Source organism: Coffea arabica, chromosome 8e (genome assembly GCF_036785885.1).
Source record: "Coffea arabica cultivar ET-39 chromosome 8e, Coffea Arabica ET-39 HiFi, whole genome shotgun sequence".
Taxonomy (NCBI): domain Eukaryota; kingdom Viridiplantae; phylum Streptophyta; class Magnoliopsida; order Gentianales; family Rubiaceae; genus Coffea; species Coffea arabica.
In genome coordinates this window covers 38,685,104-38,757,192 of record NC_092324.1, presented here as the reverse complement: position 1 = coordinate 38,757,192, position 72,089 = coordinate 38,685,104, and the positions used below count along the sequence as shown (strand labels likewise).

The 72,089-nt window shown below is 34.0% G+C and overlaps 4 protein-coding genes and 1 long non-coding RNA gene across 5 annotated transcripts; all 5 read left to right on the top strand.

The window, feature by feature from the left end:
- Window positions 1-19,769: 19,769 nt before the first annotated feature.
- LOC140013090 (uncharacterized) lies at window positions 19,770-20,909 on the top strand. Its single transcript, XR_011820167.1, has 3 exons — window positions 19,770-19,874; window positions 20,545-20,603; window positions 20,696-20,909. It is a non-coding gene; the product is annotated as an uncharacterized lncRNA (long non-coding RNA).
- A 1,868-nt stretch (window positions 20,910-22,777) lies between these two features.
- On the top strand, window positions 22,778-26,450 carry LOC113702941 (copal-8-ol diphosphate hydratase, chloroplastic-like). Its single transcript, XM_072061057.1, has 7 exons — window positions 22,778-22,823; window positions 23,263-23,489; window positions 23,583-23,698; window positions 24,440-24,538; window positions 24,642-24,893; window positions 25,615-25,818; window positions 26,095-26,450. The coding sequence occupies exons 1-6, from the start codon at window positions 22,778-22,780 to the stop codon at window positions 25,628-25,630; spliced, it is 756 nt and encodes a 251-aa protein (XP_071917158.1). The 3' UTR covers window positions 25,631-25,818; window positions 26,095-26,450.
- Window positions 26,451-32,318: 5,868 nt separating this feature from the next.
- On the top strand, window positions 32,319-38,764 carry LOC113703438 (class I diterpene synthase 2, chloroplastic). The gene is made up of 10 exons (XM_072062189.1): window positions 32,319-32,422; window positions 32,554-32,603; window positions 32,714-32,933; window positions 34,723-34,843; window positions 34,933-35,030; window positions 35,105-35,319; window positions 36,414-36,711; window positions 37,545-37,760; window positions 38,301-38,442; window positions 38,522-38,764. The coding sequence occupies exons 1-7, from the start codon at window positions 32,347-32,349 to the stop codon at window positions 36,525-36,527; spliced, it is 894 nt and encodes a 297-aa protein (XP_071918290.1). The 5' UTR covers window positions 32,319-32,346; the 3' UTR covers window positions 36,528-36,711; window positions 37,545-37,760; window positions 38,301-38,442; window positions 38,522-38,764.
- LOC140004403 (9,13-epoxylabda-14-ene synthase, chloroplastic-like) lies at window positions 37,612-40,197 on the top strand. Its single transcript, XM_027224799.2, has 4 exons — window positions 37,612-37,760; window positions 38,301-38,442; window positions 38,522-38,767; window positions 39,883-40,197. The coding sequence occupies exons 1-4, from the start codon at window positions 37,612-37,614 to the stop codon at window positions 40,195-40,197; spliced, it is 852 nt and encodes a 283-aa protein (XP_027080600.2).
- Window positions 40,198-48,634: 8,437 nt separating this feature from the next.
- LOC140012760 (uncharacterized) lies at window positions 48,635-52,324 on the top strand. The gene is made up of 3 exons (XM_072061056.1): window positions 48,635-50,893; window positions 50,999-51,190; window positions 51,275-52,324. Exons 1-3 carry the CDS (start codon window positions 48,635-48,637, stop codon window positions 52,322-52,324), a joined length of 3,501 nt encoding a protein of 1,166 aa, XP_071917157.1.
- The last annotated feature ends 19,765 nt before the right edge of the window (window positions 52,325-72,089 follow it).

The window sequence follows — 72,089 nt, the reverse complement described above, 5'->3', positions numbered from 1 at the left end:
TATCTCCTATTGAAATTGTTGTATGTTAGTAGCTACTAATTTAACAATTTCTTCAAGAAATATACCTGACATAAAACTGGTTGTTGCAGTGGAATTGGTGGTCTTACTGCATAGCTAAAGTAGGGGTTATCCCTCCATCCTTGAGTGTACATGCTTGATAAGTGCATATTTTACGTGTTTTAAGTGTGTTTTATTAATTAGTTTTGGTATGTTTTATTTAGTTTTATAGCTAATTAACTAGGATTTTAGTGAAAATATACATTTTGTGGTTTAAGTGGTAAAAATTGCATTTCTATGGATTTTAATAGTGAAAATTTCATGTTTTTGTAGGTTTAATGATTCAATCATCAAATGACATGAAATGAGAAGAGAATTGGATGATTATTGATGATTTTAAGTGGTTTAGAGAAGACATGAAGTGCAAAACGTTCAAAGGAAGAAATGCAAGTGAAGACAGTTTTGACACCTTGTGGTGTTTCAGCTATATCTGGAACTACAAGCATCAGATTGAGGTTATTCTTATACCATGTTGAAGCTAAGAGATAGATCTTATTTGGTATGAAGACATCAAAATCCAGTTCAGTCTTTTTCCCAGTCAAAAAGTCGAAATACAGAAGTGCATGTTTATGGTCGAAAGCGGAAACAAGGTTCTGACCAATCAAAGGTATTTTGGTCATTTCTTGGTCCACAGAGCTCCAAATTAGATGATTTTTGATGCATTGAAAAGCTAACTCAAATGGTTACAACTTTCATATTTACAGAAGAGCTAGTTCAGCCTACAAAATTGGGAGAATATCAGTTGATGTTGGCTAAAAAACAGAGCAAGGATGAATTCTGCCCAGAAAAGTGCAAACCTGGAAAGAGTAAAACTGGGGAGGGTCAAAACGCGGGCGTTTTAGTGGATTTCAGCTGCAAATTGGTCTGCAACTTGTGCTCTTTTCACACAACCTTTTTGACCACTTTTTTTGCAAAGATTCCGGCTGAAAATATCAGATGAGTATGGAAACTTTGAGAAGAAATCTTTGAGAGTTTCAAGAGTCAAAATGACAACTAGAAACAACTCCTTTGGCTCTTAAATTCTTTTATAAATATAGCCTTTGGAGACCATTTTCACAACTTTAGAAGGCTAGAGAAACTCATCAAAAATGTAGTCTTCACTGGAATTTCTTTAGTTCATTAGTTAGAGTGGTATAGTATAGGTAGTATAGTTTATCTTTCCTGTATTTGTAACTAGATTTGGATGAAAATTGAGGAGTAAAGATGGAGAGGTTAATCTCATGTGACAAGGGTGATATCTCTTCTACTACTTTCTCTCTTAAATTGGATTTCATGTTTGGCTATAATACAAGTTTGGTTTTGTGTTTTAACAGGTGTTGTTAAAGTTTATGCCTATAGTTATGGATGAACTTTCTATATCTTGTTAGTGATGTTTACTTGGTTATTTGATGATATTATTTTGAGCAAGTTATTTATCACTTTTGATTTTCTAATCATGATTAACTGGCCATTAATTGTGATAATTTTAAGGTGTTAAGTTTGCAATGAGAATTGGAATTTAACGCTAGTTCAAGGAAGTAATAAACCTAGGGAACACACTCACGAGATTAGAGGTGCACCTATGTAGTTTAAGTGATTTGTTTCATGTAATTTCATAGAAGAAATGAATTTGTAGTTAATTTCATAACCATGAGAATAGGTCTAACTTAATTACAAGTATAGTTGATTCACTACGAGAGTAGGTTTCACATACATTAGGAAATTACGCCATAACTAGCCAAGATAATAGTATTCACTTAATCGGTAACTTCATTTGCAAGAGTAGAAAGGAATTGCATACCTCTAGAAGCTTTCCAGTGTATTTTTGTTACTTTTATAGTATAGATTTAATTGCTTGTGCCTGTGATAGTCTAAATAATAAAGGACTTTAAAAATCATCGGTAATTGACAATCTTTCCTGTGGGATCGACTCTTAATACCCTATATTCAATTGCCACTTGTATACATGTGAAAAATCGAGTATGGGGTATTTAGGATGTTATAAATGTAAAACTTGACTGTGGATGAACTAATTATTGTATGTATGCCCCGCGCATGTGAATGCTCGAATAAGGATTATACCCTTTTTGGAGAGGGATTGGGAATGCTCCAATAGCATAAATTTGGGCCTTCAAGCCATCTTGTAGTGTAGGATGCATGTTACTTGGATGATCCATGGTATAACATATTTCACAAGTTTAAATTTGCTGCACTTGCCTTATCACCAATTTTCCCACGAGATGTTAAAAAATGTAAACATTGATCAATAGAAGAGACACCTACCTTATTAACCCTCCTGGGAATGAAATCCTATATATCACCAGAGTGTTGAGAATAGAAATCCAAAGAAAATAAATCAATAAGGCACCAGTTCCTAGTAATGGCGCCAAAATTTGTTGAGTGTCAAACTAGCAAAAAAAAGTTCTTACTCTAAAAATATGAATTTGAGTGTAGTGGTGAGTAGGGTCATATTCACAGGGATTGGATGGTGTTTTTGTGAAAACAATGAATAAATGGGGGATTGTGAGAAATTAACCTAAGTAATTCAACTTAAACAACATAATAGTGCAAAATTAAATAAAAATAAATCAACAATAAATAACTCTCTAGTCAAACGTCTAATTTCTACTTTGATTCATTTAACTGGTCATCGATGCAAAGGTAAAATTCATTTATTTATAAATAAATTAGTTATGATTGTGAACAAGTTTTGACGGCCTACCTCCCCTTATTGCTTCAATAATCATAACAATCTATGTGACTATTTCGCTTGCCAATTAAGTAAGTCCAAATAAGCTCTTAGGATTTAACCTATTGATAGCATTAATAATTAGAGAAGCTATTAATTCTATCTAATAAACACATAAGTTCCGCTCATTTAGGCTAGATTATATATTCCTGTGATATATATTTAAAAATTTCTACTACAATCAAATTATATCACTCACCAAAAATACTAAAACCATCAAACAATTACGAATTTGATATTTTAAATGGTTGTGGATTATTTCGACAATTAATTAGTGGCCAATTATTTAATCATGCAAAATAATCATCTTGAGAAGGAAAAGATAATACATAAATATTTATAAATAAATAAAATAATAAAAACAAATTAGATCTCACAGTATTGTCGAACCAAAATTTCGATTATCCTCTGACTAAAAAGAGAGTTCAGCCACTCCTCACGGTGGAATCGCAGCCACAAGAAAATACTAGGGATTTTTGTTAAGAGAAAGAGAAGAAAAAGGAAAGAGTTGTCGAACGAAGAAACAAAACAAAGGAGAAAGTTTGTTCCTAATTGTCCATCTAAAGAGTCATGACTACTACCCATTATACTAATTCCTACGTTATTCCTATCACCATAAGGATAAGAGTTCGGATTGTGATTCTAATAAGTATAGTACTACTAAAAATGAAACCATGTTATGAAACAACTAAAAGTGTGGATGTCTCTTTGTATTTTCAAGAGTATTAATTCATGATTTTTGGTTACATTATGTATAGAAGTTACAATCCATAATTCTATTCATGTAGTAAAGAAACCATTTCATAAGTTTATTTATATTCTTGTAATAGTGGGTGTTTAATAGGATTGATGTACCTTTAATCTTGTAGTACCTATATATAGAGGTACATTGACATCCTTTAGGATGACTTTTGGTATTGGTTGGAATATAAGAATATCATTCTCCCTTTTCTCTACTTCTTTCTCTAATATCTCTATTCATACTATAGTAGTTTATTAGTTTTACAACACGTTATCAGCACAAGTCTCTATTTTTGAGCAAAAGGTGAAAACGGAGGCTCTACCTTGAACAAAAGTGAAAGACGAGATTTTGCCAAAATTCTGCCCGTATTTCTTTAAGTAACTTTTGAGGTAAATTTCTAACTCAAAAAATTTATTTTAATTTCTTATGGCTAATCTTACAAAACAAAAGTTCGTACCTCTTGATATTTCTGAAAAAAATTATTTATCATGGGTATTAGATGTTGAAATTCATCTTGAGGCAATGGGTCTTGGTAATACTATTGTGGAAAAAAATGAATCCCCAAACCAAGACCGTGCCAAAGCTATGATTTTCCTTCGTCATCATTTAGATGAAAGATTAAAATTAGAGTATCTTACTGTTAAAGATTCTCTTATCCTTTGGCAAGATTTGAAAGAAAGATTCGACCACCTGAAGTTGGTCGTTCTTCCAAAAATCCGATATAATTGGCTTCACTTACGGCTGCAAGATTTTAAATCTGTCAACGAATATAATTCAGCCATGTTCAAAATCACTTCTCAGTTATCATTATGTGGCGAAAAAATCACTGATGAAGATATGTTAGAGAAAATATTTTCTACTTTTCATGTCTCTAACATGCTCCTGCAGCAGCAATATCGAGAGAAGGGATTTAAAAAATATTCTGAACTTATTGTATGTCTTCTCTTGGCTGAACAAAATAATGAATTATTGTTGAAAAATCATGAGTCCCGACCAACTGGTGCAAGTCCATTCCCTGAAGCGAATGCGACCCAATTTCAAAATTCTAGTCGAGGTCGTGGACGTGGCCATAGAGGTGGCCGTGGAGGAGGTCGTGGACGTGGACGTGATCGTAGTAGATTTGTGCCCCATGAAAATTTTAACCGTGGCAAACAATAAAATATTTTCCAAAAGAGGGAAAATAACTACGATCAGAAAAATGGAGAAAAGAAAGTTTATGAAGAAAAATACCACCGGTGTGGTATGAAAGGTCATTAGTCCCGTAACTGTCGTACGGCTGAGCATCTTGTTGATCTCTATCAAGCATCATTGAAAAAGAAAGACAAAGGCGTTGAGAAAATTTTCATTGATCAAATGAATGATTATGATGATGATGATGATGCTGATATGACACACCTCGATGTTGCTGATTTTTTTGAGCATCCTGAAGATGTCAACAAATACCCCATGATTATTTAGATATTTTTATGATGTTTTATATCTTTTATGTAATTTCTTTTCCATTGAATATTTATTTTCGCATCTTTATTAATATTTATTTTTGTTTGAAATTTTCTTCCTGAATAAGAAATGGATGTCAAATATTTGGGATTAAATAATGGTGATGATGATATTTGTCTCATTGATAGTGCTACTACGCACACCATATTGAAAAATAAAAAATATTTTTCTTGTTTGAAAATGGGAGAGATAAACATTAATACTATTGTGGTAGTGCAAAATTGATTGAAGGCTCCGGAAGAGCCACTATATTTCTTCTTGAAGGGACTAAAATTATCGTAAATAATGCACTATTCTCTCTCAAGTCTCGAAGAAACTTATTGAGTTTTAAAGATATCTGTGAAAATAGATATCATATCGAGACAATGACTGAGACAAATGATGAATTTTTATTAATCACAAGTATCATTTCTGGGCAAAAATGCATAGTAGAAAAATTACCTTTGTTTTCTTCTAGGTTATATTATGCACAAATTAGTGCAATTGAAATTCATCACCTAGTAGACCAGAAGTCTACTTTTCTTAATGATTTTATGGTTTGGCATGATCGTCTCGGATATCCCAGATTTAAAATGATGAGACAAATAATTGAGAATTCACATGGCCACTCATTGAAAAATCAAAAAATATTAAAAGCCAATGAATTCTCTTGTGTTGCTTGTTCTCAAGGGAAATTAATTATTAGACCATCACAAGTTAAAATTGGAACTGAATCCCCTGCATTTCTAGAACGAATTCATGGTGATATATGTGGGCCTGTAGATCCACCATGTGGACCATTTCGATATTTTATGGTGCTAATTGATGCATCAACTAGATGATCACATGTATGTTTATTATCTACTCGTAACCTGGCGTTTGCGAGATTGCTTGCTCAAATAATTAAATTACGAACACAATTTTCAGATTATCCAATAAAGAAAATTCGTCTAGATAATGCTGGTGAATATTCATCACATGGTTTTGACGATTATTGTATGTCCATTGGAATAACTGTTGAACATCTTGTAGCCTATGTTCACACACAAAATGGTCTAGCCGAATCACTTATTAAACGGCTACAATTAATTGCTAGACCATTGTTGATGAGGTCCAAACTTCCTTCATCTGCTTGGGGACATGCCATTTTACATGCAGCAACACTTATGAGAATTAGGCCGCAAGTTATTATACTTATTCTCCCCTACAATTAATTTTTGATTATGAGTCCAATATTTCTCATTTACGAATATTTGGTTGTGCGGTGTATGTCCCAATTGCACCGCCCCAACGTAATAAATTGGACCCCCAAAGAAGATTGGGGATATATGTCGGATATGAATCACCTTTAATCATTAAGTATATGGAACCATTAATAGGTGATTTATTTACTGCAAGATTTGCAGATTGCCATTTTGATGAATCACATTTTCCGACATTAGGGGAAGATAAAAATCAACTTAAAAAGGAAATTATTTGAAAAAAATCGTTGAATTTCCTTGATTCTCGTACTAAAGAATGTGAACTAGAAGTTCAAAGGATTATACATTTGCAAAAAATTATAAATCAATTACCGGATGCATTTAATGACTCCAAAAGAGTTACTAAATCACATATTCCTGCTAAAAATGCTCCGATTAAAATTGATGTCCCTGAAGGACAAATTACAAGTGCTAATGAGTCTAAAGCACGCTTGAAGTGTGGGAAATCTCTTGGTTCCAAAGATAAAAATTCTCGAAAGAAAAGAGGAGTAGATGAATCAACAATTAGTGACAAAATTCAACCTCCTGAAGAGGTTGCTCCTAAAGAGCCAATTCTTGAAGAGAATAAAATTATAGAAAATTCAATAAATTTTATCATTTCAAGAAAAAGTTGGAACCGAAAAGAAATAATTATTGATATTATTTTTGCATATAATGTAGCACTCGATATTATGGCAGAGGACGAAGATCATGAGCCTAGATCGGTTGATGAATGTCGAGGTAGAAATGATTAGCCAAAATGAAAAGATGCGATCCAATCTGAATTGGACTCACTGGCCAAAAGTAAAGTTTTTTAACGTGTAGTCCAAACACCTGAAGGTGTAAAGCCAGTAGGATATAAATGCGTATTTGTGAGAAAAAGAAATGAGAAAAATGAAATTGTGAGGTATAAAGCAAGACTTGTATCCCAAGGATTTTCACAAAGGTCTGGATTTGATTATGATGAAACGTATTCACCTGTAGTGGATGCTATCACATTTACATATCTTGTGAGTTTTGCAGTACATGAAAAATTAGATATGCGTCTAATGGACGTCGTTACTGCATATTTATATGGGAATCTTGAAAATGATATTTATATGAGAATCCCCGAAGGATTCAACATGCCTGAAGCATGCAAATCAAATCCTAAAAATATTTATTCTACTAAATTGCAAAGGTCTCTGTATGCGCTCAAACAATCTGGACGTATGTGGTATAACCGCCTCAATGAATGTCTAACCAAAGAAGGTTATACCAATAATCCAATATGTCCATGTGTTTTTATCAAGAAAAATGGATCAAATTTTGTGATAATTGCTGTATATGTTGATGATCTAAATTTGATTGAAACTCCTGAAGAGATTCAAAATAGTGTTGAATATTTGAAAAAAGAATTTGAGATCAAAGATTTTGGAAAGACAAAATTCTGCCTTGGTTTACAAATTGAGCATTTGAAAGGTGAAATTTTTGTCCACCAAACAGGTTATACCCAGAAGGTATTAAAGCGATTTTATATGGATAAATCACATACATTAAGTACCCCAATGATTGTCAGATCATTAGATCCTAATAAGGATCCTTTTAGACCACGAGAGGAAAATGAAGATATACTTGGTCCTGAAGTCCCATATCTCAGTGCAATTGGTGCACTAATATATCTTGCTAATTGTACAAGACCTGATATATCATTTGCAGTGAATTTATTGGCAAGATTTAGTTCCTCACCCACAAGACGACATTGGAATGGTATTAAACATATTTTTCGCTATCTCCAAGGAACAATTGATCTTGGTTTATTTTATTCAAATAAATCCAAATCTGAATTGGTGGGTTATGCTGATGCTGGGTATTTATCTGACCTGCATAAAGCAAGATCTCAGACTGACTATCTATTTACATATGGAGGTACAGCCATTTCTTGGCGATCTACAAAACAATCATTAGCCGCCACTTCATCGAATCATGCTGAAATAATAGCAATTCATGAAACTAGTCGAGAATGTGTTTGGTTAACATCAATGACCCACTATATTTGGAAGAGTTGTGGGTTATCCTCCGAAAAAGAAAATCCTCCAACTATATTATATGAAAATAATGCAGCTTGTATAGCCCAATTGAAAGGAGAATACATTAAAGGATATAGGACAAAGCATATTTCACCAAAATTCTTTTTTACTCAAGATTTACAGAAGAATGGTGAAATTGATGTGCAACAAATCCGATCAGATAATAATTTGGCGGATTTATTTACCAAGGTATTACCAACAGCAACATTTGAGAAATTGGTGAAGAGTATTGGAATGCGACGATTAAAAGATCTCAAATAATGTTTGCATCAGGGGGAGAAATTAATACACATGAATAGTGTACTCTTTTTCCTTCACTAGGGTTTTTGTCCCGATGGGTTTTTCTCTAGTAAGGTTTTAACGAGGCATATTCTTTGTGTAATGGACATCCAAGAGGGAGTGTTATGAAACAATTAAAAGTGTGGATGTCTATTTATATTTCCAAGAGGATTAATTCATGATTTATGGTTACATTATGTATAGAAGTTACAATCCATAATTCTATTCATGTAGTGGAGAAACCGTTTCATAAGTTTCTTCATATTCTTGTAATAGTGGGTGTTTAATAGAATTGATGTACCTTTAATCTTGTAATACCTATATATAGAGGTACATTGACATCGTTTAGGATGACTTTTGGTATTGGTTGGAATATAAGAATATCATTCTCCCTTTCCTCTACTTCTTTCTCTAATATCTCTATTTATACTATAGTAGTTTATTAGTTTTACAATAAATCAAATGTTTTGTCCCTAAAATAACTAATCAATAGAGTTTATCTCTATCAGGAAAAAAAGATTCCATTCCAATTGATCAGTAGAAATATTGAGCTGGCCCACCTTAAATCTTGCGACATCCAAATGTCAAAACAAAATAAGACGTGGTCGCATTTTGTAAAATAAAATCTAATTAAAAGTTAGTCTTTAGTGCACTTTTTACTTCCTTTTCACCACATATTCCTAAAAACAACATCAAAAACCAAATATAAGTAGAATCTAACAATTAATACCAAATTTTGCCAAAATTAAGAGGAAATATTATCAAATAAAATGCATAATTAGTTCACTAACACCTAGCTGCAACTTATTTACATACAAAGGCAGTTCTAACCAGTTGGGATAGTCGGTTGAGCTTATTGTAGCCCTCCAACTGGTTGCTCCAGCCAATGGATGATTTTTCATTATTATCTTTCTATTCTCGTCTATTTTCTTTTTTCACTCTTATATCCAAAGTTGGTGCAACTGGATTTCATATTCAAGTGTGTGCAATATAACCTGCAAAAATAATGAAAATGGGATTAATTTGATGAATAGAATGGCCGTTCTTCTCAAGCCATACACAATTAGAAATTTAATGGAAAATCTTTAATTTAACTAAATTAACAATGCAAAACACATGAAAATTGAACTAAGGCACACATAAAAATTTATGCGAAAGTACCACATGTTGAGACCTCTACACTTGAATTACTATTTGTCCTTAAGCAAATAATTCAAATGACTTCTCATACACACGGAAACAAACACATACTACTGAAAATAGGAGACCGGACATTATACTTCAACTTAATTGCTCAACTAACTACCAATGATACCAAGCAAAGGAAAGTTAATTATATTCAATTTATGTAAGTATAATTACATTCATGATTTAACCAAGCTTAGTAATGTAGTCAATAATAACCAAACAAAATTTACATAGCATTTGACTTCCTAAAGACGAAACCTATCCAAGTAAAAAGTGGGAGAGATCGATTTTTAACTTTTTGTCAATTGAAGTACATATTTTTTGATGAAAAACTAACATTTTTAGATGATTGCCCATAGTTACTCAACAAGTTTCGATCTTTGACTTTTCTACTCCTTACAATCTTAATATCATTTTATGCAAAAGTTGACATTTTTAAATAAAAACTCTAGATTTCTAAGTATCAAGACCATAAAAGTAGATTAATAAGCTCTTATTCACTTTTTTTTCACCTTTTCCATATCTCAACAAACATAATAACTACTTCTCATTCTACTTCCCTCTTCAAAATATATGAACTAAGGAAGCAGTTACCATATAAATATCATATTTTACTACCTATATTAACCACATTACTTTGCATAATCCCAAATAAATTCAAGAATTTCAACAAACGTTGCAAAAATTTGGGCATAATTTTTCCGATTTTATAAGGTACCATCTTGTTTAACTAAACTTCTAAATTAAAAGTATACATCATTCTCCAAATCTTAAGCAATATAACATAATTGCGACACAATGACTGACAAAATGGCATAATAACATAACAAAAATGCCTTTTTGTGTAGCTTTTTATTGCTTTTCACCTCTTTGAGAAGCAAAATGCCTATGATCACCATCATAGGCAGTTCGTTCAGTGTCTCTCCATTGGCAAGGGGTTGTTCCTTAAGATGGTGGAGCTTTTACCTATCAAAATAAATATGTTGAAAACATTCTTGACAAGTTTGGCATATTTGGTTGCAAAGCTATAGACACACTACTTGTTGTTAATGAAAAGCTCATTAAAAAAGACGGAGAAAGCTCTTTTTTACTTTGTATAGAAGTTTGGTGGGAAATTCACTTCATCTCACCGTTGCAAGGCTGAGCATTATGTATGCTTCAAGCTTATGATTAATGTTTATGCACAAACTTAGTCAATTACATTTTCTAGCAAGTAAGAGAGTATTAAAATACATCAAAGGAAAACTGAATTGTGTAATAAAATTCAGCAAAGGTATTGGTACCAATTTGTAGAGTTTCTGTGATATTCATCAGGGTTATTGACTTTTCAACGCCACAATGGTTGAATTTGGTGGCAAAATTTTTCGTCCCACATCGGCAATCAAGAAGGAAAGCCTCCCCTTGTTTACCTATAAATAAGGGGCTTGGCGTTGAAGTTAATTGCACCACTCAAGAGAACATTATATGGGCTATTAGATTCTTGAGTCATCTAACACATTTAGTCAAATATTTTAGGCTCTCTTGTTTTGAGTTTAAGAATATTTTCTAAACTCTTTTGTAAGTGCCTTATTGACCTAGGAACAACTTTCCTACGGCTTTTGTATTTCTTCTTCATAATAGAAATATTGCTCCTCTCTCGCCCGTGGACGTAGGTCAATTTGACCGAACCACGTAAATTTTCTGTGTCATTTATTTGCTTTACTATTTGTCTTTATTGGGTTGCCACAACTTTTTTTATATGGTCGGTTTTACTACCTAATTATTATATGGCTGGTGTCTACCGCCTAATCATTATATGGTCGGTTATACCGTCTATTTTGTTCTAACTTTAATTTGTTTATTCTTGGGCCAGTCCTAACAAGGGTGGTTGTCATGTTGATATGAAAAGCAATTTAGGATATTATGGTATTTTGTGATAATTAAATTACCATTAATTTATCCAAGAATCCAGTTTATCATAGTAGAACTTGCCACTTCGCTGTCAAGCACTAATTTATTTGAGATCCAATTGAAGCTAGTGAAGTTGAGTTGAAATATTTCAACAATGAATTTGTTCATATCTTCACCAAGGCACTTCGAAAAAAAAAGTTTTACTATTTTCTAGAGATGCTTATAGTTCAAAAATAGAACAATTAAGGGAAGAATATATTGAATAATATGCTGAATTAATTATTTGGTTAGTTAGTAATTTGAAGTGTTATTAATGAGTTACTGGACAAGTGATCTATTTAGCAATGACAGACACAGGGCGTAGACAGGGCAGCCACACCCCCCCTCCCCCAAAAAAAAAACTTTGCAAAAACTTCTCATAGAGTTTTAGTTTTAATCAGAACTCTATCACTTCACCCCCCCCCCTAAGTTATTAGTTATGTTGTTTACTTTCTTTAGTTACTCATTCAAAAGTATCCCACTATAAGTTTACTTTCCTTATATTAAAAGTGACGTACAATTGCTCGTAATTTACCATTGTTTCAACTTTAATGTTAGTAAGATAAGTTTCAAATATTACCTTAATTAAGCACTAATTTCTCTTTACATAAGTTCATAAAATAAAGGGCAAATTCCACTTTACCCCCCTGTGGTTTAGCATTTTTTTACATAACCCCCCTATGGTTTCAAAAGCTATACATAACCCCCTTATGGTTTGGATTAAAGTGTCAAAGTGACGGGAATGATCATTCATAACGGCGTCACCTAAAATGTCAAAATTACCCTTATGTAAAGTTGAAATTTATGTATTAACCAAGGGGGGTTATGTGTATATTTTGAAAATCATAAGGGGGTTATATGGTAAAATATAAAAATCATACGGGGTTCATGTGTCATGTATTTATAAGGGTAATTTCGACATTTTTAGAAATTCCGTTACGAGTGACTATTTCCGTTACTTTGACATTTTAATCCAAACCATGAGGGGGTTATGTATAGCTTTTGAAACCATAGGGGGGTTATGTAAAAAAAAGGTAAACCACAGGGGGGTAAAATGTAATTTACCCTAAAATAAACATACTCTTACTTTCTTTTTATAAATTTTTCTAGCGGGTGCCCATTAATAGGTGCTCGTAAACACTCAAATCAACTTAAGTTACTATGTAAATACACACATTCACATTTATTGCACCCTTGAATTGTGATATTTTATACTTCAATTAGAAAAGAACAATATAAGTAAAAACATTTAGCTGATCTCAAATATCCAATCTTCCTGAAGAAAAGTCTAATTTTCATGTTTTGCTTTATATGATGTCTTTTGTTATTAAAAATATTTATTTGTTAGTTATTTATTGAATTTTTACTTTTAGTGTGCTTAATTTTTTATGATTTTTTTTGTTATTCCTTGCTTGACTGTTTGCACCCTCCTAACTTAAAATCCTGCATCTGTCACTGTCTCATAGTGTTTCGATGAGTCAAAATATATGTAGTACAACTAAAGAATCTATTCTAGAAGAATGTTATCTCATGTATATATATATATGTATATATATATATGTATGTATGTATGATTCTTGTATGTATTAAGAAGCAAGATTGAAATGAATTAATGAAAGTAGCCTTGGCTCTAAAACTTCTCATTTCTTATCCTAATTCCCAAAAAAATTCATAGCACGAAAATTTGCACTCATAACCTTGTAAATGTGAAATATTTGTCTCCTATATACTAGCTTAATATTGGTGTAATATTATGGGTACTTTTGTTTCTATATGGCAAAATGCATCAACCCCTTATAATATTAAAAAAAAAATTGTGCAATTTTTGCCAAGTGACTCTTGGCTTAATGTGAACAAATATCATGTTTGTGTTTGTTTTTCTTAATTACAATTAATTTCATTCCTTTTTCACTTTGCAAATTATACAAAAATTCAATCAATATATTATTTGCCTACTTGAAATATCGTAAATTTGAATCAATTTATTGATCCTACTTCGTGTATGTTTCTATTAATTATGCCTTACTTGATTATTTTATCACTCAACCTATAGTTTTTCTTTTCTAATTCTCTCTAATCACGTTTTCTATTTTTATTATTTGACTTGGTTATATATTCCTATGATTTAAATTTGGACAAAGTCATATTTTTTTCATCATTCTATACTTCCTTAATTGCAGTTAACTTCAATAGATCTACACATTCCTTACTTTATATTCGTTTATATTGATTATGCATTTTTTTTAGGTATCAATCAGCCTACAGTTTTCTTTTTCCCTTAATTTTCACCAATCACGTTCTTTATTCTTATCATTTGGCTTGATAATCTGGTTTTACTTTTAAATTTAGACAACATTCATTTTTCTATCATTTTGTATTCAATATTTCAATATGTTACTCATCTTAATCCATTTAAATTATATAATTAATCATTTTTTCTTAAATTTTCTCCAGTAGTTATGATGTTTTTGGGTTGGAATCTAATTTCTTTGCAACTTATCACAATCCCAAGTCATATTAAGATAAGCATGGATTTGGAAAATTTCTCTATTAGTTTGCTTTTTATAACTTTCAAAAAAAATTAAAGAATTGCATCCAAATTTCTTTATCAAATTATTTATTATTTGAGCAAATAAAAAATTACACTATTCATTAGTTTTCTTTTGAAATTTTTTATTCGTCAAAGAATTAAACTTTAAGTGCATTTATATTGCTTTATAATCTCTCATTTCGATCCTCCCTACCCCTCTATCATAATAAATTGTATCAAAAGGATTCCCGTGATCTTCTGATTAAAGGGGTGCATTTGCTTCTTACTTTATGCTTTAACACCTTTTCCACGACAATGAATTCTTTTTGAGGTGACAGTGGAATCAATCCTGACATGTAAACATTTTACATTAATTTGTCTCTTCTTTTACTTTTTATTATCCATCATTACCAGAAAATTAAGATGTCCATTCTCTAATATAGAAAATTGAAGAAACTATAGATAATTTTTCTTATAATTAGTCAATTACAGATGAATTACATTCTAAGCAATTTCTTCGATTTTTTAAGGGAAAACCGTTTTATATTTCTTAATAATTAGACAATCTGATCCATTCTTTACAATCACGTTTGCATGTCATTTCATTTATTTCGACATCTTTTTGTGCATTTTCCTTTAATGGATTTTTTCTTATTAAAATTTTTTTGTCATTTTTAAAATTTATCAAATATTAGTACATTTCCTAATATGTATATCTAGTTCTCTCATATAACACTTTACTACCATCAATTAAAGTAGTCAGAATTGAACAAATGTTTTAAGATTCATTGGGAACTAATTAATAGTTTGTGCATAAGTCAAGTACTTTTATTCTGCCCAGTTTTAAAGAGTGTCTTATATGTAGTATATTTAACATTTTATAAATTTTAATATTTTAGGCTATTGCACGATATTTGTCCAAAAAATTTTCAATGATAAAAAATGTCCGAGCTAATGTACATGTAAATAACTAGTTGTATTGAGACTGAAGTGAAGAGCTACTTCTTAAAATATATGTGATCAGCAAAATTTATAAATCAAAACTTTACCAAATCAAATGACAAAACAAAATAAAAAACAAAGTGTCCAATTTTAATAGAGACGGGATTTTTATATCAATGCAAGTTTATTTCCGAATTTTACCTGTTGGACTGCAAGTATACCGGTCACTTAGTAGTTTTGGGCAAATATCAGGTCGATCCCACAAGGAGCAAGTTAAACAAGTACTAGCCTCTTATTTTCTATATTATTTAGACTTAAAATGAATTTGAACAAGAAGATTATAATGCTACTGTCTACAAATCCAGTTTAATAAATGCTAAATACAAATGGAGAAATTTCATTCAGGATTGAATCTAGGGATGTAGATTCCACTTATGGTATAAACTACACAAATGAATAGATTTATCTCTTGTTATTATTCTTGTTTAACCAGGGGTTCATTTCTAATATTACCGAATCTCATTCTCATGATAAAATGGCCTAAAGCAGTCCAGTTTTCCCTATTTTTATGGTGAAATACTAATTCTACTCTGTTTTCCTTCATGAAATGCTAGATAATCTACTTAAGTGTACCTCTATTTTCATGAACATACAACTCAAGCTCTACTCATGTTTTTCCATTATTACTACCAATTCTCATTGACTAATAACAACTATAAACATGCTATTGGTGATCAAACAACAACAAGTAATTAAAACTGCACAAATAGACAAGTTAATACAAGATACAACAAGTGTAAATCATATTCAATTCACATCATTTAACCATAAGTTTCATCTACTCCCTAAATAAAGAAATTTAGCTGCTCATGAATGATATAACAATCAAATTCACAAGTTTATTAATATAAAACATCATAAAGTACAAGTACAAGAAAGATAAAGAAAAGCTTAGCCAATTAATGGGGAAGCCCTCCAAATTTTGCTATGTCTTGTACAAGATGATTACAAGTGAAGTCTCCAAGTGCTTCCTCCAGAACTTCTAGCTAGAGAGAAAATTGTTTTCCAGAAGAAAAACTAACTACGTATGGTGATGCCTGGTTTCTCCCTGTTTCTCTACATAAAAGGTGGTGGAAAGCACCTTTTTCTCCTTCATGATTCCAACAACTAAGATTTTGTTAAAGAAAGTCAAAAGACATGTTGTTTTGACTTGTCAATAACTTATTTTGTCTTCCCTTTTGTTGCAGAAGCATGTGCCACCGAATTCTCTCACCAAAGATAGTTGGAAAGTTGTGTGAAAAGTAAGAAAACCGACTGTACCACTTGCAACAGAGAGAGACAGATCCGAGCCATGGATCCGAGGGTTTCAGTAAGATCTGAGCTCGGATCATTGCGGATCCGAGGCCTTTCTCAAATGGATCCGAGCTCGGATCAACTGACCTCGGATCCATTACTCCAGAAGTACAGATGAGGGCTCGGATCAATCTTGTTGCACACGGATCCGGACTCAGATCCGTGTGATCATTTTCCATATTTTCGGTTTCTTCCTTTTTCTTCATTTTTTTTGCTCCTAATTTCTTTTGTACTTTATCCTCCAAATGATCTTTGCTCTTTCTTTATCTTGTACATGAAGTTCACATGTCAATATCCTTCAAAATATCACAGATTAAAGCATTAATCCACTCATTTAGCAAGTTTGATTATTCAAACAACACTTAAGCAATTAGCACAAAAAAGAATTCAAATATGGTTTTAATTCTCTCAAGACATAACAAAAGTTCATGCCAAACTTGTACAAAATGTACGTTAAATATTCACTTATCAAATAGGTTGATCAGACTTTACAACACTAGCTTTGTTATTCCAATTGTGTATAATTATAGTCATATCATAGGAAAAGATAGTCAATGTTCCTATATATAAAGCCACATCTAGTGGAATGCTTCAAAATCCAGCTCTAGAATTTCATCGTCTGTTCAGACATAGATATCCACTCTCTTCGTCTAAAATGTCCACACAAATGCATCATGCTATCTTCACTTTTCCACCGAAGTCCGTTCCGACATCTAAATGCAAAGCAGTATCCCTCAAACATGGTCGGTCAGTGGGAAATTTCAGTATCCTCATAGGTTAGTTCTCTGCCACATGAGTTCAGTTTCATTTCCTGTATTTATCTACTAGTTATCTTGGTTTTCTTTTGTTTTGGATATGTCATTCTTCAGATTTTTCTTTTTTGAGTTTTTGTATTATAAACACGTTTTCCATTCATCATTTAATTTCTTTAATCATATTTTGATCTCACACACATTACATAAGAAAACAAAAATAATAAAGTATTGTTTCAATTTCTTTTTCAAATAATCCTCTATCCATAGTTTCAGTCCTTGTCTTTCATTAGACGCATAGAACTATATTTCTCGGCATAGGAAACTATTTAGATTGTGGTCTAGAGATCCACTTGTACATCGTGCGATATATAAGTGTTCTACTCTTATATTGTACGTCATCTGATATATTAAGAGACACGGATACAATTTGTACTTTAAGCGAGTCCCAGACTCCGACCTTACTTGCGGGATTTGGAGTGAATATGTTTCTAAAGAAAAAAAGAGGTAAGTATGCCTATTTTCAGAGGTTTTGAGAAATGTAGATCGCTGGGAAAACTAGTTTTTTTTTTTAAGTGGCAAATCCCACATATAGGAGAGGGATGTTAGCCCTTATTTTATTAATGAAAACAAAACAGAGGGGGACATGACCTAACCTCCAAAATTACATGAATACTTTTGAAAAGTTTAAAAAAATAAAGAAGATTTTTGAAAAATAAAGAGATATTTGAAACATACAATGCTAATATCTTCTAAGGGATGGAAGACATAACTAATCAGATCTAATTTAGCCTTTAGCTTGACGTGGATGAGCTTCAAATGAGTCATAAACGTTTGTAGCACCATTTGCACATCCTATATTGGACAAAACATCAGTAGGCCTATTAGCTTGTTGAAAACAATGAGAAACAGAGGTAAATTGATGACGAAGGACTTCTTTAACTACAGAATGAATAGACCATTGACGATTTCTCTTGCCTTGGAGGATCTTGATCAAAACCATACAATCAGATTCAATGTCAATGAATTGAACACAAATGATGGAAAGTGTTGATTAGTGCAATGACAACTTAGCATAATTGGCAAGCAAAGTATTTTCAGTTGTTGTTGTCATTTTTTGGCTCTTCTTAAAATGGTCATACTAATGGATAGGGTTGGTTAGTGCAATGACAATTTAAATGCAATAATTGGCAGGTTAGGTATACTGAGCTGTTTCCATTTGTGGCACATAAAATAGTCATGATTTTGTTTGGCGGTGGAATACTGCCTTTAAAAATGTTGCAGGTGCGTGCATCTTCAGATAGTTTGGATTTATCGATTGTCCTGATTGCAAGTTCTTTATCTTATTTTTCCATTTCCTACTTTATGCTTCTCCAGATCACTCATCTTTAGGGTCCTCTTTCTTTCCCGAAAAGGAGGACTGGACAATTTAGGGTCACATGTTGGCAAAGTGTATTACAGCTCCATCAATTTTTGTGCATCTCCAGACATTTGGAGTTATTTGTACTCTTGCGATTTTTGTATACAACTAGAAAACGTGCTTTGTACCACAAAAAAAAAAAGAGTAAATATCATTTATCCTTGTGATTTGATGCTTTACCACATAACATTTTATGGTTTAAAATTTTATATATAACCCCTCATGGTCTAAATTAAAGTGTCACCGTCAGTTTTTTCGTTAAAACTAATAGTTAATAGTAAAAAGTCAAACTCAAACTCAAACTAATAAATTAACAAATTCACCCTTTCACTACTTTTTTCCTTTTCTTTCTCTCTCTCTCTTTTTGGGGAAGAATAGATTATCTTGAAAACTTATACTTTGGCCTACAAAATTTTAATTTTTCCAAATACAAAAGAGATGGAAGCAAAATATACAACAAATACATAAGAAACAAAAAATACCAAATCATTTTTTAACTACAAATATCATTATAGGTTTTTAAACCCAAATCTTTAATCGTATTTTCTAATTCTTATTTATCTGTATTTTTTATTTCAATTTCTTCTTTTTTATATTTGGAGGAAAAAAAAAAAGAATTGCTGAATGGATAAATTTGTCAATTTATTAGTTTGAATTTGACTTTTTACTATTGATCGTTAATTTTAATGGAAAAACTAACAGTGACACTTTAATCCAAATCATGAGAGGTTATATATATTTTTTTAAATCATAGAGGGTAATATGGTAAAGTACCAAATCACAGTGGAATAAAAGGTAATTTATCCATATAAAAAGGAAAAAAAATATACTACCTTTTTTTTTTCAAATCCAAAGTGGCAAATAGAAAAATAATTTACCACAGACATTCATTCCCCACCATAAAAAATGAGAGCCACAAAGTGATTTGGTGCAAACCTCTCATAATGGGGTCTTCTTTTTTTATTCATTTTATCTTTTCTGCTGTGATGAAAAGTCACTCAGCTTCTCTTACATATATCAACTATGCTTACAACTGGAGAATGAACTTCAACCCTGTGACTGAAATGACAACATTCTTTTTCAGGTACTCAAGTTCCAAAGACAAAAGCGCTACAATTAAATGACCTCAATATTATAAATGACATTTGTAGAGCTCAAACCCAAGGTATGCTAAAGTATTGCTATTGTATGGGTTAACCAAAGTTTTCTCGCCTAAATTGCATTTGATTTCAAGTAACATCTAACCTTTTAATTATACCACTAATAAATTATCGATTTGTCCAATTGTCAATTGAAAGTTCATCCAAGGAAGTATTTTGAATTAGAAGGAAAAAGCAAGCGGTAATTTTGGAGTATTCAGAAGTTCTGTTAACATGGGTAATGGGGTCATTGCCGGAAAGGGTGGGATCGTGTTCTCCTCCGTTAGTTTTCCCTCTAACTATTTATCCATTTATTGTATAGCTTAAGAACCTAAAAATTTTTCTTTGAACATTTTTTGATTTAGTAACTTGATCAACATAATTAAAAATGAACTCCATCTAAGAATATTTTCTCATCTTATTTGCACGAAACATCTGGGGTGAAAAAAGGGCCAAAATCACAAAAAAGGTTGTACAAGCTTTCGACGCAACGACAATAATTAGTGACAATTGAACTTCCACCAACTACGCCCTAAAAATCTCGAGACAAGCATAATATTACATTTATGCATGTCTAAATTTCCTCTACAACTGTTTTGAGAGAAGCCTAATTAATCTGATACAGAGCATATTTCAGAGGAGTTTCCCATATATGCATGGAAGTAGTAATGTCTCTTGTTTGATTGTTCATTGCAGACTGTAGCCATACCTCACTAGTAAGAGAGACCGATCATGTAGCAAGTGAAGCTCTAAAGGTAAATTTATGTTTATTTTTTCGATCTTTTTATCAGTCGTTTCTTAAAATTAGTGAATCTGGACATAATTTTTGTTGGTTTTGCTTTTGCAGAAGGCGATTGCTTATATTAGAAGGATCCTAAGCACCGTTGAAGATGGAAGAATAAGTATCTCACCTTATGACACAGCATGGGTTTCTCTTATTGAAAATATTGATGGAAGTGGCACTCCTCAATTTCCATCCTCACTTGAGTGGATTGCACAAAATCAACTCTCTGATGGTTCTTGGGGTGATGCACTATTTTCTGTGTGTGATCGACTATTGAATACTCTAGCTTGTGTAATTGCATTGAGATCATGGAATAATCATCCAGACAAGAGTGAAAAAGGTAACAACCGATGATTAGCTAACCAAGGTTTTATTCAAGATCAAGACCTGCGTATGCATTAACTAGGAAATTACGTATTGTTTATTGATCAGGAACAAGATTTTTCAAGGAGAACTTATCCAAACTGGGAAAGGAAGATTTAGATAGCATGACTTGTGGATTTGAAGTTGTATTTCCTCCTCTTGTTGAAAGAGCTCGTAGTTTGGGCATTGAGATTCCCCATGATGCTCCATTTCTAAGAGAGATCTTTCGTTTGAGATCTTTAAAATTTGCAAGGTATTAGCCCATCTTCTTTTTTTTCTTTTTTTCTTTTTTTTATAAGTGAAAGGATTTGAATTCAAGACCTCCTACTTATAATTCTTGCCAACTTATCATCCAATCCAACCAACTCTCCCACCCTAATTAACAAATTGTTTTTGTTAAAAACAAAAACAATTTTTACAGTGCATTAATAAGTTTTAAAAAAATGTACCAATAGTTGTAACAAGGTAACAATTTTAATCATAGTTAGTAAAATATAAGATGGGTAAAATATGAGATATTATACGTAAGCATGTTATATGAATTTTTTTCTCAAAAGTACGATGAAAAGTTCGACATAAAAATACGTGTTCAGCAAAATTACACATATAAATTCATACATGAATAATACAAATATATTTGAAAATTACAAAACTAAAAGTATGGATAAATATACTATAGATTTCTAAGACTATGCTACTTATATACTAATCTTAAACTTATTTTTATGTATGAGACATTACATTTAATTAAAATTTATCACCTTATTATTCAAATATGTATCCATCTACCATTTTCTTGATATATATTGCTCTTATTTTCTATATAACTCAAGAAATATGTCATTATTCTTATTCAAATTTTAAAATTTTTTGAAAAATTGAAGTATAATTCGTGAAGTATAATGCCTTAAAAATTTATTCCGTGTTTTATATGGTTAATTGAAAATTACAAGTATTTTTTAGATGTATGAAATACGAAAGTTTTTTTTGAATGGCATGTACAAACGTGTATTATACAGGCATAATATGAGTATGGAAGGAGGTAAGATTAGAAGATATTTTGTGATAAAGTGGTGATCATTAATTTTCACTAGTTATACTGTATGTTTACCCTTATTAATTGGATCATAGGATTCCAAAGGACCTAATGCATGAAATACCAACTCCAATACTTTACAATTTGGAAGGATTAGAAGACCTAAATTGGGAAAAGCTGTTGAAGCTACAAACAGAAGAAGGATCATTCTTGACTTCTCCATCTTCAACTGCCTTTGCACTTATGCAGACCAAAGATAACAACTGTTTGAAGTATCTCAACGTTATTATCACAAAATTCAATGGTGGAGGTAATTTACTACTCCTACTATATTCACCTCTTCTTATCCAGTGGTGATAAGCAAGCAAACTATGAAACTGCAATTGAATGGCTAGACTAGAATTTCCCGTATTTGCTAAATTTAGTCATCTCACTCTTCAGCACCTACCGTCTATCCGATTGATGTGTTCTCACGACTTTGGGCCGTTGATCGCTTGCAACGCCTTGGAATTTCTCGTTTCTTCAAGCTGGAGATTAAGGACTGTCTGGACTATGTATACAGGTGAGAAAACATAATGGCTTATTAGATTATGAGCAAAAGAATTTAAAATTGCTAGGCTCTACTCAAGAGTTACGTATACTTGTCTACTTGCAAAATGGTTTTTTTTTTTTAATTCAGATATTGGACTGAAAATGGAGTATTTAGTGGAAGAAATGCAAGAGTTTATGATTTGGATGACACCTCTATGGGTTTCAGGCTTCTAAGGTTATTGGGCTACAATGTCAACCCTGGTAGGTTGTTATTAGCTAGATTGAAAGTTCTCTTTTTCTTTTTCTTTTTTCGGCATATTTCTGTTATCATATAGCTAGTGTGTTTCTTTTGAACAGTTTCTTTTCTCTTGGGATATATCGAATTTCGTATTCTTTACATAAATCCATCTGTCATTCAAGATGTTCATATGAGTTACAAACTAAGTTGCACATCCAGACCTCCTTTAAGTCATAAAACTTCTTACTGCTAATATTAGACAAGGTTTTCTTTTTTAACTTTTTGGTATTTAACAACAATGCAAATAGTTTTAATTATTCACACTCGACGATCCTAGAACTGTATTGGAATGTCTATGGTCCAAGAACAGAAACAAATTTGACATTCTTGAAGTTAAATGGGATGAGATTTTTTTTTTTGTCAACTCATTTTCAACATTTCTTTCTTTGTATGCTTCTATAGATGTTTTTAAGCACTTCAGGAAACAAGGCAAGTTCGTTTGCCTTGGCGGTGAGCTAAATGAATCTCCAACGACGATCCTAAATCTCTATAAGGCTTCTCAAGTTCAATTTCCTAGTGAGAATATACTTGACGAAGCCAAAAGATTCTCCTACAACTTTTTGAAGGAAAGGGTAGCAAATAACAAATTTGTAGATAAGTGGGTTATTTCCAAGGACATTCCTGGCGAGGTGCAATTTGAAGGAAATAACAAATTTGAATTCATTATAGTTTTAATGTTAATTATTTTTAGATATTAAAAAAAACGCTACTCTATTGTGCAGATAACTTATGGAATTGGAATACCATGGTATGCTAACTTACCTCGGGTTGAAGCCAGGTTCTATGTAGAGCATTATAGTGGTGCTGATGATGTTTGGGTTGGCAAAACATTATACAGGTGATTTCAATATTTGATCTAAGTCTAGCTCGGCTGGCTAATGAATTTGAAAAACAAACAAAAGTTCAGAAGTATCTATGTTTAGAGAAGTTCACAAGAAACAAATAAATAGATAAATTCGAAAGCAGGAAATTTATAGTTTTTATGGTGGTATAAACCTTGATACAGAATTCAGTTATCCATCCAAAGAGAAAATCGAAGTGCTGCATTAACAAGTTTTTTTTTGTATGCTTTGTGTCAAAAAATTTAATTTGCATCAATGTTTATCCAAAATGCTCTTACATGGCCATCGTTAATTATTGAAATGTTTCTTCGTTTGCAAAGTTCAATTAGTATCCAATGGTGTGTCCTTTTGGATGTTCTCGGTTATGTATTTTAAAAATTTTATGGTGTTTTTAGATGTTATTGTAGACGAAATCGAAGAAAAATTGTGTCTAAAACAGGCCTTCCAAACAGACTCCAAATGGTTGTTTAGAAATTTACCTCCACTTTTTCTTGATTTTGGATTTTTTTTTGGGGCGAGGGCCGGGGGGGTGTAGGGGGAATGCACGCATCACGGTAGGTAGTGTACATCTGCTAAGTTGGCCTCGATTTTGAAGCAATTTTGGATTAATGATCAGCAATTAACCAGCTTTTTTAAAATCAAGATCTGTAAATCTCGTCATTTTAGTTGGTCAATGTAAATCTTCATGTTACATTAAGATTTCACTTGGCAAATCTGATAACAGCTTATTTTCCTAGGGTGGCTGAAATTAGCAACAATATTTATCTGGAGCTTGCCAAACTAGATTACAACGAGTGTCAGGCTCAGCATCAACTTGAGTGGATCAACATGCAGCAGTATGTATTCACAAAACGTTCGTACACCTTCTTCTTTAAGTACACTCTGTGATTAGTATCCATTTACTATATGGTCTTAATTGACACTTTATAATTGATAAAGGTGGTGGGCAGAAAGCAACCTTCCCGAATTCGGGATCAGTATAGAGAACCTTTTGGATGCCTATTTTCTAGCTGCTGCAAGCTTATATGAGCCAGAAAGGTCAATAGAGAGACTGGCATGGGCTAAATCTACGGTAATTGCTCAGTCTCTGACAATATATTTTGATGAAGTTGCTACATCAACAGAACAGAGGAATCGATTCATTGCAGGTTTCAAAGGCAATTCTTTTAGCTCTCTTGAAAAGATAGACAAGTAAGTATAAAGTTTAAGCCTTTTTTTATTTGAGTATATTTCAATTGTCAGGATAGCTCATCTGTATCGTTTGTGTCTAAGGGGAAAAAATAAATAAAGCAAACATTGTTACAACAAAAGGTGAAAAAGAAAAAGATCCCTTTATGGAAAAGAAACGAATCATATGATTGACAAATTATTCTTATTTCTAGTAAAACTAATGTTGAGAAAATAAGTTTCACGCAAATAGACATCTGCATTACAAGAAATAAAACCTAATTAAAATGTCAAATAATAGGTTGCTGGCTATGATTTATACTTTTTTTTAAAGCAAGAAAGGAATGAAATGTAAGAAACGAGATGATTACGATTTAGTCGTATAATGTAATTTTCTAACCGATAGGATGGGAGAGAGACTACTTCGAAACATTCAAAAGTTCATTCACCATCTCTCAGTTCAGACATTTCAAGGGCTGGAGAGGGATCTAACTCAGCAATTGAATGATGCGGTGAGCTTGAAGCAAATTTTCTTGACAACTTCCTTTCTTCTCTCCTGTTCGGTTCCTATCAAAACTTGAACTGGAATGGTTTTCTACAGAAACGTAACTGAACCAAATCTGGATGTAAATCCAATTTTAATTTCTTAGTAAACTAAAACTGCATCAAGAAATTCTGTCCTTAGTCATAAAAATGTATATTCTATTAGTTGTAGTATTTTGAATTTACTTTTGAAACTTGATAGTGGGAGGCGTGGTTGACAACAGCATTGAATATGAAAATGGGTGAATACCCAAATGAGGCAACATTGATAGTGCAGATTCTGAACCTGTCCAGTGGAAGGATAATGTGTTCAAAGGAGATGCTGTACAATGACGACTACAAGCATTTGTCACACCTCACGGATAAAGTTTGTAATCAGTTTCGCCAACATCAGAAAAATCAAAAGGTATGGCAGTCAAAATGTGCTATGAAATTTACAATCTTTTAGCTATGACATTTATTTCCAACCTATAACTAACAAAATGTTGCTCCTGGGTAGACATGCCCCTACTTACGAATTTTATTTTCCTCGAATTATAATTTCCAACCAATTTATTCGAATTCCAGCCCCATCTATTACATATAGTTTCTGATGCATTTACATATTCTATATAAATTTGTGAAAGTAGCTTCTTCTCCTTGTTTTCGTCATAATCCGAACCAATTGGGCTATGATCATTAGGAAATTCATACGGTGTGCCCAGAGATGAATGGCGGTTCACACGGTTGTATCAGATCCACAGAGATTGAAGCTGACATGCAAGAAATTGTTCGATTGGTGCTTCAAAGCCCCCCTGAGAACGTATGCCAAATGGTCAAGCAAACATTTCTGACGGTTGCAAAAGCATTCTACTACATGGCCCATTGTTCCAAGGAAACTAGGAGCAGCCACATATCTAAAGTGCTATTTGAACGACTTTTGTAATGTTCATGTATGATTTCTCAAATTGAAGTCTTTTGTGGAAAATTCAGGTAGTAAACTAAATTAATGTCTTTGAAATAAAGCTAAAATGAAAAATAGGACCTTATGACTGAGCACCCCAAATTAGTTGGATACTAACATTAATTGGATTAATTCCACCTTGTGTCCCATACCCTAGCTATAACTGATTCTCACTTTACGCTTTGAATTTTAATTTTAGATACCTTTTACACTCTAAGCTTTTATATTTGCCCCACTTTTTGTTTAACGGCATTGAGAAAGTTGATGGATTTTACATACACATCACAGCCTGCTAGTTAGCTGATCAAGTTTCACCTACATCCCTAACTTATTGTTCGCTTCAAATTTGCACACCACAAACTCCAACATTTTGACACAGTAGGCCCCTAAATTTGGTTGTAATATGTTCTTAAAAATTTTTATTGGGTATTCATGCAACTCTTTTTAAGAATTGTTTTACCATGATTTTGGAGGCTTTTTAGGGTTCTTCTTCACCACTTTTGTTTTCTGTTATTATTGCTTTTCGTTACAATAATTTCTTTTTTCTGTTGACGTAGCCACGTTTGAAAGGTTTAGGATTATGATGACTTAGGTTTGTTTAATGACACTTAGCAATGTAATAGGGACAAAGCAGAGGTGGGATAGAAAATTTAGAAGAGGTTGATAGAAAGAAGGTTACGTCTACAGTGGAAAGTTCACTTTTCTGCCCACGGTAGGCAGAAGCAATGTAAGGAGGCCAACTGTGTTCTGTGGGGAGGGACACACAAAGGCGGACACATAAATGATGTACCGGGCACCGGAGAAATCCGGTTGTGCTTGGATGAAATAATGCAATACATTTTAAAATTATAATAAAAGTCCTCTTAAAATTTTGTTCATCATCTAATACCCATTACTTAGAAAATATTTTGTGAACACTCTAACCGAGATGCAGGTCCCAATGAAAATTGAAGAGCGAAAAAGTGAATGTCAAAAAAACGTGAAAAATAAAGGTATGGAAAGGTAGACAAAATTGTTGTAACAGAAAATAGGTGAAATTTTCAATATTATTTAGTAAATTTTGTACATGTCAAAATAAATATTGTGATAGTTTTTATATTTTAATTGAGTTTAAAATTTGAAATAATTGAAGCATAAATATAAAAGAAAAAGTTGGGATATCAAACATGATTAAAATAAAGGAAGATGTGCAATTTTGGTCCCCTAACGTTTGGTCTATGAGTTAAACTAGCCCCTGATATTTTGATCAAAATAAATATGGTCCCAAATTTTTTATTTTAGGCAAATTTAGGACAACTAATAGAAAACAATAATATCTAACAGTCAACATCAAGTTAGAATTAGTCAAAAGTTTGACTTTATATTTTTTGGTCTCTAATATTTGAAAATTTGTTCAATATGGTCCCTTATATTTTAAATAATTATATTTCAAATAAAATAAAATGTGAATTAGATTAAATGCATAAAAAATGTGTTCTAAATCTCATTAAAATCCTTAAAAGTAATCCACATTGTCAAAAGATATCATTTAGCCTAAAGAGCATCTTTTCATTAAATTAATTACAAATCAATGATAACACATAAATCATATATAAAAGAAAATTTAGTGGAAAAAAGAGAATTTTAATTTGAGTGTATAGTAACTTTAATTGTAAACAGTATAACACAAATTGTTGTATGACTTGTGTATATGAGTTTCAATCAGTTATGGTTAGGCATTGTGATTATAATAACAAGTAAATGTGATTACCAATATAAAGGACTCACATGAATTTTTAAAAAATTTCTTGCTATTTCTTCTTGTCTTTCTTTTATATTAAATCAAATATTTCAATAATACAATTAATGTATTTATATTTATGCTCATCTTAAATTGACAATTTAAATAATTATAAAATATTTATTTCAATTGAAACTTAATTGACAACTAGTTGAAATACAAAAAAAAAAAGAAAAAGAAAATATCATTCAATCAACTCAATGACATATAGTTGTTTATATTATAATAGAATATTTAATTAACTATTTTAATTTATCAAATATAAGTATTGGCATTAGATGATGAATAAATTTTTAAAAGGACTTTTATTGTGATTTTAAGATGTATTACGTTTTTCATCCAGGCCCAACCGGCTTTCTCCAGTGGTGCTCGGATATCCTTCTTTGTGCGTCCCCACATAGCACAGTTGGCCTCCTTGCATTGCTTCTGCCTACTATGGGCAGAAAGGTGAACTTTTTCACCGTAGACGTAACCATAGAAAGAAATGCTTTGACTCCAATTATTTGACTTGGCTTCAAAAGCTTTTGCTTCTACAAGTACATGGAAGAAGACACGGAGAGGCCACAACCCCTGGAAATCTAGGAAAAAAAATTTTCACCCTTATAAATTTGAAAATTTTCAAAGAGATCCTTCTAATAATAAAACATTTGGCCCAAAAAATGTACATTTTCACATTACACTACACAGTACATGTGATATTAATTTTACCTCACGCATAGTCTGCCTCCATCTATTGCTACAAGAATGCATATAAGCATGGAATTTTTTATATTGAAAGTGTTACAAACAGACATCTACTTGGAAATTGGCAATCAGATACGAATTTTTCATTGTCAAAAGTCATAAAATCATAGTAAACACAACCGCCGACGATATAATATGGTGGCCAAGATCGGTGGCAAATCCACGCCAGCAAAGGTGATTGATGACAAAATTTGGTATTTGTCGCTTGGATAATGAATAGGCCACAAATTTCTTGGTTCATAGATAATAATTAGACTACCAAAACTGTTCTAGATGATAGCAGCAACAATTGTCGTTAAATGTAGGGATAATTTCACAAACCTCCCCTGAGATTTTAAACAATTACAGAGAACTCCCTTCAGCTTTTAAAAATTACATATACCTCCCATACTTTTAATGTTTAGTAATAATGTAGGTCCAATAAGATAGATTTTCTTACAAAAATCCTAAATTGCTCTTTTGTACAAAACTAAGAAAGAAAAATATAGTATATTCAATTATTTTTTTCTACACTTTGCATAAATCAACAAGTCTAATTCCTAAAAACTATCCAAGCATAAGTTCTGAAATCAAGTAACTGTGCAAAAAATCTTAAATTGCATATAAAATAGTAGCCGATCAATACTTGCCACGCAAAAAAAAAAGAAGAAAAAAAACACACACACACACAAAGCCCATTGACAACTAGTTGTACCTAAAATTAAATATCAATGCTCAAATACTTTTTCAATATAAGCTAATCTGACCTAAAACCGTCATTACAATCCTCCTATGGTCTTAAAAATATTATTATTTCAAAACTAGAGAATAAATTCTACTACCTCCATAATAAAATCATAATAAAAAATATCTAATTCAATGAAAGAAATCCTTATGTAATTATTAACATTTTATAAAAGTTGTTCTTGACAATAAACAAAATATGACAAATTTTACATCTTTAATTCTTCTTCCTATTTTAATCATTAATTTTATTATTTATTTCTGTATCATTGCGAGTCTCTTCATTTCCTTCTAATTTGGCACATAATCTGCTCTTTCCGTTGCTTTTGTAAAATTTAATTTGCTAATATCCACAAAATTGAAAGATAATAAAAAGAGATTATATTAATTAAAAAATAGACAAGAGATAGAAAAATAGAATTTTTTGCCTTAATTTTAAAATTGTCTATCAAGTGGAGGGCATTATAGGTATTTTACTATGCCAAGGGAGGTAAGTGTAATTTTTTAAACTTGAAGGGAGTCGAGCGAAATTGTTAGAAACCTCAAGGGAGGTTTCTGAAATTATCCCTTAAATGTATCCTATTCGTTGCCAAAATCCTGTACTCTCTCCTAACCTGGTGTGAATATGTGATGAAACAAATTCTTTAACGAGGAAATTTGGCATTGCAATTAAAGGTTTCTACCTGTGAAAAGTTTCATAGGCAATATTTTGAGATAGGGATACGAAGTTTCTCATAGCTCAATTGCTATATCTGGGATTGGCTCCTTTGGAATGCATTTTTTCTTCATTTTCTACAATGCACATTTAGATACATAACATGTGTTTTCATTTATTAGGAAGGAATATGATCATTTTAAATTTGACTAATTGTAATCTTTATTAATAATTGAAAATACGTGTCATGCATCCAAATATGCACCGCAAAAAATTGAGGGAAAATCCAGTACAAATGAGCCAAGTCCTGCTATATATTTGTCTAAACTCTAAACTCCTATTTTGTTGCCCTAATAAGTCAATTTGCAAATTTTTGTAGCGCACATTGTTTTTAAATTTTTTTCTTTTTCATTCTATTAATGAGGATACATATCAAATTATTATTTCTTTGCAAAAGTACAATCATTTAATTTAATATTGCAACGTTTTGACATATAAATATGCTCAGCAATATATTGAATCTCATTTCATTTATCAAATTACTACACCAGAATTTACATATTAGATTGAATGCCTCTTATTCTTTGACAAATAAAACATATGTTCTCAACCCACATCAATTACATGAATATATTAACACTTACAAAGTGGACAAGTTGTTTTGTTAATTTCGATGAATGCTAGTTTTGGGACACACAAATCCAAAAGCATGTAGATGCAAATACATGGGACGAAAGAAGTATATATAAAAATTTGGTCCCTTGTCGTTTAACATCCCGGAGTTCCATGCAAGTGGATGCTCAGCAATTCCTGACGCCAAATCGTTCTCGCTATTCTATGGCTTCTTTCTGGAGTAAAAGTTCACATGCCAACTGAACAGATTTTTAAAGCTCGCAAAAAAGATCTAGCAACTCCTTAGACTATATCTTTTTTCCTTTCTTGGCCTTCGAATAAATAATGTATACTGCTTCTTGGTGAATGGTGTGAAGATCGTCTTACAGCTAAAATCTTGAAGGTAATCAAGCATCATGTAAAATACATCTGTTCTGTTCCCAATTGAGAATAATAGTTAACTCTTAATCGGCGCCAAGCTAATAGGACTTCCATTTTGCACTCCCTTAATTCAAATTAATTCTCACTTTGAACCTTGGATTTCAATATTAGACAAATTGCATGCTAAACTTTCACTTAGACCCGTTCATTAACTTACATTCTACGAACCTGCATATCACTAACCATTAACCAACAAGCCAAATTCACATTTGTCCAACCGTTCATTTGTTTCAACTTTGGACCCCTAAGCCAGTTTCTAGACTTATGGCACTACCTTATACAGATTTGACATACTGCTATAGATTTCTAGACTTATGGCACTACCTTAATCCCTAGCGGTTTTACTTGATTTAATAATTTGTAGCAGAATTTAGGTAACAAAAGGATTTTGGATAGGTGAAATCACTGGAATTGCTAGAGTTGCTTGGAAATTTCGAAATTTAGTTGAGTACTTGCTGAATGGGTTTGGTAGAATACTAAAATTGCTAGAACTGCTAGAGTTGCTTGAAAATATTAGGATTGAGTTGAGTGCTTGCTTAATTGATTTAGCAGGGTAATGGGTTTTGCAGCAGTCGTATTAAGAATGAACTGATGAAATAGATATGGAGAGCCATTCTATTCTTTTCTTTTCTTTTCTTTTCTTTTTTGGTGTTTCTAATTATAACCACAATGCTATTTTAGGATTTTTTAGGAGAACCTAGCATTTTGGTCTACATTGTTATTTATACCGTGAGAGCAAGGGAGATAGGTCTAATTTTAACAACTTGAATGTAACTACCTGCAATTATCAGAAATTTTAGGGAAAGTATATGAAATTATCTTATCAATCAATCATGTACACACACTTCTACCACCTGAATAAAAAATTCCTGCTGGGATAAAGTTTGGTGGAATTGGGCCGTATGTGTCAACAGCAAAATAAAACAAACATGTAGTGAAATTTAACCACTAAAATTACCTTTTCAGTTTTTCACATTATCCTACCAATTTCTGCTTTGAGATTCTAACCTTTCACTTTTCATCTCTTCATCAAGAAATGGTGATGGCTTGCAGAAACAAAATGATGATGCCCTATCCAGATCACAATATCAAGTTCCCCAAGTCTCCATTGTGTAAGTAGTACCATTTGATCAAAACCTTCATGCAGATCACTCGGTCATTTGATCGCAATATTCCTTGTTCCACTTCACAATCATTCAAAGATTGCCTAGGTAAGCAATTCTGCCCTCTTTTCATTTCGCAGATGTTGATCTCGGTCGAGCATCAGTAACATGCAGCTTCAGTTTTTCATCGGTAACGAAAATCTTGATTTAGAAAACAACTTAAAAGAACCATCCACTTTTACAGACTCTTCCAGTAAAGGAAAAAAATTGTGTGCTCAAAAGAATCATTGGTCTCTGCAGGATACAGAAAGATCAATTAGAACTATACAAGGGTTACTGAACAAAGTTGAATTATCAATATCTGCTTATGACACAACATGGGCGGCCATGGTGCCGTCCGGGGATCTTAAGAAACAAGAAGTTGGATCATGGAGCTTAGACTCAAAGGATTGTCAACTGGTTGAAGATTCCATTTCTTCCAGGCTAGCCTCTCTGCTTTCTCTGCGAAAGTGGCGAGGAGGTGAGAAGTTCACTTATTTGGTTTCATATTGGAAGAAAGAGGATGAGTAGTCTTGGAATTAATTATCTTGAGATTGCTAATCTTGGATCTATCATTTAATTAGAGACAATTGTTTCACACTTTGTTCTTAGTGGATTATTCCTCGAAAATTTTGAAAATAATCACACATCATATTAGTCATGTACTGTGAAAAAATCGTGGGAATTACTAAATGACTTTAATGGGAGAAGCGACATGCCATCTAGCACTTTCATCCCATTTAGTTGTCGTTCCTGATAAATAGTCATGTCTCCTCTAAGGATTTATTTTGTCCCAATTTTATTGTCTAATTCACTTATCTGGAATTGGTACTCCCATATTCCAAACATGGGATTTAGCGATATAGTACTACAATCTTATATCATGTCATGAATAAATCAAATAATTAATGCTTTATCCCTAGAATGGTAGCGGGTTGGATATTTTCAAAAATTCCTCTCACCAAATTCTAACCCATATAGCTAAATTTTTTACCAAACCCTATCTGGTAAAACCCTATCGATTTTAACTTCCATTACCAAACCCTTTCACTCTCGGGTTCAAATTATCCATCGGGTATCTCTGCCCGCTAATTTGAATAATTCAGAAAAAAGGTAATTAACTATTATCAAACTAAAATTAATACATACATAATATTAAATCAACACATTATATTAAATTTAAAATTTTAGTAGAGTCATACAACCTATATGAGAGGAATTCAGCATTTTATGAAGTGTAAAATGCCTGTGATTTGTGTGTGTGTGTGTGTATATATATATAGATATACACACATATGAATGTATGTACGTATGTATGTTAGATTTCAAGTTTCGAATTTTTAGGATTCTCTTACCAAATCTTATTAGATTCTCCATCAGTGACCCCTCACGAATGCCAAACTTTAATGAATAAACCATTGGGTCGAGTATCTGCAGATTTCGAATTTTACCTTGTCCATTGTCATCTCTACTAACAACTATCCAAGGGGCAAGAACATAAATCCCTATTTTAGGTGCTATTGTCATTGAAAAGTGGGGGCTGCTTTCCTAAGTTAAATGTTAGAGATAAAATATTTTTAATGATTTACAATGTGCTTAAAATAATACAAGGATTTTTCTAGCGAATCTTTTGGGACACTTTATAGCACATTTAAATTATATTTAACTCATCAAGTGAATGTACAAACTCATCCAAATTAGATTCGTCTTTCTGGAAAATTAGCCCAACCTATTTTAGAATAGCTACGCAGGCAGAGTTCCTGTTCCTCACTCTATGTTTTTCCCTTCTTAATGAACTATCCAACTGTCATAGTTACCATATGAGCCACAAATATCCACTGCTATTGGGGCATCAACAATGACTTCATCTTGATTTTGAATCCACCTTTAAGGAAATGGAATTTATTCGATATTCTCCATTTACTTCGTGCTCCCACTGTTCCTGTTGAGTTGCCTTGGTTGAATTTGCATCCATTATCTACATAAATACGAAGAGGGACTAATACATAAATATATTTTCACATGGGTAATCTACGATTATAAAGTTTTACAGTGATCTACCTATGCATTTTACCCTGAATTTTAAATGTGCATTTTAACTTTCTTTGAGTAAAAAACCATTATTCTACTGCAGCCACATATTCTTTACATCAAAGCAATTTTTTTGTCATTTATAAAAGAATAACCTTTATTTGGTGGCAAATCGAGTTTATACCCGAATATTGTATGACCGTTTTTTTTTTCTCATATTTTTTTATTTGGGATCACAGTTCCCCAAATTTGTCCTTTGAAGTTAACGTTTGGGCTCCAACTCATAGACATAATTGAAAAGTTGGGATTGGAACCATACTTCAGGCGTGAAATAGAAAGAATATTGGATGAAACATACAAGTAAGATTTACGTGAATTTAAGTAACTTGCCAAATTAATTGTACAACTAATTGTATAATTGTCTCAAATTGTCGAGTTTGAACAATCAGGTCATGGCAGAAGAAGAATGAAGAAATTTTCTCCGATGTCAGTTGTTGTGCCATGGCATTTCGATTTCTACGACTAAGAGGATACGATGTTTCTGCAGGTACGGAGAAAATTTGATCAGTTAAAATGTAATTTTGTTGACAAAAAATTGGCTTAGCTCAATTTCCACAGCAGATGAACTGGTGACCTTCGTAGATCAAGAATTATTTTTCAGTACAGTAAGGCCGATGTTCACAAATGTGACTACTATTCTGGAGTTGTACAAAGCTTCCCAGCTGATTATATATCCAAATGAAGAACCTCTTGAGAGAATCCAGGCTTGGACAACAACTTATTTGAAGGATCAGTTGCTAAATCAGTACATAATCGACAAGAAGTTACATAAAGAGGTAATGAAATTACTCTTCAACATACTCAATTGCCCACAATAGTTCGATAGTTCGATTGTGAAAACGAGCTTATATTTTTGTTATTTTATCGTCTTCAAGCCATACTACTAATGTTTTACTGTCTTAATCTAGCGGTAGAAGCAACCAAGATTGAGCCCTTAGAAAGAAAGGTCCTAGGTTAATTCTCCAAATTGGGAATTGTATTCTAATTTACTTGAGTACTAGGTCATTGGAAACAGAAGAATGAAGATATATAATTTTCTAGATGTCACTTGTTTGATAACCCCATCAATTGCTATTTCATTAAATTTATTTGATAACAGAAAATTTTTACCTATAGCTACATTAAGAGCTTGCATGCAAAATTTAGGGTCCAAGTAAGATAGTAATACTTACTCAGTTAATGTTTCACACATGACACAAATAAACATGTACTTTTTCTTTCACACAATTCCGTACATACAAATATACTCTCTCTAACAGACAAACTAATACTTTCTAAGATGTTCTCTCACATGCACACAAACATAAAAACCATATGCATTTTTCTTTTCTCAAACACAATTTTTCGCACACATAGGCATTTTCTTGCTCTCTCTCATGTGTGCTGTTATATTAGTGTACAGTAAGTTAGCACTATTATTATTAAACCATATGTATATATGATATAAAATATTTTAATTCAGTTCTCAAATCAGTATTATCCTACAATATGATGTTGTGAGTTCAGCAAACTAGTTCATCAGCAGTTTTCAGCTTTCAAAATTTCGAACTTCAGTCTTTAGTCTTACCAAATTACAGTCTCACTTTTGTGGGTTATTGCCCATCTTTTTAGGTTGTTCACTCTTAGTCCCGTTGTTTCACAAAAAAAGAAAAAAAAAAGTTTGAAAAATGACAAACAATTGTTCTTTTTGTTTCTGTCAAATTGATTTCATAACACCACTGTGCACACCATTCCTTATGACCTAGAAAGCGAAAAAAAATAAAATGACACATTAGCACAACAATTTGAAGATGATATTGACACCTTAATTGCCCACCACACCACAATAATTAATTGTTATCTTCTTCATGTTAATATTTAACTTTATTAGGTGGAGTTTACTCTCAAGAATTATCATGGCACGTTAGCGCGGGTATTGAACAGGAGATGTATTGAGCTATATGACATTGACAAGCATCACATTCTTAAAACATCTTACAGGTAAATATTCTGAAAATTAACTGCCATATATATGTAGGCGGTGTCCAAATTGTTGCAGGAGATCATTAACCTATTTTCTGCTACTCTGGGTGCTTCAACACTGCCAACAGAGACCTTCTAACCTTGGCAATACAAGATTTTAACAGTTGTCAGGCCCTCCATCAAGCTGAACTCCAAATACTTGAAAGGTAGGCATGTTTGCAAAGTTTGTACATAGTGCTAATTGATGGGAAAATGAGTAATTATGTCCTTTTATTATTTGCATCTTTTGTCTTTTTTATGGGTTTTTCAAGAATTTGTCTATTGACGATTTTATTTTTTAAATTAGCGTCACGTAGTTGAAGAGGTTATGTCATTTTTTTTCCTTTTGTTTAGGGGGTTGGAAGAAGTATTCTAGAAATATTTTTACATCATAAAAGTGAATTCTTCTTATTTAACTATTGAGTTAATAATGACTTTCCAGCGGTCCATAAAGTATAGGCTTAGTGTCATTTTAGTCATCCAAATCTTGTTGTGCCTGTTGTTGAGTCCTTCAACTTCTTGATTTGTCTTTAAATGGTCACCCACCGTAATTCTGATAAATTAATCTATGTTTTCTTCCCACAGAGTTTGTTAATTTCGGATATTCTCCCGAGATTTAAATATTTATGGAACTTCTTTTAACAATTTTGCGTGTAATTTTGGTGAATCAAACATTTACATTTTGATGACAAATAATAACATTTATATTTTTTCAACTCTATCAATTTTTTTTTTTTTTTTTTTGGGGATAGAGTTGAAAGATTGAGAATCGAAGTGACAATGCACATAGAGTTATGGAACCATTGACATAGTTAACCCTCAAGCCTTTCTAAAGTAAGGCCAATATAACCTTTTGCCACATATTACAATGATTACTTCTCAATCCTCCGCAGTAAAGAAAAATTTTGATAATTCATCTCCAAAGTAGTTTCTCTTTTGCTCCCCTTTCACTAAATTCTGTTGTGTAAAGTTTAGGTAACCAATCGATTGTCATATGCAGATGGTACGAAAAGAACGAATTGCAGAGTTCAAGAATCCCAAAACGTGTTCTACAATCGAGTTATTTCATGATTACTGCTGATGCCTTTGAGCCAGAATTATCTGATGCTCGAATCTCATATGCTCAGACCTGTGTCCTAGTCACAGTGGTAGATGATTTATTTGATAATTGTGCTCCAAGAGAGGAATTAGTCAACCTTATCCAATTGGTTAAAAAGTTAGTACCTTCCAACTTTATCGACTTTTTCTTCTTTTCTTTCTTGCAGCTTGTTACTTTAAGTTGTACAACTTTTGATTTCCAAAATGTTAACTCAATGATATATTTGAGCCGAAACCATGCATTTAGATTGGCCATTTTTAAGCAAAATATTTTCATACTATTCCCTTAACAGGTTTTTTCAAATCACCCATTAGTCTCATATGCATCAAATGACAGCCCAAAAAAAAAACATGATGCTATAGTTTCATTCTCAAGAAAGTAAAACAAAATTCAAAGAATATATCCAAAAATCCAAAAAAAAATGGAATGTTTGTTGTGATCTTAGTGAGTGCCATATACTTAAACCAAAACTGGAGCAATCAAAATGTACTATTGACATTAGGGTGAAAATTGTACAAATCACAACTTTATACAAATTGTGGCAGGTACTTTAGAGGTCCAAGATGACATTGTCCCTTTCTCTTGTGGTACTTTGTACTTCTTGATTACCAGACTACACTATGTGTCCATTCAATTTTGATGAATATTCCTATATAGATGGGACAAGAATTCTTTCACTCAATGTTGCTCCAAGCAAGTCAAGCTTTTCCTTTTGGCACTTTACAACACAGTAGATGAGCTTGCTGAAAAAGCTTTTGTTCACCAAGGGCGATGCATAAAGCAAGACTTGATTAGCATGGTAAAATGCGAATATATTCTACAATCCTTAATAGTATAGTCCTATTTCTTGGATATTATTTGCTTGCAATTTCATACAGTGGCAGGAATTGCTGGAGGGTATGTTGACAGAGCTAGACTGGTGGAGAGAAAACTCAGCACCAACCATTGATGAATATTTATCTGTTGGACGCACAACTATTGGGGCCAAAATCTGCGTTCTTACGGGAGCTTATTTTCTTGGACCAAAATTATCAGAGGATATTTTAAACAGTGAAGAAATGAAAAGCTTATGGACGCATGCCTCCACAGTTGGACGACTCCTTAATGATATCCAAACACAACAGGTAAATTTCTTCTGCTTAAATTCATATTCTCAGTTGAATGTTCTATGTGCCCTATGTTCCACTTGGATTGCAATTTTTTGGAGTTTTATAGCAAAATATATTATAGCAAAGCAATGCATGTGATATAAAAACGTAATTTGAAAGGAATATTCCAAAAAATATTTGTGCGTGAACTCACAATCCAAACACTTAAGTTTTCCTCTAAAAATCTATTCCACCATCAATTCAGTTCATGGGACTTTGACAAGGTTAAATGCTCTATGCTTAGTTTTCAACATTGCTTGTTAGGTCTTTGATAACAATATGCTTAATTGCCCATAAAGGATTCACTGTGCAAAGAATACTGGTAGATAGAAGTTCTTGTAGACTGAGTAACTATTTCTTAGCCAATCTTATTATGTAAATAATGTCTACATATTTATTCCTTTTCACTAAATATGTCATTAGAATTCAAGTAATCTAATTAACCCATAATAGAAGGACAATATTCATAACATTTGATTCAAAATACAACGTGCACTTGAATGAAATTTAACAACATAGTAGTTGTGTCATTTTTGTTAGTTTAGATATTTATAAAAAACCATTAAAGTGGAAGATTAGCTTAGTTTTTGAACTTGGGAGGGCAAGCTGATGACATTAGACTAACCTTGTGGTGCAAGAAGTTCTTCTGCTTGGATTAGCCTTGAGGACCTTTTAATACCAAATAAAGAAGTTTAAGGACCTATTTTACACTTTTAAAAAGTCGAGGTACCAGATGAAAACATCGCTAAAAGTTTAGGGCCTATTTGACTTACTTATTCTTGTTTTTATTATTCAAGCATTCAGCAGAAAAGTTGTGTGTCAAGTATATGCTTCTTTTCTCTACTTGGTTTGCTGTTCAAATGGCATTCTTACCATGGCTAGAATGTAAAGAGAGTGCTACAACACTCTCGTGGGAATGGAATCTTGACATATAATAGTACTCTTAACCATTTGAGATGATTCTCTGTTTCGTATTCGTGTTAAGTAATATCTTGCTAGTCGATAGAAATCAAGCCTTGCTTGAAGAATCACTGAATTGTTTGCACTAGAAAAGTATGCTAATCTAATTTTGTGTCCTTGAATTTCCTCAGAAAGAGCTCGAACAAAGAAAACCAAATATTGTGTCCATGCATGTGGCTAGAGGTAATGGTGTCATAACAATGGAAGAGGCTACAACAAGGATAGAGGAGAATATTGAAAGAGGCCGAAGACAACTGCTACAGATGGTTCTTCAAACAAATGGAAGCCAGGTTCCAAGAGTGTGCAAGGATTTTTTCTGGACAACCTGCAAGATATGCTTTTATTTGTACAAGTTCACCAATGAGTATGATTCTCCGAAAGAAATAGTTAGTGACGCGAAAAAAATAATTTATGAGCCCATCAAACTCCCCAAAAACATTTTCTGATTTGCAAGAAAAACCAAGAAACTAAAAGGAATAAGCAGTGAAAAGATGCCCATCCACAACATTCAACCATTTATGCATTGCATTCTGTTTTTTCTTTGTGTTTTTATAGCTATACCTATTGGATCTTGTAATTAGAAGATATATGTGGGGGGAGGGGGGGCGCTAGAGTGCTAATTATTTGTTGAGATTGCTTTTCATTCTTTACTGTTTCCTTTTATTTTCCGTCATCAATCTAGGATAGCAAACATTGGAAAATTTAGCGGTAAGTTAAGTTTTGATCCTACAAAGTGGTCCCAAATTCTATTTAATCCCTCAAACTTGGTCCTTGAAAGTAACAAAATGTTTCAATTTGGTCCCTCAAATTGAAAAAGTCTCATTTTGGTCTTTCAAGCACAAAATCTCAATTTGGCCCTCGAATTAAAAACTTCTCAATTTGGACCTCAAAACTTAAAAACATAAAAGAATAAAAGAATTGAAGGATTTAACAACAAAAGGAGGATGTTAAGCTTAATTTAGTTGTTCTATCATAAGCTTTTTTTTTCTCCTATCTTTCCATGATCACTATGCTGTCTTTGCTCAGTTAATTATAATTACCAAATAAAGCAATTTTGGAGATTCTTTTTTGTTTTCACCATTCATAGGATCTCCAAGATGAAGTCAATATTTTTGCAACTTTAGAGGTTCAAAAGGAGATTTTTCCAATTGTATGGACCAAATTGAGATACTTTGCCACTTTAGAGGACCAAATTAAGAATTTCTTTAATTTAGGGGATTAATTGATATTTTACATTAGACAGGACCAAAAATTAAATTTTTAACAAAAAGAAGCATGAATAAATAATAGAAATTATGATTTTATTACCTATAAAAGGATCTACTTGGATTAGATTCTATATAATGAGAGAGACTTGTGAAGATTACCTTTAAAACATAGTGAGAATCATAACAAAATTGTAGAAAGTTGTGAAAAGTTCTTATCTACTTAAAACTATCCAAACATCTAACCCATAATGCTAATGCACACAAACTCCTTAATAAGAATCTCTAAGGTAGAAATTGCCCAAATTTGATAAGTGCAAACTTTTTAAGTTGTTAGTGGAAGAGAAGAAGAAACCCTAGAATTATTTTCTAAACTGGATGGCACAAGAAAAAAAAGACAGTGGTAATGACCACTCTCACAAGGCAGCAAATTTTTGTAAATATTACGGAAATAAGAAATCATGACAAATTTGGTGTTGTAGACAAATTTGTACTCTAGTAGGGATTGCCGCAAATGAGATTTGCGACGTGGAGAGAAAGTTAATTTTATTTTCAATTTTTTTTAACTAACACAGCAATTTAAAAGAAGAATGCAAATTTTAACAATTGGCTTAGCCGCATCCACTATTGGATGCGGCGTGACTTGTGCACCGTTGATCACAAGTTGATGGATGGTGCAAATTTGTTTTATAAAATAAAAAAAAATTGAAGACGCCTACGATGCGGCATCTGCTCAACGCGTCTAACTTTGGATGTGGCATAGTCCTAGCACCGTTGAGGCGTAGTCCCAGCACCATTGATCAACCGTTGAGGCATAGTCCTAGCTTTGGACTACGCCTCAACTTTTAAAATTTGCATTCTTCTTTTAAAATTTTTTTTATTAAATTCAAATGCCGCATGCAGCGTCCAGCGTAACCACATCCCTTATGGGATGTGGCAAAGGGCTGTGCGCCGTTGATCGTAATTGATCAATGGCCCATATGCTCCACCAACAGGTTTATTTATTATTTTTTTTAGCCATTGATTAATTCTTGATTAATGACTGAATTTAATCGATACAAATGATGCACAATGTTTTGGTTATAAATATATCACTGGCACATCCCCATTTGTATCATTACACTCTAAGTCTCCCCAATATCTTCCTTCCATTACTGGGCTTTTCTGTCGAAGATCTTCTGCAATTGTGCCTTTCGATTTTCTGTTGAAGAACTCCTGCCATTGTGGTCCTACGATTATGCCTTCCCATTATGCAGCCAATTGTGCACACTGGTTTTCTATATCGGAAAAAAAGAAGTCGCTGCTGGGATTTGAAGTCGATTATGGCTATTGCTAGGATTTGAATCCAATTGTGCACATTGATTTCCTATATCGGTCAAAAAAAGCTGCTGCTGAGATTTGAAGTTGGTGGACAGCCAACATCTCCAACAAACTAACAGGTATGAAGACAAATCTTATGTGTTACATTTAACTATATTTAATAAGTATTAGTTTGTTATATTTAATTAGTAGTAATTTGTTTGTTAGTTGATTACATATAAGTAGTGTAAATTTATTACATTTGATTAGTATTTGAATTAGTTAAATTAGTAATAGTTTATTAATAAATAGTGTTCATGTTTTGGATTTACAAGTTTTTACGTTTTAATGTTGCTATTTAGTACAAGAAATTACTAATACTTATTTTTAATATGTTCCTGTTTAGGATTGTCAAAACGTCAGCCTAGTATAGTTAATAAGTAAAAGTAAATAGTACAAGTATTATGCTTATTTACAAAAAGTAAATACTAAAAGTAAAAGTAAACAGTAATAATAGTAATAATAAAAGTAAATAGTGAAAATAACAGTAAGAGTACATCATAATAGTAATAGTAAACATAAATAGTAACTGCAACAATAGAAATGGTAAATATTAACAGTAAAGAAAAGTAACAGTAATAATAATAGCAAAAATAATTAGTTAATAGTAGAAAAGGACAAATAGTAAATAGTAGAGTAAACAGTGATTTGTAATTAGTTAATAGTTAATAGTAATATTAATACTGGTGGTAGTCAATACTAGTAATTACTTAATAATAGTAATACTAGCAAGAATTAATCTTTCCTACACTGACCGTGTATACACTGTTAGGGTTAGATAAATGATAACTATGCAAAATTTGAATTTAAAATTTAATATTTGCACATGTGTCATGAATCCAACGGTGATAGTGTATGTACTGTCAATGTATATAAGATTTATTCTACTAGTAATTGTGAAAAAAATAGTAATAAGTGTTTCATTAATAAAAAAGTAATAAATAGTAGTAATTACTTCTCAAGATTTTCTCTTGTTTCTAAAAATGAATCTCGCGACTAAATCTCAGTACTAATCAAATGAGTAGTCTAGGTTTCCTTCAAGTCATATTGACTTAAAACCTAATGGGCTTAAGGTGTGGTTTGGCCCACCAAATCGGTTAGACCACATGCCCAACAAGATGCACACAAAAAATCATGCATATTTTCCATCTGAAATGCTAAAGGATTTGCCTCCCTCTCAAAGTCATTTGAATGGCATTAGATACCATTCTCATCATGCTTCATGGTCAACTTTACTTCACCGATTCCAAAGTCCCTGTTAAAGCCTCAACAAGTTTTAGAATCATGCTTGTGTAATAGAATCATAGGTAGAGAATTTAAATACTCAATCATAGTTCTACTGAAAACAGTAATTGACATCATTTTCTTGATGAGAATGGATGGAAATGGAAGTTAAATGCACAAAAGGTAGACCAAGTAGAATACAGTATAGCATAATCAAAATCTTTTTGCAATAATCAACCACCAAATAGAGGGTTAATACAAGATATAATTCTATAGCTTGAACCTAGCACTGATGTATCATGTTGTGATAGGTGAAGTAACTAAAATTCTCACTAAATGGATTTTATATGAATGTTTCTATAGGTCTTTGTTAAACTACTTCCAATAAGAAACAATTAACTGAGAACTAGTAATGCCTATCAAATATCCAAAACATACATACTATATAATAAACGCACATCCTTCAGAACTTTTGGAGCCTTTGAAAAGCAAATGAAGAAAAAGAAGAATGCCACTAACTACTAATGTTGAATATCTAGTGTATATGATACTGTGACTACTAATGTTGAGTATTTAGTGTACATGATACTATACAGAGCCAACAACAATTTGCAATCTTCCTCACAAGGAAGAAAACTGAATCTTTCCTTATTTAAGATCACAAAAACCATCAAATGTTCAAAGCAATTGTGGTTACCCTCTTTGAGACATTGCAATAAAAAAGGCCTTTCTTGACACATTGATAAGGACACTTGCTTGTATATGTCCTTGTAACACTTTTATCATGACATTTAGTATTAATTCAACAACACATATACTAATTATTTTTTATTTAACTTAATTTAAAAATAGTTGTACCCCTTTAGAATACTTATTATGATAGTTAACTCTATGTGAGATATGTTAGGCCCAAAAACAACCTAAGAGGGTGAGGAAAATTAGATTATCCACACAAACTAAATAAATAAAATAAGTTTTCACCCAATAAAAGTACTACAACTATTTGCACAAATTCACAATTGTAACGCAAGTATAGAGCAATAGAGATTGCACAATTAAGTAACAAAAATAAAAGCAAGAGATAGAAATTCAAACCAAACCTTCCAAGTTTCCTTCAAACTTGAAGTTAACTCCAATCCAGTAGCCTCTTCAATTGATGGTGTTGCAAATCATCTGGTACATAAGAAGGATCACTCTTTGCTTACCATAAATACTCTTTAGTTGAGGCAAAGAGTTTTACAACACTCTTAGTTAACCCTTACTATGCTACAATTGATTTCCACTAAGTAACCAACTAAAAGCTATTATACAAATGAGGCTTACCTACACAAGATTTTAGTTCTTCTCTTGAGAAACCTCACAAACCCAACTTTCCTACACCTATACAACAATCAAAATGTTTTCTACCCAAGAATCACTCTTAGAAAGCTTGTATTTTGTGTAGGCAAAGTTTTACGTTCTTCTCATACTTGGGGGTATTTATAGATGGTGAAACTATGCCCCAAAAGCTCCTTCAATGGTTAAAAAACTAACCGTTAGAAAACCAGTTGTTGGACCTGTCAGACATCCGAACCAGTTGTGTAGGACGTCTGATACTCTGTTAGACGTCCGATCCAATTGCTCTGCGTCCGATCCTTGCGTCTGATGGAAGACAGAATGTTCAAGTTTCAACCCTTTTTTGTATCGGACGGCCGATAGAAGAAATGAGTGTTCGATCGAAATGTCCGATGAATACTCGCTGTTTGTTGAACGTTTGATACTCCACTGAGCGTCCGATCCTTGCATTCGAAAGGCAGATTTCTTTTTTCATCCTTCATGATATGTTATCCCCCTTTTTACAAATTGCAAGATACTTGTTCCTAAACATTTCTCATATAAAAACATTAGTTCAAATCATCATTTTATTTCGTTATCATCAAAACCAAGTATTGATCAACCTAAATCTTCAAGATATCCCAAAAGATCCAAAAAAAGAAAAAAAAATGCCATTCCCAATTGATGCAAACTTTAGACACCTAAAAACTCTACCAATTCTCAAAATTTCTTTTGTGTATGTTATGCACCACTATCTCAATTTGACCTTTTCTCTCTCATCAAAACTTTGTCCCTCTATTATTATCTCAATCAAGATATCTCTCATTAGAACCTCGTTTCTATCTTTTGATATCTATCACCGAACCTATCTCTCTTATTAGAACCTTACTTGATATCTCTTGATATCTCTCATCAGAACCTTTTGCTCTCTCTCTCTCTAATTCTTTATATCTCTCAATAGAGCCTTTCTTTTGAGTTTTTTTTTGTTGAATTGCACTGCAGCCATCGCTCTCTTTGCTTGCCTATTAAAAGTATGTAATTGCATATTAAAGTTTTTTTTTTGTTAAGTAATTGCATGTGAAAGGTAAATGAATTATTCACTTCTTACACGCTGAATACAACTGCCACTCTTGATTTTTCCTTTTCTTTATTATATTGGATATTTTAGTTATCTTTGAAGCCATTTATGAGTTGTACCAACAATGGTTCCTATATCTGGACTTTTAATTTCTCTATTGTGTTGAATTAAAATGGTTAACTAGGAAAATGTCATGTTACATCATCTCAAAAGGATACTCACAAGCAAGCACCATGTGAGACGCAAGTTATCTTACCTTAGCATGGTCATAAGAGAAACGATTCACAGCATTCAGAAATCAAACTCCAAAGCCCAGAAATGAAGCACAACAAGATTAATGTAACCTGATCGGCAAAATCCCAGGAACCGTAAGAACTTAAGTTTTGTCTTGCTTATGTTTGATAATATGCCTTAATAACCTCTGTTTCAGCCATTCTTCCCTCTAACACCACTAACCTTCAGCCATAACTCTCAAACCTTTAAATCGAAAACTTTTTCATCTTTTCTCCAACACACCAGCCATAAGAGAGGGAGAATTGAGAGCAAAAGGAATCCCATTTCCTCCTATACCTTTTTAGCCGAGAGAGTGACTTTTTTCAGCCAAAACTTCTTCAAATCCTCCATAATCCCTATACAAAAAAAAAAAAAAAATCGAGCGAGGTGAACTAACAAGCTGGGGAGGACAACCAGCTATTTTTTTCTCCATTTCAAGAGACAGGGGTAGAAAATTCGTTGGAGAAATCTGAAAAACAGCAATATCTTGATGGAGGGTACTCAGCCGCCGGGTGGCAAGCCACCTGATCAGCCGGCAAACGCATGGAGGAAGTCTTTTGCTGATATGGTAGCTTCAGCGCCAACTTCGGGTTCTACTTCGGCAATACCGGATTTTGGACAGCCATCCTCTTTCAAGGGGGAACCAGCACTGCTAATTTCCAGGGAGGAAGCTTTGAAGTTGGCGGAGCCTTTCAAGAACTCCCTGGTTGGTCGTTTTCCAATGGGACGCCCATCTATGGAGGTTATCCGCAAGTTTGTGGTCTTACTAGGTTTGAAGGGTGATTGCCCAGTAGGCTTATTGGATGATAAACATGTACTCCTACGACCTTCTTTGGAGGAAGATTTTACACGTTTGTGGGTACGGAGGACATGGCATATTCAAAAATTCCCAATGAATGTCTCAAAATGGTCGATCAATTTTCGCCCCGGTCAAGACTCATCAATAGCTCCTGTATGGATCAATTTGCCGGCATTACCACTACATTTTTTCAATAAATCCTATTTACATAAGATAGCGGGTTTATTGGGTCGCCCATTGCAATTGGATGACGCAATTCTGGACCTTAGAAGACCTTCTGTTGCAAGAGTTCTCATCGAAATTGATGTTGCAAGCAAACCGCCAGAGCGGATATGGATCGGTGATTTAGAGGATGGTTTCTGGCAACCTGTCTTTTACGAGAGGTGGCCAGATTACTGTTCGTTTTGTAACAGAATTGGCCACACGGACACTCATTGTTTTAAGAGAGACCCATCTTTAAAGGCCCTGAGAAGTATCAAAGTTAAGACTTCTCAAGCGGCAAAGGAATCGCAGATGGTACAGCAGATTTTTATCCCAAAAACTGTTCACAGCCTGTCCAATCCAACTAAAGGGATCGTGAATGAATTTTCAGAAGCCACCCAGAGCAAAGACCGGGACGTAGCAGCGGACTTGATTGTGTCCAATTCTTTTCAACAGCATTTAGAAGGGGACAATTTGATGGACAAGGAGTGCGGCAGTCAGCTACATGACACTGAAACGCAACACATCGAGGAGGACGACATTGACGAAGCCAATAAAGAATTGGTTATTTTCAATTCTTTCCAGTCTCTCGAGCATCTCTCGAAGGAGGAGGCAGCCTTGATTGACAAGATTGCTGATAAGCAGCCCATTGTTAAGTCTCCATCTTCCTCTCCCTCCAAATTTAGGATTAAGCCTCCCTCCCCTAGGAGAAGATTAGTAGGAGCGGATGCTTTAGGCATAGCAGCATTTCTAGAGCAGCCGACCAACAAGAAGTCTCAGCCAGATATAGTTCTGCAACCGGGGATTGTCATTGAGCTGCCGCTGGTAGATTATCAGGATCCACACCGGATTGGGGAGCAATCAAAAGTAAACAGATCGCGGAGGGGGAAACACTCGGTCAGTAGCTCTACAACGGCTCAGAATGTTTCAAAAGCTAAATATCTGCTTAGATCTTCCAATGTTAAGGTCAATTAATTTTGTGTTCTGGAATATACGAGGTGCATCTCGTATGGACTCTTTGCGCTACCTGAAGACCATTTGCTAGAGTCATAAAATTCAACTACTGTTTTTAATTGAACATTTGTCGACGGTTGCCCGTTTATCTTATGTTCGTAGGTTTTTGCACTTTGATCATGCTACATCTTGTCTCGATGGGAAAATTTGGATTTTCTGGTTACAAGGCTATTCGCTGTCTTTTGAGGAATTTGCTGAACAGGTAGTGCATATGAGTTGCACTCTGTTGTCTGGTGATGTCGTCACGCTTTCGGCTATTTATGCTAAATGCACAAGAGTTGGAAGGCACCCATTGTGGCACGCGCTGGAGCAGATTTCAACTAATGTTTCAGGTCCCTAGCTGCTGGCTGGCGATTTTAACATAATTTATTCTGCCTATGAACGATCCGGTGGCTCTCACGCCAATATGGGGGGCGATGGGGGATTTCAATTCAACCAATTTTAACTGTTCACTGGGAGATGTAGAGTTTGATGGACCTCCTTACACGTGGACTAATGGGAGGGTTTGGCAACGCCTTGACAGGGCACTAATGAATCAACAATGGTCGTCAGTTTTTAGTATTACAAAGGTGTCGCATATGCCTCGGGGAAGGTCAGATCATGCCCCTCTTTTAATCAAATGTGGAAATCATTCTTCCTTTCCAACCTCCTTCCTGTTTCTAAACATTTGGAGGAAATACAAGGGGTTCATCGATATAGTCAAGGAGGCATGGGAGATCTCGGTTAGAGGTGTAGGGATGGAATCTTTCTATCAAAAGGTTCTAAATGTTAAACACTGGCTTCGGGAGTGGAACATGAAGCATTTTGGGAGAATTGAATCTAAGATCAAGAAAGCTTTGGAGCTTTTGCAAGTGCGACAGACGGATTTCGATGACAAGCGGGATGAGCAGTCCAAAATTAAGCTGAATGAAGCCCGAGCTTTACATGATCAGCAACTTCGTTTGGAGAGTGAGTTTTGGAGGCAAAAGGCAGCGGTGAAGTGGCTGAAGGAGGGGGATACGAACACCGCTTATTTTCATGCGCTTGTCGGGCAAAGGAGAAGCGCTAATTTCATTTCCAGAATAAAAGATGAGAATGGTGTTTGGTTGAAAAAATTAGAGCATATTCAAGTTTCAGCGGAGAATTTTTTCTCTCAGCTTTTCCAGGCTGATAGATCAATTGGACCCTTCCAATCTTTGCCCAGTGAGCTCCCGCAAATTACGTCTGAGAATAATGACAACCTACAAGCTCTACCCTCTATGGAGGAGCTTCGCACAACAGTTTTCTCTTTGGACAGCGATAGTACAGCGAGACCGGACGGTTTTGGAGCGGGATTTTATCACAATTGTTGGGATATTATTAACATTGATTTGTTGGAGGCAGTACACGACTTCTTCAAGGGCGCTCAACTATCGAGAGGTTTTACCAGCACATATATAGTTTTAATACCGAAGGTGATAGGGGTGTCACAATGGAAGGAATTTTGGCCTATTAGCTTATGCAATGTCACCTCAAAAATTATTTCCAAGATCCTGGCAAACAAACTTAATAATATATTGCCGAGTATTATTTCGCATTGGCAAACTGGTTTTGTACCAGAACGAAGTATTGCAGACAACCTTCTTCTGGCCCAAGAATTGATCTCGGAAATTGATAGAAAGTTGGTGAGGCCAAACTTGATTTTAAAACTGGATATGGAAAAGGCGTATGATAGGGTGGAATGGCCTTTTTTATTATCCATGCTATGTGCTTTTGGGTTCTATGAATGGGTGGTCGATTTATTTTATAGAATCCTATCCAATAATTGGTTTTCAGTGTTAATTAATGGTCAAGCTTCTGGTTTCTTTAGATCGTCCCGAGGAGTAAGGCAAGGAGATCCGTTATCGCCTGCTCTTTTTTTGATTGCAGCGGAGTATCTGGGTAGGGGGCCACAGAATTTTATTTCTGAAGACGTCAGTAGACAATACTCAGCTTCAGGAGGCATTGTCCCTTTTTTGGCTTTTGCAGATGACTTGATGATTTTTACAAGAGCTTCAGAAGATTGTTTGCGGGATCTCTTAGGTCTTTTACATCGGTACCAGTCTTGTTCAGGTCAGCGAATTAATGTTGTCAAAAGTTCTTTTATTTGTTCCTCTCGAGTCTCGGATTCACTTCTAAACAAGATTTCAGATAAGACTGGGTACAGACGTCAATATTTGCCTTTTATTTATCTGGGTGTACCGATTGATAAGGCAAGGTTGAAATGCATTCACTTTGATGGACTGCTATTGAAAATAAGAGGTAGGATTTCTCACTGGAGCTCTAAGTTACTATCGATGGGAGGAAAAATTATTTTACTACGACATGTTTTGGGGTCAATGCCGTTATATTTATGTCAAGTCATGGATCCCCCCAAGGCTATTATGATCTCCATAGGACAGTTATTTAATGTTTTTCTCTGGGATGGTGAATCATGGAAGGTCCATTGGACCTCATGGGAAAAGCTATGCTTCCCGAAGGAGGAGGGTGGGATTGGTTTTCATTCTCTCGAGGCTTTGGTTCAAGCTTTTTCTTGTAAGCTATGGTGGAATTTTAGGTTGCAAGTATCCCCATGGGCGAAATTTATGCTTTGTAAGTATGCTCAACAGTCTCATCCTTCGAAGGTGGAACTAGGCCACTCCTCAGCTATATGGCGTCGGCTTGTTAGAATCCGGGAGGTGGCTGAGCCAAATATTTGATGGTGTTTAGGAGAGGGTTTAGTAGATTTCTAGTATGACAAATGACTACTGGGTGATCCTTTGTGTCATCTTTACTGTCGGCAGGACTCTCCTCATTTCCTAGTGGCGGAATTTTTTACTTGGGACAAATGGAATGAGGCAAAACTAAGGCTATGGTTACCAGAACCTATAGTGTTGCAAGTTCTACAGGTCCATTTTGACCCGTCTAAGAAGGACTCCATGGTATGGTCTCTTTCTACTGATGGGCTTTTTTCCGTTTCCACGGCTTGGGAGATTGTGAGGAACAAGAGAAATATATCACTGGTCTCCGGGCTAATTTGGAACGCCATTGCCCCTATCAAATTGTCATTCTTTGTGTAGAGGTTACTTCATAATTTTCTGCCTTTGGAGGAGAATTTACAGCAGAAGGGATTCAAGTTAGTCTCAAGATGTGTATGCTGCCAAGTAAGTACTGAATCGGGGCTCCACCTCTTCCTTGATGGTCCAATTGCCAATGCTGTGTGGGACCAGTTCTTCAATATTTTTGGTCTGAAAAAGCTGAAGTTCTCTTGTGTTTCAGCTTTGCTGCTTCACTGGTTTCTTTCGTTACCCAAGCTTAACAGGAACCATATACAGGTTACTCTCCCGATTATTGTTCTGTGGTTTATTTGGAAAGGACGCAATGCAGCGAAGTTTCAAGGGGTAAACCAATCAGCTGCTCAGGTCATTTGGGAGGTTGAGGGTTTCGTAAAGCAACTGGGTATAGCAAAGATATTCAAAAATGATTCTTTCCAAGGGGACACAGACGTTATATGGTCAACTTTAGCTCCTTCATCTACAATTTCGCATCGGCATGTGGCCGTATCTTGGGATAAACCACCTCCGGGTTCCCTAAAGCTTAATACAGATGCGAGTGTCATGCAACAGGTGGCCGCTGGGGGTGGGCTGGTCAGGAACCACCAGGGGGAGGTAATCTTTGCCCTTTACAAAGAATTTGGTGACGTGGATGTCTTGGCGGCAAAGAGCCTTTCCCTCTTATTTGGCTTAACTTTGTGTGTTCAAAGAGGCATGGATGGTTTTGCTGTTGAAGTCGATTCGGCGGTGTTGGTGAGACTGATTCAATCGAACTCTCTGGCCAAATGGCCCCTATGCAATACACTACGTCATATCAGGAAAATAATAGCTCAGGTTTCAGTTCAGATTTCACATGTCTTCAGAGAGGCAAACGGTGTAGCAGATAAATTAGCCAGCTTGAACTTGGGATCACAGCGAGTCTTTAACTTACCTCAAGAGCTGCCATCTACGGTTAAAGCCATTGTAGCTCTAGATTCAATGTCGTTTCCCAACTTTAGGACACAAGTTGTAAGGGAATCTTTCATGGGAAAGCACGGTGTTCATGGCGGTCACGAAAACATCTACACGAACTGCTAAAGTACAGAAGGTACCATCTTGCAAAAATTGGAGAGGAATCCCGAATTATTTTGACGTATGAATCTTTCTGTGAAGTGCCTCGCTTGGTGAGAGATGTTTTTGCTCTTGATCAATTGGGGGGTTTTCAAACTTTCGTAGACTTAGAATGTAGTAAGTGCCATGTGATTTTTTCTTCAATTTGTGTTTGTTGGCAGGGAGTTTTTGTCCATTTATAAGGGGAAACTCTGTCAAAATTTTCTTAAAAATAAATAAAAGTTTCCATTAAAAAAAAAAGATTTTTAACCTATTTAACCATTAAGTAATTGAGTTCCTCTTATTCACTTTTATGTATGCAATACTTGTTAATTACTAGACTTTATATGAAATTTTTGTTGGTTTTCATTCTTTTATTGATTGGTTTTTTTTTGTATTAATCTAGACATGTAAAGAGTATGCAATTTGGGCTAGTGTTGTCATGATCGAAGTAATATGTGAGTTAGTTACTATTTTTTGGATAAGATTTTGAGGGAGATTTGAAGAATTAGAAACAAATCACTTGCAAATTGAAAGGTATTACTTTGTTCTATTACTTTGCTTTTTCTTTTGGTTGATAAGTCTTGCCAATTTTTAAAAAGAACAAAAAATCTGATTCCACTATTATTCACTAATAAAGCAGTTTATGTGATGATGGGATATGTATGAATGAACACAAGTTAATTGCAAAAGTTTTGTTTGCATTATGGTTTTTCATTCTTTGTGTGTTGATTTTGTTACCTACTTGGTAAACTTGCAATACCAGATCAACATAAACTATGTGAGAGCTTCTTGTAAAAACTTGAAACTAGACTAATCTTATAGCTAGTAGTCAGTTATGCAAGCCTTATAATTCTAGTCATAAATTGGTGTAGAAATGACCAAATTGGATGCTGTTTATTACACATAAAACCAGATTCAATGAGCTTTCAAATGATATAAGAGTCATGCTTTGATTCTTTTGCTATTAATACTAGTAAATCTGCAAATTGGACTACAAATTGATCTATGCACATCTGAGAACTGTTGACAAAGAAACCTTAAAATTTGCATAGTTTACAAATTCTCAAGTACTAATTTGATCATTCGAAAGTTGTCTATTCACATTGCAGCTCAACTAGAATGACCCAAAAGATTTGTCAATTTTCAAGTGAAAAGTGTTTCAGGAAAGATACAAAGCATTTATGCCAATCCTCTCAAATGCCTAGGAAGATCCCCGTCCATAACTAAATAGAAAGAAAACAACCATCTATACAATCATCGTAGCAAACATAAGCAACTTAATTCTAGCAAATTGCACCAAGAAATCATTCAAGATTCTTGAATTAAAAGAAGAATGTAATTGCCCTTTACTACTCAAAAATTTGAACCAAATTTGCCAAAATTGAGGAATGAAAACTAAAAAAAAATACATTACCTGGGCACTCAAGATTGAGATGAGGAAATGTTCTTTGCACCTTCAATGGTACTGGAACAAAAGACCCTTCTTATGGAGGCTCCCTCAGAAAACCAAAACCCAAATCGATGTCTCCCTACATATGTACAAAACTCCTCATATCACTAGGCAATACATATGCAAATAACCTAAATGCATTAGCCATCTAATTTCAATAAAACCCAAAAGGGTTATCAATAGCAACCAATTTAATTTTCGTGCCTTGGTCACATCTCTTCTTTGTAGCTCCACCACAGCCAAAAATTGCACGGAGTTCTTCAAGATTTTCCCACCGATTTGTAGCTACTTCCGCACCCTCTAGGTCTTAGGTTTTTCTATTTTGCTTTTCTGCTAGAGAGAAGTGTGAGAAGAAAATGAGAGGTTTTGATCTTTCTTCTTTTAATTTCAGTAATAAAAGTTTCTTTGGGCCACCTCAATTAACAAAAAGAGAAAGAAAAAGTAGATAAATTTACTTTTTAAAGAGGTTTGTGAGTTGAAAAAAAAAATGCTTCTAAGCTCTATCAAGTGGAGACCAAATTATATAGATTGGAGACCAATTTTGCTTTTTGAAATAGATTGAGAACTAGGTTCACGCATGGATGATAGATTGGGAACCAAAACTAAAATTCTTCCTTGAATATAATATGAAAATAGATATTCACGTACAAATAAAACTTGTAAATCATTTCATTCTTCTCACATATTACTTGTACCATCATATCCTTCACCTCTGAGATTTTGGAATTTAAGATTGTGCCTAGAAAGGACATCACACATCTCATTTTTTATTGTTGCTATAGTTGTGTCACATACATGAACTAAATCAAAAGAATGCTCCTTTACAAGACCTTTCTTATTGGCAAACCTTAAAATAATTGCCATTTACTCCTCTTTTTTTTATTCATCTCAGGTTTCATCTACAATAAGTGCAAAATTTTGTATCACCAATTTCTTTGTGGATATACTTTTGAACTTTTTCAACAAATATAGATAGGATTTCCTTTCATATTATTGGTGAATCATATGTTGCATTTCTTTAAGCATTTTCAAACACTGATTCAACCTCATCATTTTATAAGGATATAAGTTCAAGCAATTCAAGAAAATTACCCCTATTTTTAGATTCTGAAGTTTCATCACAACTTCTCAATGAATAATCTTGTAAAGTGAGCCACTTAATCACATCTATAGAAGATTTTAGTTGCAAATAGTTTCGTGCAAGTTGTTGAGAATTTTGCTTCTCAATGACTTTCTCAATTTGTTGCAGAGAATTTTGCAAACATGTAATTGAGCAACAACATTCTTATATAAAGAGTTTGGATCTTTCCCAATCATGATTAAAAGAATAGCAATTTGCCCCATCATTAACTTTCTTTCAACTCTAAAATCTTTCAACAATAAAAGTGTTCTGTCTAGTACAATTAAAAGGTTTATTAAAAACATGAGGGGCAACATGCAGCATTTTTTATGGTAAGAGTTCTAGTCAATCAGGAAAAAGTTTATACCAAGAAGGTCAAAATTGACAACCATTCTTATCAATTTTTGAATTTGAGGAATAGGCTGAAATGGGCCAACCTTGATATAAGCTCGTCAAATTTCATCATGTTCCTCAAGCTTATAATCTCAAATTGATTTTCGCAATCCAGGATCACGTTGCAAATTTTCATTAAATTCTCTTTGGTTGGAGTACCTATGTTAGGTGGCTCTATATTAGGTTGTTCAGTAGTTTGTGATGATGATTGTAAACTAGATGATTAATCGGAGGAGTTCTTTTAGAATGAGATATTGGATCTTCTAGAATTCCACCATCAGATACTGCCTCCGTCCCAATTTTTAGGATGTTTTTCGAGAGTAGCATATTTTATGCAAAGTAAAATGATGGCCTGCACTTTTCAAATCCTTCTAGTCTTACCCATGTTTGAATATGGAAACCAACTAGCCAACTAAAGCAAAAAATCATAGGCCTTATGAAAGTGTGCATAGGTTATGGTGGCTTCGGCAACCTTGCCAAAATTTGTTAGGTGTCAAACAAGCAAAAATAAAAATTCTTACTCCGAAAAATATAGTTTTAAATATAGTGGTGCGTAAAGTCGTATCTATAGAGATTTAATGATTTATTTTCTCGAAAGGAAATAATAAATAAAACGGGGGATTGTGAGAAATTAATCTAAACAACTCAATTAAATAAAGACAATAATGTAACATTAAATAAAAATCAATTAATAAAAGACAAATCTCTAGTCAAAAGATTAATCTTTAATCATTGATCCAAGGATAAAATTCACCTACTTATAAATAAATTGATTATGATTATCGGCAAACTCTAATAATTTGCTCTCCTTACTACCTCGATAGTCATAATAAATTTTGTGATTATTTTTCTTACCAATTAAGTAACCCTAAACAACATCTTAAGATTTAATTTACTTACAACATTAATTATTAAAGAAACTGACAAGTGTTCATTTTACCTAATAATTTGTGTATATTTTAGTTTATTTGTAGTTAATTTTGAGCTTCTAAGACAATGTGAATAATCATTTTGACACTATTTGATATCCTTGAGTTATTTTGAGAAGACTTGTGAATTCTTCTCTTTTACTTATTAATGTTTACCATATTTTGGTAGGGATGAAGGAGCAAGAACAATCTGAGGCCGTTTACAAAATGTCATTACTAGATTAGATGAGAGCATACAAGATCGGATAGTAAATTTTGACGCAAATACCAAATCGGATATTCGTCAAAAGGGTTTGCAAGAGAAAATGTGTTGAACAGTATACGGCGTCGAATAGAGGGAGTCAAGCCAAATAATCACGCCAAATACTGGTTAGTGAGTTTTTCGAATAAGAGTATTTAGCAGTATACGGCGCTGAATAGTGAAATTTGGTTCAGATACCACGTCATATACTTAACTGAAAAAAATTTACAAGTTGCGCAACTTGCAACCAGTTTTTCATCCTTCTTTTCTGCAGCATCTATGGCGTTTTGGCAACTACTTTTGGGCCTAAGATATCAATTTTTGTCAACTTTATGTCATTCCATTTCACAATCTTGACTCTTCAAGACAAAAGGGGTTTTTTTGTAAAAAAAATTGAAGGGATTTGAAGATTATGAATAGAGGAGCATTTAGTCTTAGAGGGATTTTTTGAGTTTTTAGTTTCTAATTAGTTTAGAAAGGAAATATCGTTGGAGCAAAAGAAAGAAATAAAAGGGGTTGTGTTTTGCCCAAACTCACCATATTCATAACTTTTTCTATTGCTCTTAGTTTGTAGAATTAGTTTAGATCTTGTGTTATGTATCCATTCTTGTAAAAGCTGAGCAACGAGGAAGATTAGGATGAAGAAGGGGTATAGTGGAAGGTTCTAATGACAAGGGTTATCCTCTTCCCCAAACTCTTCATCTTGTATTTAACTCTATGTTTAGTGAACTACTAGTTTGGATGCTATACTGTTGATGTTGTTTTAAAATTTATGCCTTGGATATTTGATTGAACTATCTATGATTGCTATGTATTGATTTCTTGATTATTTTGAACTATTATCTTGATTAATTTATTTAGCACTATTGATCTCAAAATCATGATTAATTGGCAATTGATTGTGATAATCGCAAGGTGTTAGATTTACAATGAAAATTAGAATTTGACAGTAGCTTATGAAAGTATTAAATCTAAGGAGTACACTCATGAAAGTAGAAGTGTACCTTTATAGCTTGTTTTGTAGTAATTTCATAGAAGTAAATGAACTTATAGTTGATTTTATAACCATGAAAGTAGGTATGGTTTAGTTATAGATAATAGTTGGTACATTGACGAAAGCGAGTATCATGTACACAAGGAAATTGCGCCATGATTTAGCCGAGGTTTTAGTACTCAATTAGTAGAGAAGTTGCACTAGCATGAGTAAATAGGAATTCCATTATCTGGGGAGTTTTCATTTGTATTTTTATGTCCATTAGTAGTTTAGATTTGTTTATTTTAATTTGTTGGTAGTATAAATAATAGAGAAACTTTAGTAGTGCCAGTAGTTGTCTATCTTCCCTATGGGTTTGACCTTAATCACCCTATACTTGCTCACAATCCATATACTTGTGAAAAATTACGTGTGTGGTAGTTTAGAAAAAGGTTAATCACATTTTATCCCCTTAAAGAATACCCCATTTCTCAGTTTACCCCAAATCTTTAATTTTCCTCACTTAACCCCTTTTAGAACAAAATTGCCCTTGCATTATTTTGACTTTTCATTTACCTTGTTTTCCTTTCTTTTATTTCTTTTTCTCTTTCTTCTTTATTTAATTCTTCCTCTTTCCCACAAAAATCCTCACCTTAATGATTGAAATTAAAAAAGAGAAATTGTAGAGATCTATGTTCTCCTTAAATAATTAAAAAAATATTCAAATCACTTTCCTAAAATACAATTTTTTTAGCCTTTCAATTCTTTTAATTTTGGATTTTCCTCTTTCCTTTCTAGTTTCTCATTTTATTCCCAAAAAAATATCTTAAAATGAAATTGTGACCTGATTAATAATCATCAATTGAAATTTGTGATATGTGGCATCATACAAAAAATCAAAATTAGTTTTTGATACCTTTTAAACCTTCACCCAGAAATATGCAATTACAAATTCAAAACAAAAATTTTCGTTGAAATGGAATTTCTATTGGGAAGGATGAAAGAGAAAAAGAAATAAAAGAAAGGAAAACAATTTCATCTTATGATATTTTCTTGAGAATAAAATGAGAAACTAGAAAAGAAAGATGAAAATCCAAAATTAAAAGAATTGAAAGACTAAAAAATTGTATTTTAGGAAAGTGATTTGAATATTTTTTTCATCATTTAAGGAGATGATAGATTTTTACAATTTCTCTTTTTTAATTTCAATCATTAAGGTGAAGATTTTTGTGAGAAAGAGCAAGAATTAAATAAAGAAGAAAGAGAAAAAGAAATAAAAGAAAGGAAAACAAGTTAAATGAAAAGTCAAAATAATGCAAGGGCAATTTTGTCCTAAAGAGGGTTAAGTGAGCAAAATTAAAGGTTAGGGGATAAACTGAGAAATGGGGTATTCTTTAAGGGGATAAAATGTGATTAACCCTTTAGAAAATTATAAATGTAAAACTTGATTGTGGATTGATCTTTAGGGTTATTATCACTTTACCCCCTTAAACTATATCACTACTATCAGTTTACCCCTTAACGTTATCTTTTAGTTACTTTACCCCCATAAGTAATTCAACTCAACATGTTAAGAAATTTTGGACAAAAATACCCTTTTATTTTATAACATTACTACACTGTTATCATCACTTTATTTGTTTAGATTATAGTGATACAATCACTTTAATTCTTAACATTATTTTCTAAACATTTTACCTCATCATTAATCTAACTAGTATGATCAAAAATTTTTAAATATATTTACTCTTTTTATATATAATTAAAAATAAAAAAGTTGAAATGGTTATTTTTCCTTTTTTTTCACTTTAAGAAATCGAAAAACATAAAAATAAAAGGATTTTCTCAAAAAAAAATTTCACATTTATTAACATTAGGAAAAGAAAAGGAGATAGGAAAGAAGGAGACAAAAAATTAAATTTTGCAAAAATAAAGAAAATAAAGAAAAGTTTAACATTATCGTATTACTTTAAGGTTGTCAAGATTAGGATTGGAATTTGATAGTAAACAAAAAAGTGAAATAATTTTAAAATAATAAAAGTATTTAATTATTTTTTATTTGTAATTTTTAAAAAAAGAATTGAGCTCTTCTCTCCCTCTCCCTCTCCCCCTCCCCCTCTCCATCTTTCTATTTTTTTTCAATATTAATAAGATTGCCAAGAAGAAAGAAATTAATATTTTGACTTTTTTTCTTGATACTAAAAAGGAGAAGAATCAGTTTAAATTTTTTATTATTTTTATTATGCAAAGAGGAGGGTATTTTCTTCTAAAGTTTTTTAACTTACTAAGTTGGTTGAATGGTAGAATAAATTGTCTTAAAAATAACTTTAGGGGGTAAATTGATAATTAAACTATATTTTATGGGGGTAAAGTGATAATAATTTTAAGGGTTAAACATGTCTTTTCACTTTAATTAACAAACTCCGTTAAGTTTGACCGTTAGTCTTGGGGGTAAAGTGACTAAAAAATAATGTTAATGGGGAAATTGATAGTAGCATCAAACGTTATGGGGTAAAGTGATAATAACCGTTGATCTTTATCATTATATGCATATCCCGCACACGTTAGAAACTACCAGTTCTAACCAACAAACTCACAAGTTCAATTCATTTACATTAAATTATATATTCCTATGATATATATTCAAAAATTTATATTACAATCAAATTATATTACTCGTCACATTTTTTTGTGAACTTTTTTTATATATAAAAATGCATACAAAGAGCAATTGGTGTCAATCTAACATCCACGGTTGAAAACCTACTCCCCCCCTATGCTACATTGTCGAAAATGTGGAGTAGAAGACTTATCTAATTGTAAGCACACCTTGACCTTGGCTGGGAGAAGCTGAAACTCCGTAAACATAATATCAAAACCTAGGTTAGCCGATGCAAAGGCATCAGCCGAGGAGTTTCCTTCTCTAAATATGTACCCAAATGACGCCTCTAACTCCCTGAGCAGAAGTCGAATCTTTTGAATAAGACGACACACTGGTCATCTGGCTAATGAATTTAAGGAGACCAACTGCACTAAACCCTTCGTATCCACCTCAACTACAAAGCCACAAACTCCTCGTTCTTGACACAGTTGAAGACTAGCTAACAATGCGAGCGCCTCCGCTATCAACACATCAACGTCCCCGAGCTCCTTGTAAAATGCAAAGACTATCTCTCTTTCTCCATTGTGAGGCAAGCCTCCTCCTGTACTCCCACTGATTGTTACACTAGAGTTTGTATTCAATTTAAAGGAGCGAACTGAAGGTTTTTGCTAATGAATCACATGAAACCGAGAAGAAAGACACTGTCGTTGAACCATAGTAAACCATGTACTATCATGATCACCTGAGAAATGGGAGGGACGAAGAACTTTTGCGGCTTCCAATTGGAGAACATATTGTTCAACATGGAAGACAGTGCGTGGAACTGAGAATGAACCCCCTTGGAAGCAAACCTCATTCCTACCTTTCCAAATAAACCATAAAATCAATAAAGGGAGCAAAACCCGAATATGACCTGAGGAAATCTTCAAATGAAAACAGAACCAGCTAAGAAACAAGGAAGATATACTAGTTATCCTACACTCAAAAATGCCAAATCTCCTAGCAAAAATCTGCCAAACAACAGCAGCAACCAAATCGTCGAGAAACAAGTGATTAAATGTTTCTACTGCTCGTGAACAACTGCCCCAATTTTCTAAAGGCGAACCAGAGGGGTTAGCGAACTGCCTACTCAGTTCTTGCCGGGGCTCACTACAATCCACAATTCAAAACTAGAAATACTTCAAATATTTTCAACGTACATTTAAAGTACTCCAAAACATTAATACTTAAAATTGGTTAACCTTCAAGCTTAAATACAACCCAAAAGAATATGTACTACAGTCATTTGCTATAATACAACTTCAAGTCTCCAAAAGAAAATAACTTAGTGCTATTCGTGAGCACTCTTGGTCTTGAACCCTGTTGAGGAAAACAAAGGAGTGGAATGAACTAAACAACCCAGTGAGGTTCCAAAATACACAAACAGTTCTAATAAATCAAGTAAATTAAGCATAACACACATATGGTTCAAGGTTTTACATTGGCACATTAAAATGAGACATTTATCATTTTACAGAAATAAACACACATTAAAAGGATACGGTGTTCACATGAAACTATTTCGATTAGTTTCACCTTATAACTCCAATGATTCCCTCGGTTGTCTGGCCATCACCTTATTCCTCCAGTGGTAATACTCGAGTATACCGAAACGGTGACCCAGGGTTCCAACCTATCCGACTGACTCCAATCCAGGCTCGAGCAGATTAGCAACCAAGGGCAGGACTCAGTTCAGCTAAGAGCTTACAACATGCGCAAATAATCAAATAAACCGGTAAACGGTAGAAATTCACGGTTAAACGGTAGAAATTCGTTATTTTAGTAGGTCGAGTGTGATAAAGTACACACTCGCCTTAAAACGGTGGAAAATTTCATAGGAGCAATTATAGGAAGTACTTAACACTTAAACACACAAGAAATATGAAGTAAACATGTAGCAAAACTATTCAATTCACACACACATGCAAGGAACACTCACTGTTAGATGCGATATGTCTCGGTTCCTGGATAACACCCTTAATTACCCTCGAGTTCTGAGATAAGAACCAACAAGTTTATATGAAGTGAAAAACAAAACCTTAGGATTTTCGCACCTAAGAAGTGAAGAAACAAGAGATTGGAATATAATTTTCAAATGTATACTAAAGAATAAAGCGAACCGTTATAGTCTTGAATCAAACCTTTTCAAATTCAAAGTTCAAAAGTAAGAATGGAACCATGAGAAATCAAGTTCTAGGTCAAGAATTAAGCATAATAAAGAACATTAAGGTTTCTCATTTAAATCCAAGGAAACATCAAGTTCAAGGGAAACTTGTATTCTCCATGAAATCGAGTTTAAAATGAACCATCAATCTCAAAAGGAAGTTGAATGTTCTTAAAAGTTCGTTTCTTCAAAAATCAGAAAATTTTAGCTTTACGCAACAAAACTTGGAAAATCAGATCTTGAGTTTGGTAAGTCCAAAAATTGGAAACTTTACACCATTGGAAACTATATTCATAGTACTAAAACTTTCCAGAAGACACTTTTCCCAGATTCTAACTAGAAACCATTCAAATCTCAGCTCAAAGTTGCTGTTTCATGAAGACAGGGCAGAACCAGTCTTGGTTTTTCAGCAATGTTTGGAAATTCGGCAAAATTCATACAAAGTGAATCAGCCTCTGAAATTTACAACACAGTAAGAGTTTCAAGTCAAGTTTCAATCAGAACTAAATTCAGAGTTTTGAACAACAAGATATAACAGTTTGAAGTTGACTGATTTTGGGCAAACTATTCATAAGATTTCCAGTCACCAAGCCTCAACACAGCTTTGAAATCAGACCATATCTAACTCTACACAAGTCCAAATTGAGAATTGTTTATGGTGTTAGAAATTAGGTTCAAAATGCTACATTTCATCAGAGACATCATTTTCAAAATCTTTTCACAAGTGGAGAAAATCGAGCCACAAGATGCAGCTTCCCAGTTTTTCCCGGACAGACCGGCAAAGCAAAACAATCCACTTTGCCGATTCGCTACAGTTTACTCAAAACGAATTTGTAGGGAATTCTTATGCCGTTTGAAAGTTTTGAATGTCTAGTTTTGAATACCACAAACAGCACTCAATTTTGACTTTTGTACAAAGAGCTATGTTCAGACAAAGAACCACTGTTTGCTTCCCTAGTAACCAGTTTCCAGATTTCGAACTTTCTCCAAAACTCAAGTTTTGTGCAACCATTTGAGATGATTTTCGAAAGACACTTTCTACACACATAATACAACATATATCAATCAAATTTAGCAATCAAATAAGCAACAAAAATTTCGAATTTAAAGTAGGACAACAAGAGCAAAATTTCGGCTAGCTCTCCTCTCACGACTTTTCAACTTTCTCTCATCTTCTCAAGCCAAAATCATATCACTCACCACATAAACAACAACAATCAAGCAATAAGACCTCAAGTTAGCTACCTAAAGGCCTTCTCAAGACCGCTAGCCTAGGATTTAAAGCAAGATAAAAGTTTCCTCAAGTATGCTAGCCTATAAACTTGATTAGGGTTTCAAACCCATGAAATCCAAGCTCTAATTTTAGCAAAATTTGAAAGGTTAAAGGAGATGAAATGGTTACCCTCTTCAAGCTTTAAACCCTAGTAGTAAGTGAGGGTTTCCTCCAATTTTTCGCCAAGCAACTCCACAAGATGGCACTTTTCTTCAAGCTAGAGTGAAACTCCAAGTGTTGTGTGATTTGGTTGTGGATTTGCAAGCAAGATGGAAGCTAGAAGATGAAGTTTTCTCTTCCCCTTGTTCCTCCTTGGGTTCGGATGAAATGAGGGAGAGAGAGAGGGTTTCTGGGTTTTGAATTTTTGTGAAAGAAATGTGTTGAGAAAGTTAACTTAAAGTTGTACCAAAAGTCAACTCTTAATAGTGGCCAAATAGTGTTGTGAACTACCACTTTTTCTCTTGTTTGTTACACTTATACACTAATCCTCCAAGGTACTCCCTCTAATACTACAATTACTCATACTTACTAGTCTAGTATTAAATTCTCAAATCTCCAATTAGTCGTGCTGGAGCGACTTTTGAGAAACTTTCGACGCGCTCGTGATAAAAGCTTAATTTAAGAAAAATTCATGCAAAAATAGTAAAATTAAATAACACTAGGGCAAAATAATTATAAAATAAACTAAATTAAGAGTAAAAACATGAGTCCTCACAACAACAATGACAGCGAGACGCCAGAGCCAGCCCTTTTTGCTGCAACATGCAATCAATTGGAACCCACCTTCGCAACAACCTCCAGGTGAAGAACGAGACTTCCAAAGGAATACTGGGATCTCGGATGAACCTGTCAATGAGCAAACTATTCTATTTTCTTTGAATAGCCTCCCAAGCTGAGGAAGCTGAGAATTTGCCCGAAGAGCTTGGCAACCATTCCATTCGATCCTTCTGAAATGGATCAAATGGAATTTTCAGAACTTTTGTAACCACCAACTCTGGAACCCACTGTCGTAACTGTCAACATTCCAACCATCCCGAGAATAGAACTCTCCCACCAGAAGAACAAAGGGATCCTTTATACTTAGTCGAGAAGCTAATGACTGATCACCACGCCAAATATTAAACCAAAAGTCAACCAAGCCTTCCCCCAAGCACGAACGAATATTGTTTTTCACAAAATGTTGGGCCCTTTCAAACCGTCTCCAAGAAAAGAGTGGCCGGTCCACTACCACCAACGAGGGGTGAATCCCTTTAATATATTTCTAATGCATAAATTCCATCCAACAGGAATCTGTGATAGCCCCACCTCCCCCTAGGGCAAACCCAAGGGTTTTGTGGATCGCCTGCCCAACTCTCGCCAGGACTCATGCACTCATTTGAACCAAATTACGATTTTCAAGCCAAATAATTTTTTAAAACCAAGAAAGTACTTGAATAACAACAGTCACAATCCTTAGGCAATAGCGTTAACTATTACAACCATAATATTTCAAATATAAATGAAATCTACATTTCCAAATATCTAAAAGTCGCTCAGGAAATCACACTAACTCTAGACAAAAGTTGGCTAGTCTAGCGCCTCCAATTCTTCACTTCAAATTCCTGTTAAGGAATAACAACTTAAAGAGATGAGTGAACGCTCAGTGATGCCAAGATATCAAGCAAGCAAGTAGAATAAGTACCATAATTCAATTCAAGTAGCACATATACATAATAGCAACAATGGTTTCACGTAAAGCCACAAAAGGACTAAAACACATTCATCAATAGGATATAGGAGCTCTCAGGAGCTAATCCACAGGCTTGTCATTTCACGATCTTGGATGTCAGTTCTTTTGTTGACATTTCATCAACACACAAATAACAAGTCTGTAGAATTCACTTGACACGAATCCCGATCCACCGTTTCACCCCCAATCGGGTCCGAATGCCAAATAGAAATAGTGGTGGTAATACTCGAGTATACCCAAACAAGAACAAGTATGGTCGATGAGATAACACTCCAATCAACTTAATCAAGATAGAGGTACTGAGGCGGGATGAGAGGTACCTCCCACTCGGATTGAGTGTGGTACATGCTGCCGTTCAGCACTAGGGTCGACGAGATAACTATCCAATCGATTTAATCAGGATAAAAGTACTGTGACGGAATGAGAGGCACCTCCCACTCGGACTGAGTGTGGTACACGCTGCCGCTTAGCACTTACAAGTCGAACACAAGCACAATCACAAGTCCAGATCAATCAAGTTCAAGCAAGTATAAGATCATTTAAGAAAGGGAGGACGAGTGCGATAAAGTACACCATCGCCTCATCAAATTCAGAATTCAACACATAACACGTGGTATCAATCAAATCAAGATATCAAGAAACATGCACTTGACACTCACCAGTTAAGCAAAATAACGCCAAAAGTTCGCCCCTTGGGTTATGCCCTTAATCACCAACAAACCTTAAGAACAACCAAGATAAAGTATTATAGTTCAACCATTCAAAACTTAGGTGAATCAAAGAAAATCCAAATAACTACTAGTGTAACGATGCAAATATGGTTTTGGAGTGAAAAGAGAACATTTAGACTCAAGAGACATGAATAACTAAGAATTTCCTTATTCTAATCATAAAATCAAGCTCAAAATGCTTTAACAACTCCAACTTAAAGTTGGAAATGAAAGTAAGGACAGTTTTAGGAAAACAGAATTTTTCCAGTTTTGCGCGACGCTATTTGAAAAATCATATCTCAAGTTTCTTAAGTCCAAAATTTATAAACTTTATACCATTGGAAAATAGACTCAAAGGGTTACAATTTCCCAAAGGAAACATTTGTAAGATTCTATCCACAAGTCAGTCAAATTCCAATCTCAAATTGCTACTTCATCCAGTAGAAAAATAGAGCAGTTGTAAAAATTCAGTCAATTTTGGAAAATTACAGATATTCATAGGAATTGAAAAAAAATTCTAAAATTTTGACGGTAGAAAACACTCTGAATCTAGTTTCAAATGCAACAAGCAGAACTCAATTTGGATTTTTTTCCACCAAGATATGATAGATTTTTCAAAACTGCTTAGAGTCTCCTGCGGGAAAATTTTCAGCCATGGGTTTTGGTCAAAATGTGAGGTTTAAGCCACTTAAAATGCATGATTTTGATCAAATTTCAGCACACACTTGTAGGCTAAAGTAGTATAACGTATTTTGAGCAAAACCAAACCTAAATCATCAAGAAAATTTCGAAACAAAGGCTGCAATTGCAGCCCTTCCATTAGGCCAATAACCAGAAATTTTCCTCCCAATTTTTCCAACTTTCCTCCAACTCATTGTCCCAAATTTAGCCCAAAACATCTAGTAATTCCATAGGGTTTCATCACCAACATAACCATAGATACATATGTACCCATAATCATGACAAAATAGCCATCATAATCACACCACAATCATATGCATAATCAAATCCTAGAATTCAAATATAAGGCATAATAATCATCAACTCATAATTTTTCAAGATTCACCATAAAATCTTGCCTTGAATCCAAAAATCCAACTTGTTTCCAACATAAGGTAAAGAAAGAAGAACAACCTAACACTTTACCTCTTTGGCCTTCCAATCAAGATGAAACTTAATCCACTCACCAAATCTTTTCTCTTTTCCAAGCTCAAGTAAAGGTTGGTGGAAACCCCAAGCTATGTTCTTCCTTTCCCCTCAAAGTCCAAGCAAACTTGAAGCTAGTTGGAATGGATCCTTTTCTTCCCTTTTTCTCCTCAAGCTCACTGCCCTCACTCTTTTTTTTTCTCTTGGTTTTTATTTTGTTTGGTCTTAAGTCAAGAAAGGAAAGAAAAATGGTAAGACAAGATTGGTCAAAGATGTCTTATAACAAAAATTTGATCCCTACTTCGCCAAGTGTCACTTCCTTGTGATTTCTAGCTTCCAATTTCTCTAATCTCTTTCTCTTGTGTTGGTTTATTAGGTTTAAAACAAGTAATGAAAGGATAATTCGTAAGAAAGCTTGGTCAAAGTAGTATTAATGCTTGGTCAAAGAAGTTAACACTTGATGGCTATGGTGACACATGTCACCATCTAGATGTTTCTAGCTCCAAGTATTCTACTTCTTCCTTATTGCACTAAACCCTCTCTATTTTTCCAAAAGTTCCTTTCACACCCCACAAAAAGAAAATCGCATTTTCCCCCACTAAACTCCCACATGTAAAATTTAATAAAAGCATTAAGACAAAATCATTATCAAATCGATAAATAAACAAATAGATAACTAAATGAATAAAATTGCAAGGTAAGTCTATCTTTACTTGTCAAACATATGTGAGTTGTCAAGAGTTATTCTAACAATTACCCCTTACTTATATATTCTCATATTATGTTCCTACTAATTTCTTATTCTAGTGTTAATTTCTATAAAGATTGATCCAACACTAATATAGGATACATCCAAGTTATTTAATCACAAGAAACAAGTAACAAATAACAAGTAAACACAACAACTTCAATTCTAAAACAAAAGTATGAAATACACAATAAATTTCGGACTCTCACAGAATCACTCCCTGCAAGCTCCACCACGGCTTGCAAGAGAAAGGGCAACAAACTTCCTCAAATGACCAAAATTCCAAATTCCCTTCCTGTACAAGAAAGTACAACTTCTCCCATGCACTCCAATGAAACCTTCTAGCATTAACATTCTGGTCCCAAAGAAATGAATCACAGATTCTACCTAACGCAACCAAGACCCCCTTTGGTGGAGACAGGACTCAGGACTTGTAGGAGATATATTGGTATGGAACTCAGGACATGACGTATCAAAATCATCTTTCCTCCTATACTAAGCAACTTGGAGCTCCAATGAAATAATCGTTGTCTCAACTTTGCTAGAAGACCGTCAAAAACAACACTTCCCAACCTGCCCGAACCAACAAGGTTCCTAGATATATTAATGGCAGTTACCCTTCCCTGAATCCAAGAACCAAAGACACCAAGGGTATTTGTTCAGGCGTTGCCCTAGATGAACAAATGAAGGAGTTTTTATTCGGATTGATCTTTGCCCGGACATCTCTTGGTACAGAGCTAAAAAATCATGAACGGAGGTCATATCTTTCTCTGAGCACTTGGTGAAGACAATCACATCATCAGCAAACGCCAGGTAAGAAATCCTGGATCCGCGGATACATAGAAATGACTCACCCTTCCCAAAAAGAGGTGATGAAAACCTCTTCCTAAGAATTTAGCAACAAATAAGAAAAGTGCCGGGGAAAGTAAGTCCCCTTGTCGCACTCCCCTCGAGAACTTGAAAAAGCCCAACAACTCTCCCTTAATTAAGGCAGAGAACCATGAGTTAGAGAAGGTACGAAACAAGAAATCCACCACCCCTTCCTTAAATCCAAAGTTTCGTAGCATAAAGAGCAAGAAAGGCCATTCCACCTGACCATAAGCTTTTTCCATATCCAATTTGAGAATCAAATTGGGCCAAGCGAGTCGTCAATCCAAGTCAAAAACTAATTCTTGTGCAAGAAGAATATTATCTATAATTCCCCTTCCTAGAATGAAACCAGTTTGCCAAGGTGAGATCAACATAGGCAATAATTTGTTTAGCCTTCTTGACACAATTCAAGATATGATTTTAGAGGAAACATTATAAAGACTAATAGGACGAAAATTCCTCCATTGAGAGGCGCCAGCTGCCTTCAGCAACAAGACAAGGTGGGCGCTAGACCAGTTTCTAGACTACTATATGCCCTTGAAGAAGTCATGAATTGCGCTCAATAGGTCATCCTTAATGACCTCCCAACAGAACCGGTAGAAGCTCACTTCAAAGCCATCTGGTCCTGGAGCACTATCAACATTCATTATGAAGAGACAATCGCACACATTCTCCATATTAGGCAACTGCTGCAACGTATTATTGTCAGATTCTTTCACCTTTGGAAACTCAAAAGACATGCTAAGAGGCCCCCTATGGCCATTTGAAGAGAATAGCTTAGAATAAAAATCAATTCCTGAGGTCTTAATCTCCTCTGCAGACTGCCACGCGTCCGACTCCTCCTTAATTCGTGTAATAAAGTTCTTACTCTTCTTTGTTTAACTACAGCATGAAAGAATGTCGTGGTGGCATCCCCCTCCTTCAACCATTTCATACCTGCTTTTTGTTTCCAAAGGCCATATTCAACAGCTAGCTCTCGCATATATTTGGCCCGCGCTTCTTGCATCCGAACTTTAGACAGCTCGTCATGGCACAAATCAAAGTCTGATTGCCTTTGATTATACACCTCCTTCACAGATTTGATACTAGAAAAAATATTCCCAAACAGCTCCCTACTCCAAGACTTCAAACGTTTCCTAACCCGCATGAATTTCTGACAAAAACCCACCATGCCCACCTCAGAAATCGAATGTCGCCACTCCTCTTTGACAATCTCCAAAAAGAGAGGATGAGTTCGCCAAACATTTAAAAACTAGAAACCCCCTACCCTTGAAATTTCAGAGCTGCATTTAATTAACAACGGGGCGTGGTCTGAGCGACCTCTTGCCAAATGAGATACCCGAGTGATAGGGTAAGCATCCATCTAATGGGAGTTAGTCAGTGCCCTATCTAACCTCTGCCAAACATAAGCATTAGTCCAGGTGAACGGTTGACCATCAAAATCCATCGTAGACAACCCACAATTAAACATGGAAGAAATAAATTCTTCCACATTAGTAACATTTGTCGAGGAACTACCCACCTACTTATTAGCCGAAGAGATGACTTTAAAATTCCCTGCCACCAACCACGGAATATCCAGCCCTCACTAACAGTCTCCAAAGTTTGCCAAAGAGAATGCCTCCCTACCCTAGCACATTTAGCATAGATCCCCGTGAAAATAAACGAGACACTAGAACGAAAAATTACTGATATGTGAACCATCTGCTCAGCAGCTTCAGTGAAACTCAAACGTATTTCATCAAACCATAGCAACCATATTTTGCCATCCAAAAAAGAAGCCGAGCTATCAAAAGAAAGCTAACGGCGAACAACATTTAGATGTGCAATATCAGACATTGGTTCAATTAGAACAAGCAAACAAACTAAATAATCTCGACATAACTTATTCAAATATCATAAAAAATCCTTTTGGGAAGCACCTCGAATATTCCACACCGATAAATTAATTGGATTTAACATAGGAACGCAATGAATAGTTAACTTGAGAAAATGACACCTGCTGCCGTGCTAATGTTTTCAGAAGACGACTAGGTTTGCGTTTTGCTCGAATTTCCCCATCCAGCTTGTTGAGAAGAGCAAAGTCCTTGTCATCTAGCACCGCTGATCTCAGGCACTCATCTGGCAAGAAACCCGAATTAGCCAACTTCATGTCCAAGGCCTTTTGGAAGTCTTTGAGCTACTAGAAAGATCCTTCTGCTACCATCAAATTGTCTGCAGATTTTCGCTTCAAAGGGTGTTGTCGCTTGCTATTGCAAGGAGAGGACATTGGGGATGAAAATCTCCTAGAATTATCAACAACCTCTAGAAGGCTGCCACTTGAGTTGGCTAGACTACTTATAGGATCAAACCTATTAGAGACTTTGAGCACTTCCTCACCCTCCGAATCCGAGCCAAGCAACGAATCACCAACCTGGTGTTGCTGCAAAACCTCTACCAAAGCTTTAGGAATCTAGTTCACCTATTGTAAATTATCTGGAGGAGTATCCATGGCCCTCTTGGACTGCAATTCGCCACCATTCCAAGCATGTGCTCCATCAACCAAAGCGTAAGTGCTGCTTCCAATGTTCTCAACTGCTGAAGAACTTACGTCAACAAGATTTTCACCAATACCAGTTGGAGCCACCTCCTTGAACCGTATCCACCCCATATCAAATCACATAACAAGTCTAGCCGTCACATTGTTGAGCAACCCATCGCCAGAATCATGAAGGACCAGCGAACCCGACATGTTGTATGTCGAATCATTAACCTTTTTTTTATCCTTGTCTGATTAAATTTTTGGAACATAGGCTGACTGAGCCTTATTCATCTGCATTGTGCGATCAGATTTACTAGGCTTCAAAGCTAGATTCTTCCTAAAACACTGTGCCTCATCATGGCCAACCTTTGAACAGAATGGGCAAAACAATGGCCAGTTTTCAAATTCCACTCTTTGCCAAAAACCAAACTCCTCATCTCCAATCCATATCCTTTTGGTTGGTGGCAAAGAGACATCGATCTCCACCAAAACCCTAGCAACCAAAGGCCGATGCAAATCCCCAATCGATGCATCAATCTTAAGTAGGCAGCCCAATGTAGCTGCCAACTTCAAGAATTGCTGCTTGCGAAAGAAAGGAAGAGGGAGCTCCAGAAATGTTGCCCAAAAAGGAGCTATGGAAACTTCTTGTTTGGTCTTAAAGTCCAATGTTCACTTAGAAACAACCATAGGAGAGCCCTAGATAAACCATGTTCTACGTACAAACAGCCTCGTATAATCATCTTCAAGGACCGACCATAACGAAACATGGCTAGAGTCAAGTAATCCCTCCGGGCAATACCTTTTAGCCCTAATGAAATGATGAATTTCGAATAGTTTTCATA

Bases quoted from the DNA above. Each gene is read 5' to 3' on its own strand.
- LOC113702941 (XM_072061057.1), top strand. From the start codon at position 22,778: ATGGGTTTCAGGCTTCTAAGGTTATTGGGCTACAATGTCAACCCTG. The intron at 22,824-23,262 runs GTAGGTTGTTAT...ATGCTTCTATAG, and splicing joins GGGCTACAATGTCAACCCTG to ATGTTTTTAAGCACTTCAGG. The intron at 23,699-24,439 runs GTGATTTCAATA...TTATTTTCCTAG, and splicing joins GTTGGCAAAACATTATACAG to GGTGGCTGAAATTAGCAACA.
- LOC113703438 (XM_072062189.1), top strand. From the start codon at position 32,347: ATGGTGATGGCTTGCAGAAACAAAATGATGATGCCCTATCCAGATCAC. The intron at 32,604-32,713 runs GTAACGAAAATC...TGGTCTCTGCAG, and splicing joins GCAGCTTCAGTTTTTCATCG to GATACAGAAAGATCAATTAG. The intron at 35,320-36,413 runs GTAATGAAATTA...TAACTTTATTAG, and splicing joins ACAAGAAGTTACATAAAGAG to GTGGAGTTTACTCTCAAGAA.
- LOC140004403 (XM_027224799.2), top strand. From the start codon at position 37,612: ATGATTACTGCTGATGCCTTTGAGCCAGAATTATCTGATGCTCGAATC. The intron at 38,443-38,521 runs GTAAAATGCGAA...AATTTCATACAG, and splicing joins AGCAAGACTTGATTAGCATG to TGGCAGGAATTGCTGGAGGG. The intron at 38,768-39,882 runs GTAAATTTCTTC...GAATTTCCTCAG, and splicing joins ATGATATCCAAACACAACAG to AAAGAGCTCGAACAAAGAAA.
- LOC140012760 (XM_072061056.1), top strand. From the start codon at position 48,635: ATGGGGGATTTCAATTCAACCAATTTTAACTGTTCACTGGGAGATGTA. The intron at 50,894-50,998 runs GTGGCTGAGCCA...TACTGTCGGCAG, and splicing joins GGCTTGTTAGAATCCGGGAG to GACTCTCCTCATTTCCTAGT. The intron at 51,191-51,274 runs GTGAGGAACAAG...TTCTTTGTGTAG, and splicing joins TTTCCACGGCTTGGGAGATT to AGGTTACTTCATAATTTTCT.